The sequence below is a fragment of the Pongo pygmaeus genome, chromosome 20 (genome assembly GCF_028885625.2).
Source record: "Pongo pygmaeus isolate AG05252 chromosome 20, NHGRI_mPonPyg2-v2.0_pri, whole genome shotgun sequence".
Classification (NCBI taxonomy): domain Eukaryota; kingdom Metazoa; phylum Chordata; class Mammalia; order Primates; family Hominidae; genus Pongo; species Pongo pygmaeus.
This window is the reverse complement of record NC_072393.2, coordinates 53,399,793-53,456,995: the sequence shown is the minus strand read 5'-3', so window position 1 is coordinate 53,456,995 and position 57,203 is coordinate 53,399,793. Positions and strand designations below refer to the sequence as shown.

At 52.2% G+C, this 57,203-nt stretch overlaps 1 protein-coding gene across 4 annotated transcripts; it reads right to left on the bottom strand.

Annotated features, from left to right (window-relative positions):
• Nucleotides 1-18,355: 18,355 nt before the first annotated feature.
• DHX34 (DExH-box helicase 34) lies at nt 18,356-51,891 on the bottom strand. 4 transcript variants are annotated; one of them, XM_054463264.2, is made up of 17 exons: nt 51,763-51,891; nt 47,277-48,258; nt 45,679-45,990; nt 42,906-43,160; nt 40,963-41,065; nt 38,381-38,598; nt 33,900-34,074; nt 27,731-27,924; nt 26,954-27,055; nt 24,936-25,178; nt 24,535-24,708; nt 24,079-24,196; nt 23,433-23,539; nt 20,650-20,925; nt 19,643-19,819; nt 19,299-19,437; nt 18,356-18,657 (listed from the first exon to the last, which is right to left on the bottom strand). In XM_054463264.2, exons 2-17 carry the CDS (start codon nt 47,979-47,981, stop codon nt 18,524-18,526), a joined length of 3,432 nt encoding a protein of 1,143 aa, XP_054319239.2. In that variant the 5' UTR covers nt 47,982-48,258; nt 51,763-51,891; the 3' UTR covers nt 18,356-18,523. The 4 variants fall into 4 exon arrangements, with proteins under 4 accessions (XP_054319239.2, XP_054319241.2, XP_054319242.2 ...); XM_054463266.2 differs by having other exon boundaries at nt 51,277-51,772; XM_054463267.2 differs by having other exon boundaries at nt 51,540-51,772.
• Between the last annotated feature and the right edge of the window lie 5,312 nt (nt 51,892-57,203).

Below are 57,203 nucleotides of genomic sequence, written 5' to 3'. Positions count from 1 at the left end.
TCCCCACCCCCCCCAAAAAAAGAAAGAAAATATCCGCTGAGCAGACGAGTGAATGAACAAAATCTTAGGATAGGCCAGGAGTGGTGGCTCACGCCTGTGATTCCAGCATTTTGGGAGGCAAATCACTTGAGGACACAACTTGGGCAACATGGTGAAACCCTGTCTCTACTGAAATATAAAAATTAGCTGGGCATGGTGGTGGGCGCCTGTAGTCCCAGCTACTTGGCAGACTGAAGCAGAATCCCTTGAACCTGAAAGGTGGAGGTTGCAGTGAGCTGAGATCATGCCGCTGCACTCCAGCCTGGGTGACAGAGCGAGACTCCATCTCAAAAAAGGAAGAAAGGGATGAGTGTCACAAAAAGCAGAACAGGCACAGGATGAGAGCATGGGCTGCCACTTTTATGACCTTATGGAGCCCTTCATTGAGTGCTGTGTCCTGGGCTATATTCTAGGAGCCGTATACCTGGGAATCTGTTAAACCCTATGGCAGCCCCGGGAGGTGGGTGCCATCACGGTCCCCATTTCCCAGGTGAGGAAGCAGGACCAGAGAGGTGAAGTGGCTCATCCAAGGTCACGCAGCTGGAGATTGTGAGGCTGGGCCCATTTGAACCCAGGCAGCCTGGCTCCAGGGCCTGGGCACTAACCACTGTGCTTCCAGCCTCTCTCTTTTTTTTTTTTTTTTTTTTTTTTGAGATGGAGTCTCACTCTCTCTCTCGCCCAGGCTGGAGTGCAATGGCGTGATCTCAGCTCACTGCAACCTCCACCTCCCAGGTTCAAGTGATTCTTCCACATCAGCCTCCTGAGTAGCTGGATTTACAGACACCCACCATCATGCCCAGCTAATTTTTGTATTTTTGGTAGAGACGGGGTTTTGCCATGTTGGCCAGGCTAGTCTCGAACTCCTGACCTCAGGTGATCCGCCGCCTCGGCCTCCCAAAGTGTTGGGATTACAGGCATGAGCTGCCACGCCCGGCCCCAGACTCTTTTTCTTAAAATAGAATTCTCTGAAATTCTAATTTTTATTTATTTATTTATTTTATTTTTTTGAGACACAGTCTCGCTCTGTCGCCCAGGCTGGAATGCAGGGGTGTGATTTCAGCTCACCACAACCTCCTCCTTCCAGGTTCAAGCAATTCTGCTGCCTCAGCCTCCCAAGTAGCTGGGACTACAGGCACGCACCACCAGGCCTGGCTAATTTTGGTAATTTTTAGTAGAGACGGGGTTTTGCCGTGTTGATCAGGCTGGTCTCGAACTCCTGACCTCAAGTGATCCACCTGCCTCGGCCTCCCAAAGTGCTGGGATTACAGATGTGAGCCACCGTGCCTGGCCTGATTTTTATTTTTTAAATTGCTTTTGTTTGTGAGATAGGGTCTCCCTCTGTAATCACAGCTCACTGCAGCCTCAAATTCCAGCACTCCAGCAATCCTCCTTCCTCAGCCTCCTCAGCAGCCGAGACTACAGGCACAAACCACCATGCCTGGCTATTTATATTTGTTGGTAGAGAGGGCTTTTCACGGTGTTTCCTAGGCTGGTCTTGAACTCCTGGGTTCAAGCCGTCCGGCCGCCTCGGCCTACCAAGATGCTGGGATTACTGGCATGAGCTACCGCACCTGGCCTGATATTGTTTTTGTGACTATGATGAGAGTTTCTCTCTCCCAAAACTGCCCGGGACTCAGGTGGGATGGGTGATAGGTAGAGAGCAGGAAGGACTTCAAACAATCACCCTCCCTTGAAGGCAGGTGGGGGAAGGAATATGGGGGAGGGGCAGGGCCAGGCCAAGGCTTTGAGGTCGGCTGAGAGGGGAGGCAGTTGCTTAGTGTATCCCCTGCCTGGTGCAGGGGAGGGGTCCCAGTGGCTGGTACACTGGGAAGTTGGGGAGGGGAGAGCTCTCCTCTTCTCCTCCTCCCCCTTTTCCCAGAATCTGGAAATGCCTCTCATTAACTTAATCCTCTCTAATTAAACCAATTGGATGTGCCTGGGGAGAAGGGAAATTGGGTGGGAGGTTAATTGTAACTAAAAATATCTCCCCCACTTCCTGAGAGGAGGAAGCAGCCGCTGGACCTGCCTGTATGGTAGGTGGGCATCGCAGAGCAGGAGGGGCCCCTGGTTCAGGGGCATCCTGGGTCGTGGGGGTGAGGACCCAGGGGATAGGCAGGCGGGGTTCGGGGGCTGCAGTTGGTGTGTGTCTGACCCCTGTGTGTCCTCTGGGCCTGTGGACTTGGAATGTAGTGGTCGAGGGCAGTGGTTGAGGGATGTCGGTGTGGCTGGAGCCACCGTCCCTGTGTCCTGTTGCTGAATGTGGTGTGTGTGTGTCGCTGAGTGGCGGTGTCCATCACACGTGCCTTGGTATAGGTTGTGTGTCTCTGTGTAGGTTCCTGTCTGTGACGATGAGACTTTTCATGCGCGTCCATGTGAAGAGACCACCAAACAGGCTTTGTGTGAGCAATAAAGCTGTTTATTTCACCTGGGTGCAGGTGGGCTGAGTCCGAAAAGAGAGTCAGTGAAGGGAGATAAGCGTGGGGCCGTTTTATAGGATTTGGGTAGGTAAAGGAAAAAGGGGGGTTGTTCTCTGGCGGGCAGGGGTGGGGGTCACAAGGTGCTCAGTGGGGGAGCTTTTGAGCCAGGATGAGCCAGGAGAAGGAATTTCACAAGATAATGTTATCAGTTAAGGCAGGAACAGGCCATTTTCACTTCTTTTGTGGTGGAATGTCGTCAGTTAAGGCGGGGCAGGGCATATTCACTTCTTTTGTGGATCTTCAGTTACTTCAGGCCATCTGGGTGTATACGTGCAAGTCACAGGGGATGCAATGGCTTGGCTTGGGCTCAGAGGCCTGACATTCCTGCCTTCTTATATTAATAAGAAAAATAAAATAGTGTTGAAGTGTTGGGGTGGCGAAAATTTTTGGGGGGTGGTATGGAGAGAGAGAATGGGTGATGTTTCTCGGGGCTGCTTCAAGCGGGATTAGGGGCGGCGTGGGAACCTAGAGTGGGAGAGATTAAGCTGAAGGAAGATTTTGTGGTAACGGGTGATATTGTGGGATTGCTAGAAGAAACATTTGTCGTATAGAATGATTGGTGATGGCCTGGATACAGTTTTGTATGAATTGAAAAACTAAATGGAATAAGAGAATGAGAAAAACAGGTATAAAAGGTCTAAGAATTGGGAGGACCTAGGACATCTGATTAGAGAGTGCCTAAGGGGATTCAGCATAGTCCTGCCAGCAAAGATTATTTATTTACTTCAAGAGTTTAGAGTGGCAGTTTGGGGATAGCACGAGGAGGTATCAGCTGTGATGGCTTGGAGAAACAGTGTAAACCGGCAGTGTAAACAAGAGCAGGGCATGTATGAGTAGTTGAGAACGGTGAATAGGAGTATGACTAGATAGAAAATAGTAGGGATAACAAGTTTTTTTGGGGCACAGTCTAAGTTGGACCGGTGTCTGGAATGAGACTGGGGCCTAATAAAAAGGAGCTCAAATGGGCTGTACCTTGTAGCAGTCCGAGGACAGGCCTGAATTCTGAGAAGCGAAAGTGGTAAAAGTATTGTCCTGTCCTTTTTAAGTTGGTGGCTGAGCTTGGTGAGGTGTGTTTTTAAAAGACCTTTAGTCTGTTCTACTTTTCTTGAAGACGGAGGACCGTAAGGGATATAAAGGTTTCACTGAATACTAAGAGCCTGAAAAACTGCTTGGCTGATTTGACTAATAAAGGCTGGTCTGTTATCAGACTGTATAGAGGTGGGAAGGCTAAACTGAGGAATTGTGTCTGACAGAAGGGAAGAAATGACTGCGGTGGCCTTCTCAGACCCTGTAGGAAAGGCCTTTACTTATTCAGTGAAAGTGTCTATTTAGACTAAGAGGTATTTTAGTTTCCTGACTCGGGACATGTTGAGTAAAGCTAATTTGCCAGTCCTGGGTGGGGGCAAATCCTCGAGCTTGATGTGTAGGGAAGGGAGGGGGCCTGAATAATCCCTGAGGAGCAGTAGAATAGCAGATGGAACACTGAGAAGTTATTTCCTTGAGGATAGATTTCCACGACGGAAAGGAAATGAGAGGTTCTGAGAGGCGGGCTAGTGGCTTGTTCTATAGCATAACCTGCCTTTGCTGGTGTGTGGCGATTAGGCCTGGTGGAACCGCCATCAGTAAATCAAGCGTGATCAGGGTGAGGAACAGGAAAGAAGGAAATATGGGGAAATGGGGTGAATATCAGGTGGATCAGAGAGATACAGTCATGGGGGTCAGGTGTGGTATCAGGAATAATGTGGGAGGCCGGATTGAAGTCCAGGCCAGGAACAATGGTAATTGTGGGACTTAAAGAGTGAGTACAGCTGAAGGAGCCGGGGAGCAGAAAGTATATGCGTCAGGTATGAGGAAGAAAATAGATTTTGGAAGTTATGAGAAATGTAGAGAGTGAGTTGAGCATAGTTTGCGATTTTTAGGGCCTCTAAAAGTATTAAAGCCGTGGCAGCCGCTGCACACAGACATGAGGGCTAGGCTAAAACGGTAAGGTCAAGTTGTTTGGACAGAAAGGCTACAGGGTGCGGTCCTGGCTCTTGTGTAAAAATTCTGACCGCACTAACCATGCCTAGGAAGGAAAGGAGTTGTTGTTTTGTAAGGGATTGAGGTTTGGGAGATTAATCGGACATGATCAGCAGGGAGAGCGCGTGTGTGTTTATGAGAATTATGCCGAGATAGGTAACAGATGAGGATGAAATTTGGGCTTGACTGAAGTAATGGGGGCTGTCTGTGAAGCCTTGCGGCAGTACAGCCCAGGTAATTTGCTGAGCCTGATGGGTGTCAGGGTCAGTCCAAGTGAAAGCGAAGAGAGGCTGGGGTGAAGGGTGTAAAGGAATAGTAAAGAAAGCATGTTTGAGATCCAGAACAGAATAATGGATTGTGGAGGGAGGTATTGAGGATAGGAGAGTATATGGGTTTGGCACTATGCGGTGGACAGGCAAAACAATTTGGTTGATAAGGCACAGATCCTGAACTAACTTGTAAGGCTTGTCTGGTTTTAGGACAGGTAAAATGGGGGAATTGTAAGGAGAGTTTATAGGCTTTAAAAGGCCATGCCGTAGCAGGAGAGTGGTAACAGGCTTTAATCCATTTAAAGCGTGCTGTGGGATGGGATATTGGCGTTGAGTGGGGTGAGGGTGATTAGGTTTTAATGGGATGGTAACGGGCATGTGATCGGCTGCCAGGGAAGGAGTAGAGATGTCCTATACTTGTGGGTTAAGGTGGGGGGATACGAGAGGAAGATGCGAAGGAGGCTTTGGGTTGGGGAGAAGGGCAGCAATGAGATGTGGCTGTAGTCCAGGAATAGTCAGGGAAGCAGATAATTTGGTTAAAATATCTCGGCCTAATAAGGGAACTGGGCAGGCGCGGGTAACTAAAAGGAGTGCTTAAAAGAGTATTGTCTAAGTTGGCACCAGAGTTGGGGAGTTTTAAAAGGTTTAGAAGCCTGGCTGTCAATATCCACAACAGTTATGGTGGCAAGGGAAATAGGCCCTTGAAAATGAGGTAATGTGGAGTGGGTAGCCTCCGTATTGATTAAGAAGGGGACAGACTTACCTTCCACTGTGAGAGTTACGCGAAGCTCGGCATCTGTGATGGTCTAGGGGGCTTCCGAGGCGATCGGGCAGCGTCAGTCTTCAGCCGCTAAGCCAAGAAGATCTGGGAAGCAGTCAGAGAGCCTTGGGCCAGAGCTTTACGGGCTCTAGGAGTGGCTGCCGGGTGAGCTGGGCAGTCTGCCTTCCAGTGGGTCCCTGCACAGATGGGACATGGCTTGGAAGGAATCCCGGGCTGCGGGCATTCCTTGGCCCAGTGGCCAAATTTCTGGCACTTGAAGCAAGATCCTGATGGAGGAAGTCTTGTAGGAATGCTTGACTGCTGCTGCTTAGGCATGTGCGGCTTAGGCATTTTGAAGTTCTTGTATGCTGGAGGTGTGGCTGAGTTTTGTCTCACAGCAGAGACAAGTAATTGTAACTCAGAAATGCGTTGCCGTCTGGCTGCTTCCTCTCTATTATTGTACACCTTGAAGGCGAGGTTGATTAATTCCTATTGTGGGGTTTGAGGGCCAGATTCTAATTTTTGAAGTTTTTTCTTAATGTCAGGAGTGGATTGGGTGATAAAATGCATATTAAGAATAAGGCGGCCTTCTGGCCCTTCTGGGTCTAGGGTGGTATAGCGTCTAAGTGTTGCTGCTAAGTGGGCCATGAACTGGGCTGGGTTTTCATCTTTACCTTGGGTAGTTTCTTTAAGCTTGTCATAATTAACAGCTTTGTAAGCTGCCTTTTTAAGCCCTTCAACTAGGCAGGAAATCATGTAATCTCACCTAGCTATACCTGGGGAATTTGCCTGATAGTTCCACTGGGGATCCTCTCGGGGAACTGCTCTAATGCCTTCCTGGAGGTCTGGCTCGTGAAGCTGGTGGTTATCAGCATGAGATTGGGCTAGAGAAAAAACTCTTTCCCGTTCATCTGGGGAGAGGGTAGAAGTCAGGATGACATTGAAGTCACTCCAGGGTAAATTGTAGGACAGAGTTACATATTGGAATTTCTGTATATATTTAGTGGGGTCTGATGAGAAAGAGCCTAAACGCTGACTGATCTGAGAGAGGTCTGACAGAGAAAAAGGTACATGTACCCTGACTATGCCTTCAGTTCCAGCCACCTCTCTAAGAGGAAATTGTTGGGCAGGTGGGGAAGAGCTAGTCGCGGAACTAAACTGTAAGCCAGACCGGGTGTGAGGAGGGGAGGTGATAGAAGGATTATAGGGTGGAGGAGCAGAGGCTGAGGAAGAATTGGGACCTAGCTCAGCCTGGTGACAAGCAGCCTGAGGAGGAGGGGAGCGGTCAGATGGGTCTGTAGAAAAGGAAGACTGGAAAGACTCAGCGACGCTTGGGGTTGAGACTGAGGGGACAGGCGGGAGGGAAAGAAGGATTTGGGATGAGTTGCATTGGGAACAGAGACTAGAGAGGGACCGATGTGTAAAAGAATGCCTGGACGTCAGGCACCTCAGACCATTTGCCCATTTTTCGACAAAAATTATTTAGGTCTTGTAGGGTGGAGAAGTCGAAAGTGCCGTTTTCTGGCCATTTAGAGCCATTGCCAAGTTTGTATTGGGGCCAAGCGGTGTTGCAGAAGAAAATAAGGTGTTTAGGTTTTAGGTCAGGTGTGAGTTGAAGAGGTTTTAAGTTCTTGAGAACACAGGCTAAGGGAGGAGGAGGAGGAATGGAGGGTGGAAGGTTGCCCATAGTGAAGGAGGCAAGCCCAGAGAAAAGAGCGTAGAGACATGGAGGGAAGGGGTTCGGGGGTTCTTACCCTCCAGAAAAGCGGGAAAGGGGTCGGGGCATGGAAATAAGGGATTGGGGGTTCTTGCCCCCCTAGAAAAGGCAGAGAAGGGGTAGAGACACAGAATGGGTTGGGGTACTTGCCCCTCCCTCAGAAAAGCGGGACTTGCCGCTAAGGGTGAAAGACCAAGGCAGGCGTCCCTGCGTGGTCTGACACCTCTGAAACCTGGGTGAATAATCAGAGAGGCGTCCCTGCAATGATTAAACACCAAGGGAAGGCTGCCTTCCCAGTCCCTGACCGGCGCCGGAGTTTTGGGTCCACGGATAAAACGTGTCTCCTTTGTCTCTACCAGAAAATGAAAGGAATTGAAATTAAGAGAAGGGAGAGATTGAAGTGTGGCGCCAAGATTGAAAGGAGAAAGAGGTTGAGGGATAGTGAGGGAGGTTGGAGAAGAGAGTAAAAAGAGGCCGCTTACCGGATTTGAAATTGGTGAGATGTTTCTTGGGCTGGTTGGTCTGAGGACCTGAGGTGGTAGGTGGATCTTTTCTCATGGAGCAAAGAGCAGGAGGACAGGGGATTGATCTCCCAAGGGAGGTCCCCCGATCCGAGTCATGGCACCAAATTTCATGCACGTCTGTGTGAAGAGACGACCAAACAGGCTTTGTGTGAGCAATAAAGCTGTTTATTTCACCTGGGTGCAGGTGGGCTGAGTCCGAAAAGAAAGTCAGTGAAGGGAGATAAGGGTGGGGCCGTTTTATAGGATTTGGGTAGGTAAAGGAAAAAGGGGGGTTGTTCTCTGGCGGGCGGGGGTGGGGGGTCACAAGGTGCTCAGTGGGGGAGCTTTTGAGCCAGGATGAGCCAGGACAAGGAATTTCACAAGACAATGTCATCAGTTAAGGCAGGAACAGGCTATTTTCACTTCTTTTGTGGTGGGATGTCATCAGTTAAGGCAGGGCAGGGCATATTCACTGTTTTGTGATTCTTCAGTTACTTCAGGCCATCTGGGCATATACATGCAAGTCACAGGGGATGCGATGGCTTGGCTTGGGCTCAGAGGCCTGACAAGACTGAACTAGGGTTGGGATTGTGTGACAAGCTGGTCTCTATCAACCGTGTCTGTGTCCACAGCATCGTTGTGTCGCGATCGTGCTCCTCCTAGGTCAGAATTTACAGTGGGAGTTTGGGAGGCCGAAGCGGGTGGATCACCTGAAGTCAGGAGTTCAAGACCAGCCTGGCCTACGTGGTGAAATCCTGGCTCTTTACAAATACAAAAATTAGGGTGGGCACGGTGGCTCTAGCCTGTAATCTCTGCACTTTGGGAGGCCAAGGCAGGTGGATCACTGAGGTCAGGGGTTTGAGACCAGCCTGGCCAACAAGATGAAACCCCATCTCTACTAAAAATACCAATTAGCTGGGTGTGGTGGCGGGCGCCTGTAATCCCTGGCTACTCAGGAGGCTGAGGCAGGAGAATTGCTTGAACCTGGGAGGCGGAGGTTGCAGTGAGCTGAAATTGCACCACTGCACTCCAGCCTGGGTGACAGAGCAAGAATCAGAAAGCCTGACTCCAGTGGGGGTAACTGGATCTCAGGGTGGCAGGGACCAAGTGACCGAACTTAATGACCAAAGGCAAGGTGGGTGTGGTTACCGCTTGCACAGCAGAGTCAGAGAGGCCGCCAGAGTGCTATGACTTGGCCAGGCGGTGGCTCATGCCAGTAATCCCAACACATTGGGAGGCCCAGGTGGGAGAATCTCTTAAGACCAGGAGTTCGAGACTAGCCTGGGCAACATAGTGAGACCTGTCTCTACAAAAAATTTAAACAATTAGCCAGATGTGGTGGTGCAGGCCTGTGGTCCCAGCTACTCGGGAGGCTGAGGCAGGAGGATCACTTGAGCCCAGGAGGTCGAGGCTGCAGTGAGCTGTGATTGTGCCACTGCACTCCAGCCTGGGCAATAGAATGAGACCCTATCTCTAAAGATAATACATTTTTAAAAAGAATTCCAGGAACCCACCCCTAACACCAGCCCCTCCCCTCCCTCTGCAGAACAAAGGCCCCATCAGAGGGGACAGACATGCTGGGCGTCAGGGACGGCTCGGCTTCCGGGAGGAGGAAGGTCGGAGCTAAGACCTGAAGGATGATGAGGTGTGATGTGGGTGGAGGGGAGAAGCTCAGGAGACGGGGAAGGTGGAGGTGCACAGGCCCTGACAGGATAGAGAGAGCCGCGGAAGGGAGGCTGGCCTGGTGGAACCTTGGGTGAAGGCAATGATCCTGCCTCCCTCCAGGGGGCGCTGGAGAGCTGTAGATTTCTTTTTAACAGCTTCATTGAGACCTGATTCATACATAAAATTCACCCATTTAAAGCGTACAGTTCAATGGCTTTTAGTGTGTTTATAGGGTTGTGCACCTGTCACCACAATCAATTCTAGAATATTTTCAACATCCCCAAAATAAACTCTGAACCCCCTAACAGTGATCGCCAGCCCCCAGTCCTTGGCAACCACCATTCCCATTTCTGTCTCCATGAGTTTGCCTATTCTGGACATTTCACGTAAGTGGAATCACGCTACGCTGCCCTTTGTGACTGGCTTCTTTCAGTAGCATGTCTTCCAGCTGCAGCACTGCTGTAGTGTCTGTCAGTCATTCCGTTTTTTTGTGTGTGTTTTTGTTTTGTTTCTTTTTTAGAGACAGGGTCTTGCTCTGTTGCCCAGGCTGAGTGCAGTGGTGTGATCTTGGCTCACTGCAACCTGGATCACCCAGGCTCAAGCGATCCTCCCAGCTCAGCCTCTCGAATAGCTAGGACTACAGGCATATACCACCACGCCCAGCTGTTTTTTGTATCTTTTGTAGAGATGGGGTCTCACTATGTTGTCCAGGCTGGTCTCGATCTCCTGGGCTCAAGCCTCAACCTCCCAAAGAGCTAGGATTAAAGGCGTGAGTCACCACGCCCAGCCTGTCATTCCTTTTCATTGCTGAATGATATTTCATTGTCCTGGAAGAGCTTTGAGCAGAGAAGGGACAGAGTCGGGCTGGCGCTTTATCCCTCCAGTGGATTAGAGGTAGGACGGGTTGAATTGTGTCCTGCCAGAGGATTCTGCTAAATTCCTCTTCCCAGCGCCTCTGCATGTGACCTTATTTGGAAAAAGGGTCTTTTCAGATGAGGTCACAGGGTGGGCTCTGGTCCAATATGACACGTGCCCTTCTACAAAGGGGGACTGCCGGCAGCGTGACAGAAGCTGGAGAGAGGCAGGGAAGACTCCTGGCAGGTTCCCCAGGGAGCTCAGCCCAGCCAACACCTTGACTTCCAATTTCTGACCCCCAGGAATGTGAGAGATCTGTTGTTTCAAGTCATCCAGTCTGTGGGGTTTTGGTACACAGAGAGGCAGAGTGGAGGCGAGAGGGTGGCGAGGAGGGGAGGAGCACAGGGAGGGACAGGCTCATCCAGTGACTGCAGGAAGGTGCATAAAGGATATTGGGGCCCAGCACGGTGGCTCATGCCTGTAATCCCAGCACTTTGGGAGGCCGAGGTGGGAGGATCACTTGAGGTCACGAGTTCGAGACCAGCCTGGCCAACATGGTGAAACCCTGTCTCTACTAAAAATACAAAAATTAGCCAGGCGCGGTGGCGGGCATTTATAATCCCAGCTACTCAGGAGGCTGAGGCAGGACAATCATTTGAACCCAGGAGGCAGAGGCTGCAGTGAGCTGAGATGGTGCCACTGCACTCCAGCCTGCATGACAGAGCAAGACTCTGCCTAAATAAGAGAAAGAGAAAGGATATTGGGAAACAGAGCCAGGCATTTTGGAGATGAGGGTGTCACCAAAATGAGCATGTGTCACCTTCCAGGGATGGTCAGTGTGTGGCTGCTACAGCAACTGGCAGGGGGTAAATGGCAAAACATGGCTGGGTGCAGTGGCTCACGCCTGTAATCCCAGGACTTTGGGAGGCAGAGGCGGGAGGATCGCTTGAGCCCAGGAATTCAAGACCAGCCTGGCCAACATAGCGAAACCCCACCTCTACTAAAAATACAAAACGTTAGCCAGGCGTGGTGGTGCACGCCTGTGGTCTCAGCTACTTGGGAGGCTGAGGCACAAGAATTGCTTGCATCTGGGAGGCGGAGGTTGCAGTGAGCCAAGATTGCACTACTGCACTCCATCCTGGGTGACAGTACAAGACTCTGTCTCAAACACATGCACATACACACACAGCACAAGATGGGAGAAAGGACAGGGCCTACGGACTCATTGGGTGCAGCAGGTGAGAGAGAAAACCTATACCCATATTTCTGACTTGGGAAGTAGCCCTATTTGTCTCTGATGTCACAGGAGAAGAGTGACAGTCAAATGTTGGTTACTTTTCCTGTTGCCTTAGTGATCACTGTAGCTGATGTTTGCTGAGATGTTTGCTGAGAACCTTTTATGTGCCAATCCCTGCTCTAAGCACGTGGACTAATGCATCAACTCTCAACAACAATTTGTGAGGTGGGAACGATCTTTAACTTCCTTTTGCAAATGATAAAGCAGACATACAAAATGAGGATGACAACATTCTCCTTGCCTACTACCAGCCCATGGGGGCTCTCTGTGATTCAGCAATGGTTGGCCCCTGGGGAGGGGAAACTGGCCTGGGCGCTTGCACTATGTTTGTGCAAGATCTGTATTCTGAAAATTATGAAATATTGCTAAATTAAAGAAGAACTGGCCAGGCGCGGTAGCTCACGCCTGTAATCCCAACACTTTGGGAGTCTGAGGCGGGCAGATCACTTGAAGCCAGGAGTTTGAGACCAGCCTGGCCAACATAGTGAAAACCTGTCTTTACCAAAAAAAAAAAAAAAATTAGCTGGGCGTGGTGGTGCTTGCCTGTAATTCCAGCTACTTTGGAGGCTGCAGCATGAGAATCACTTGAACCCAGGAAGTGGAGGTTGCAGTGAGCTGAGATTGAGCCATTGCTCCATTGCACTCCACCCTAGATGACAAAGCGAAAGCGAGAATCTGTCTCCTTTTTTTTTTTCTTTTTTTTTTTTTCTGAGAAAAGTCTCACTCTGTTGCCCAGGCTGGAGGGCAGTGGCGCGATCTCGGCTCGGCTCACTGCAACCTCTGCCTCCGAAGTTCAAGTGATTCTCCTGCCTCAGCCTCCTGAGTAGCTGGGATTACAGGTGCCCACCACCACGCCAGGCTAATTTTTGCTTATTTATTTATTTATTTATTCTGAGACGGAGTCTCGCTCTGTTGCCCAGGCTGGAGTGCAATGGTGTGATCTCAGCTCACTGTAACCTCTGCCTCCCAGGTTCAAGCGATCCTCCCGCCTCAGCCTCCCAAGTAGCTGGGACTACAGGCACATGCCACCACACCCAGCTAATTTTTGGATTTTTCGTAGAGACAGGGTTTCACCATGTCGGCCAGGCTGGTCTTGAACTCCTGACCTCAAGTGATCTGCCCGCCTCAGCCTCCCAAAGTGCTGGGATTACTGGCATGAGCCACTGCGCCTGGCCTAGTCAACTGATTTTCAGTAAAGGTATCAAATTAATTCAATGGGGAAATGAATACTCTTTTCAAAAAATGGTTCTGGAACCATTAGACATCCATATGCAGAAAAATGAGCCATGAGCGTTAACTCACATCATACACAATGCCTAACTGGAAATGGACCATAGACCTAACGGCTTATATTAAAAATCTAAAACTATTAAACTAGAAGAAAACGTAAGAAAAAACTTCATGATCTTGAGGGTAGGCAAAGATTTGTTAGGTAGAACACAAAAAGTAGAAATGATAAAAGAAAATGATAATTTGAAATTCCATCAAAATACAAAACTTCTCTTGTCCAGGAGCAGCGGCTCACACCTGTAATCCCAGCACTTTGGGAGGCCAACGTGGGAAGATTGCTTAAGCCCAGTTCGAGACCAGCCTGGGCAACATGGCCAGACCCCATCTCTACAAAAAATACAAAAATTAGTTGAGTGTGGTGGCACTTGCCCGTAGTCCCAGCTACTCAGGAGGCTGAAGTGGGAGAATCACCTGAGCCCAAGGAGGCTGAGGCTGCAGTGAGCTGTGATTATGCCACTGCACTCCAGCCTGGGCAACACAGTGAGACCCTATCTCAAAACAACAGCAACAACTTCTGCTCTGCAAAAGACACTGTTAAGAAAATGATAAATGTGGGTCGGGTGCAGTAGTTCATGCCTGTTATCCCAGCACTTTGGGATGCCAAGGTGAGAGGATCACTTGAGCCCCAGGAAGTCAAGACCAGGCTGGGCAATATGGCAAAACTTCATCTCTACAAAAAAATACAAAAATTAGCCAGGTGTGGTGGCATGTGCGTCTAGTCCCAGCTACTCGGGAGGCTGAGGTGAGAGGATCACCTGAGCCCGGGCAGATCAAGGCTGCAGTGAGCCATGATCACACCACTGCATTCCAGCCTGGGCAACACAGTGAGACCCTGTCTCAAAAAAACAAATTCTGCTCTGCAAAAGATACTGTTAAGAAAATGATAAAGAGGGGTCAGGCACAGTGTTTCACGCCTGTAATCCCAGCATTTTGGGAGGCTGAGGCAGAAGGATCACTTGAGGCCAGGAGTTTGAGACCAGCCTGGGTAACATAGCAAGACCCTGCCTGTCTCTACGGAAAAATAAAAATAGAAATAATAAAATGAAAAGGCAAGTATAGACTTGGAGAAAATATTTACAATATGCATATCTAACAAAGGACTTGTTTCAGGAATATGTAAACAACTCTTTTTTTTTCTTTTTTTTTTTGAGATGGAGTCTAGCTCTGTCATCAATGCTGGAGTGCAGTAGTGCAATCTTGGCTCACTGCAACCTCCACCTCCTGGGTTCAGGCGATTCTCCTGCCTCAGCCTCCCGAGTAGCTGGGATTACAGGTGCCCGCCACCACACCCGGCTAATTTTTGAATTTTTCACAGAGACGAGGTTTCACCGTGTTGGCCAGGCTGATCTCAAACTCCTGACCTCGTGATCCGCCCGCCTCAGCCTCCTAAAGTGCTGGGATTACAGGCATGAGCTACTGCACCTGGCCTGGAAAACAATTTTTTTTTTTTTTTTTGAGGCAGAGTTTCGCTCTTGTTGCCCAGGCTGGAGTGCAATGGTGCAATCTCAGCTCACCGCAACCTCCACCTCCCGGGTTCAAGCGATTCTCCTGCCTCAGCCTCCGGAGTAGCTAGGATTACAGGCATGCACCACCACACCTGGCTAATTTTGTATTTTTAGTAGAGATGGGGTTTCTTTTTTTTTTTTTTTCTCAGACAGAGTCTCACTGTCACCCAGGCTGGAGTGCAGTGGCATGATCTCGGCTCACTGCAAGCTCCGCCTCCTGGGTTCACGCCATTCTCCTGCCTCAGCCTCCCGAGTAGCTGGGACTACAGGCGCCCGCCACCACGCCTGGCTAATTTTTTTGTATTTTTAGTAGAGACGGGGTTTCACCGTGTTAGCCAGGATGGTCTCGATCTCCTGACCTTGTGATCCGCCCGCCTCGGCCTCCCAATAGAGACGGGGTTGCTCCGTGTTGGTCAGGCTGATCTCGAACTCCCGACCTCAGGTATCTGCCCGCCTAGGCCTCCCAAAGTGCTGGGATTACAGGCGTGAGCCACTGTGCCTGGCCCCTGGAAGACAATTTTTAAGAGTCCACTAAAACCAAACATATATGCATGTCCTATAATCATGTCCTATAACCCTGGATACATACAGGATGGAAATGTACAATGTGTTCATCAAAATCCAGGTACTGTGTGCTCCTAGTAACATTATTTGTGCCTGGAACCAAGCCTGTGCACCTCCGTCTTTCCCGCCTCCTGAGCTTCTCCCCTCCACCTACCCGACACCTCATCATCCTTCAGGTCTTAGCTCTGACCTTCCTCCTCCCAGAAGCCAACCGTGACACCCAGCACATCCCCTCTGATGGGGTCTTTGTTCTGCAGAGGGAGGGAAGGGCTGGTGTTAGGGGTAGGTTTCTGGAAGCCAAATGTCCCTGGACAAAAGAATAGATATATTGTGATGAATTCATAGAACAGAATGAATGAACCAAGTCCATGTAACCTCATGTTGGGTAAAAGAAGCTAGACACAGAAAGCACACTTTTGTGAAGTTTTAGAGTGGCCAGCACTAGAGGACGGATTAAGAATATTGGTCACGGCCGGGTGCAGGGGCTCACGCCTGTAATCCCAGCACTTTGGGAGGCTGAGGCGGGAGGATCACCTGAGGTCAGTAGTTCAAGACCAGCTAGGCCAACATGGTGAAACCCCGTCTCTACTAAAAATGCAAAATTAGCTGGGCATGGTGGCGGGTGCCTGTAATCCCAGGTACTTGGGAGGCTGAGGCAGGAGAATTGCTTGAACCCGAGAGGCGGAGGTTGCAGTGAGCCGAGATTGAGCCATTGCACTCCAGCCTCGGCAACAAGAGCGAAACTCCGTCCCAAAAATAAATAAATAAATACTGTTGAATGAGCCGGGTGCAGTGGCTCACACCTGTAATCTCAGCATTTTGGGAGGCTGAGGTGGGCAGATCACAAAACACAAAATTTAGCCAGGTGTGTTGGTGCACACCTATAGTCCCAGCTGCTCGGGAGGCTGAGGTGGGAAGATCACTTGGTGTCAGAAGGCAGACATTGCAGTGAGCTGAGATTGTGCCACTGCACTCCAGCCTGGGCAACAGAGCAAGACCCCATCTCAAAGAAAAAAAGTATATAAACCCCTAGTTTTAGTCAGGGAGACAAATTTGAGACTGATTTCCCATCTCCTCGGCTGCGCATCTGATTAAAGCCTTCCTTGGAAAGAAAGGAAGCCCAGTGGTTCCAGACCAACCTGGGCATCATGGCGAAACTCTCTCTACAAAAAACAAACAAACCTATTCACACACAAAAATTAGCTGGGCATGGTGGCACACGCCTGTAGTCCCAGGTACTTGGGAGATTGATTTGGGAGGATCACTTGAGCCCAGGAGGTGGAGGCTGCAGTAAGCTGAGATTGCACCACTGCACTCCAGCCCAGGCAACAGAACGAGATCCTGTCTCAAAAAAAAAAAAAAAAAAAAAATTGTTGAATGAATCTGTTACCAAAAACCAGGGGTTCAGTCCAGGTCCTGCTGCTGGTCGCACAGAAAGCCAATCACTAAGGCGAGTATTGCCAAGGAAGAAGGCTTTAATCAGATGTGCAGCCAAGGAGATGGGAAATCAGTCTCAAATCCATCTCCCTGACTAAAACTAGGGGTTTATATACTTTTTTTCTTTGAGATGGGGTCTTGCTCTATTGCCCAGGCTGGAGTACAGTGGCACAATCTCAGCTCACTGCAATGTCTGCCTTCTGACACCAAGTGATCTTCCCACCTCAGCCTCCCGAGCAGCTGGGACTATAGGCGTGTACCACCACACCTGGCTAATTTTTGTTTTTTAATAGAGACGGGGTCTCGCTATGTTCCCCATCCCAGTCTCGAACTCCTGGACTCAACTGATCCACCCTTATGGGCCTCCCAAAGTGCTGGAATTACAGGCATGAACCACCATGCCCAACCTTTTTTTTTTTTTCTGTTTCTAATATGGTGAATCAGATTGATTTTCAAATGTTAAATCAACCTTGCATTCCTAGAATAAGCCCCAGTTGGCCATGATGTACTGTATTTATATATTGCTAAATATGATGTGCTGAACTTCTATTTAGGGTTTTTGTGTCTATGTTCATAAGGAATATTGGCCTAGAGTTTTCTTGTATTGTCATAGCCTGGTTTTAGCAGCAGGATAATGCTGACTTCATAACATCAGTCGGGAGGCGTCCTCCCCTATGTTGTGGCCAAGTGGGTGTGGGCGAGTATAATTTCCATGTTTGGTAGACGTCACCAGGGAGCCCACCTGAGCCTGTTCTCTTTGTTAACTATGAATTACGTTTCCTTAATAGAGCTGTTCCGGTTATCTGTTTCTTCCTGAATGAGCTTTGGGTAGTTAGTGTCTTTCAATAATTTTTTCCATTTCAAATGAGTGAATTTCTGTGCGGCACGTTGTTTATCGTATTCCCTTCTCCTTTTCACATCTGTAGGACCTACAGGTTGTCTTCCTTCCATTCCTATGCCATGCCTTCTTTTTCTCCTGAATCATTTTATTGTTCTTTTCATTTTCTTTTTCTTTCTTTCTTTTTTTTTTTTTTTTTTTTTTTTAAGAGACGGAGTCTCGCTGTCGCCCAGGCTGGAGTGCAGTGGCACAATCTCAGCTCACAGCAACCTCCACCTCCTGGGTTCTAGCAATTCTCCTGTCTCAGCCTCCTGAATAGCTGGGATCACAGGCACACGCTGCCACACCCAGCTAATTTTTTGTATTTTAGTAGAGATGAGGTTTCACCGTGTTGCCCAGGCTGGTCTCAAACTCCTGAGCTCAGGCAATCCACCTGCCTCAGCCTGATTTTTTTTTTTTTTTTTTGAGACGGAGTTTCACTCTTGTTGCCCAGGCTGGAGTGCAATGGCGTGATCTCAGCTCACTGCAGCCTCCGCCTCCCAGGTTCAAGTGATTCCCCTGCCTCAGCCTCGCCAGTAGCTGGGATTAAAGATGCCTGCCACCACACCCAGCTAAATTTTTCTATTTTTAGTAGAGACAGGGTTTCACTATGTTGGCCAGGCTGGTCTCGAACTCCTGACCTCAGGCGATCCACCTGCCTCAGCCTCCCAAAGTGCTGGGATTACAGGCGTGAGCAACCATGCCCGGCTCAGCCTGTTCTTTTATTTTTTTATTGTGAGTGGGTCTTATGGTGCAGCCTGTGGTCCCACATGAACACCAGAGCCCCCAGCCCCCCCTGCACAACTCTCAAAGCGACCCAGGTGGATGGGCAAATTCAGGGTCCCCCTACTTCAAGGGGAAGCAGAGACTGAGGATGGATTCAAGAGAGAGCGGCCGCGGAGGTGCTAAGAACCTGCACCTGGAACTGGGAGACATGGGAGGTCCCTGCTGGCTCTAATGCCCCTCCTACCCAGGACCCCGCAGGCAGCACCCTGCAGCAGGAAGAAGGAAAGCTAGACCCTGGGGAGGACTAACGGGGCAGCTGCTGCTTTCTGGATGGGCAGGTGCAGGCTTAACAGTGTGTGTCGGCAGGTGAGGCTTTATTCACAATCCATGCTCCAGGCCCTCTGCACTGGGACAGGACCACAGGGCTAAGCCCAGGCTGGGGGTTCAGGCAAGAGTCCTGCCCCTAGTCCTGGGCTGGAGGGCAGGCAGGCTGCGGGGAGGTGGGCAGGGCTCCTGGCCCGGCTCACATGTGCTGCTTCCGGTGGCGCAGCACCTCTGTGGGTGTGAACAGGAAGTCCTTCCCGCAGGCCTCGCAGTGGTAGGGCCTCTGCAGGACAGATGTCTTCTGGAGGGTTTCAGGGGCAGCTTCCTCAGCCCCTAAGGGAGGAAAAGGAGGAGGCTGTGAGGGGCGTGTTTCAGTGCACAGGTCTACCCGCACCCAAATGCCAGGCACCCATGGGGCTCAGGTTCTCTCCTGGCCTTTGGAGAACTCAGTTTTGCCTCCTCCAGGAAGCCCTCCCAGATTAATAAAAATACACAGGTCTGTCTTTACTCTGCATCCCTGCCAGTGAGAGAGACAGAAAGACACAAGGAGACACATGGAGACTGAGAGGCAGACAGAGCCAGCCCCTGGGGTGGGGGCATGTGGCCCCAGTGCTGTCTCCCCCACTGAACCCCAGTGTGTGGCATCCCTGGGTGACAACAGGGTGGACGTGACCAAGGCAGAGATAGCTGCAGGACAGAGAAAAATAACAAGAGACATAGCCATAGAGAGACAAAGACAGCAATACAGAGACACCACAGGGGACAGGCAGACAGAAAGAGGTGGCGCTCCAGGCCCTCCCTGCCTTGGGCTCCTGATCTTCAGGACAAGGTCTGTGTGTGGCACCAGCCAGGGCCAGCGGGTGGAGGTCGTCAGTCCTCGAAGCTCTAGCAAGTGCCCACACGCACAGGAGACCATCATGGGATGGGCAGACGGCTGGGCAGAGGTGGCCGGGTCCCCACAGTCCTGCGCTTACCTGGGGGCCCATCCTGTGGGGCCTGGGGGCAGGTGTTCTCATGGGTGATGCGCTCCAGGGGCGTGAGGGGCGCGTGCAGGCCACAATGGGGGCAGGTCCAGAAGGTTCGGAGACAGTCGCTGTACAGGTCTGTGTCACTCTGCGGCAGGCCAGCTGTCAGGGCTGGGCCCCCGCCAAGTGCCACCCACCACCCAAGTGCCCCCCCAGGACCCTTCCCAGAAGCCCTCAGGGCCACAGGCCCCACTTGGGAACCACATCCCTGGACTAAGGTGAAACGGGGTGGTGGGGTCAGGGGTGGGGTCTTCCTGAAATCCCACCTTCAGGGAAGGAGGGTTCATGCTCACCGTGAGGCAGTTGTAGGTGAGGAAGTCAGTGACTGCGTAGCCCCCCTTGGTGGGGTGGGGGGACAGGGTGGAGCTGCCAAAGAGGCCAGGAAGATGGGGGGTGGCTGGGATGGTGTGGGGTCCCACATACATGTTCTGGGCTTCTAGCCCTGTGAGCCGCCGGAGGCTGTAAGGAATCTAAGGAAGGAGAGACAGGAAATGGAGAGAGACAGACTCAGGGAGATGCTGCCAAAGCACCTGGATCCAGCTGTGCCTGAAGCCCTCCCTCGGGCTTTGCAGTTATGGGAGCCAAGTGCTTAAGCCAATCACAATTTAGTGGCAGACACACATGACCAGGGGTTTGTCTAGAATATACCTGATAACCCACCCCCATCTAAATTGCCTTCCCCAGGCCCCTCTTCTGCCCCTGTCACTGGTGGGACCCCATTCAGACCTTGAGTCTAACCTTTAAGTCTGGCCGCCTCCCCACTCCTCCTCCTAGCATGTCAGCCTTGGTCCCCTCTCCATGGCTCACTGGGTTCCTGCCCCTTTCTCCTCAAGCCCCCCTACTCCAGGAAGTCAGCCTGGATTGCACCCTTCTCCCCACCCCACCCACATGAAGTACAACCAGGAGCAATTTCCACTCCCCACCTAAGAGTCTGGGGCTGGTTTCAAGTCTGCTCAGTTCAGTTCTTCCCATCCGCAAGCAGACGCCTATGGCTTCCCTCTCACACCCTGCCCGTCCTTGACTGTTAGCAAGGGGGGATCAGCCACACTTGCAGAAGGTGCTTAGTAAACAAGGCAGCAGTGGGTAGCGTGGCCTCTGGAACCAGGCTCCTGGGATCAAATCCTGGCTCCACCCAGACCGGTGGAGTGACCTTGTGTAAGTGACTGAACCTCTGTGGCCTGAGAACCCCCAAATGTGCCCACATGGAGTGAATGGGAAGCCAGGCCTTCCCGAGGCTCAAGCCCAGTGGCGGACACCCCTTCTGGCCATAGGCAGGCATGGGCACCCTGGTGGAGGGTACCTTGGATGCCGTGAATTGCAGGAGTTCCTTGCTCAGGGTGGCCACCTCCTTGGGGCTGACTGGCACATCCTGCTCCTCCTCCTCCAGCCGCCGCTGGGCCTGATGCACCAGCTGCCGGTCCAGGGCACTTTCCCAGCGGGCACGGAGCCGCAGGGAAGCCGCCAGGAGCCGGACGGCACTTTCACTGTCTGCCAGCTGCAGCTCCAGCCAGCCATCGGCCACCAGGCGGGAGCAGTCACCGTTGGTGTCCAAAGACCGGCTAAAAAGCAGGAGGGACTGAAAGAGAGGGGGCAGAAGACAGGGAGTAGGTGTGAGGGGCAGGGCGCTGTTGGAGACAGGCCCTGCCTGGCTGGGCTCCTGCCCACCCACCAGCCCTGTCTATGCAAGGCATCCACCTACCCGCCATCTACCCACTGTACCAGGCACCCCTCTGGGTGCTGGGGATATGGCATGAACAAGGCAGCCACTGAGTCAGGGAAGGGGGCTGGGGTGGCGGGGCGGCAGATGGGAGCGTGCTGGGAGAGAGACAGCTGCATTCTCAGGCAGGGTGGCAGAGGAACAGCAGGCACTCAGACACACATGACGTGCAGGGAGAGCCCAGACCGTGAGCACCCGCTCCTCTGTGAGGACGGAAGTCAGCGCTGTAATTACCAGTGCTGTGGCTCATAAGATGTTGGGGAAAATTCTCAGGGCTGGGGCCAGGGCAGAGGAAAGGGCAGGACTGGCCATGTGTGGATGGTTTGGGGGCCGGGGATGATACAGGAGGGCTCCATATACTGTTCTGCCTGCTTATGTGAATGTGAAGTTTCTCCATCTTCTTTTTATTATTATTAATTTATTAATTTATTTGAGATGAGTCTCACTCTGTTGCCCAGGCTGGAGTGCAGTGGCGCAATCTTGGCTCACTGCAACCTCCACCTCCCGGGTTCAAGCGATTTTCCTGCCTCAGCCTCCCGAGTAGCTGGGATTACAGGCACGCGCCACCCACCTGGCTAATTTTTGTATTTTTAGTAGAGATGGGGTTTCACCACATTGGCTAGGCTGGTCCCAAACTCCTGGCCTCAACTGATCCACACACCTCGGCCTCCCAAAGTGCCAGGATTATAGGCGTGCGCTTATTATTTTTTGAGACAGTGTCTCACTCTGTCACCCAGGTTGGAGTGCAGTGTCAACAACTGCAGCTCACTGCAGCCTTGATCTCCCAGGCTCAAGTGATCCTCCTGCCTCAGCCTCCAAGTAGCAGGGATTACAGGTGCATACCACCACGCCCAGCTAACTTTTTAAAATTTTTTGTAGAGATAGAGTCTCCCTATGTTGCCTAGGCTGCCTTTGAACTCCTGGGCTCAAACGATCCTCCCACCTCAGCCTCCCAAGGTGCTGGGATTCCAGGTGTGAGGTGGCCAGATTCTCTCAACAAGCGGTCCAGTGCAGGGAGAGAGTGCCTCAGGTAGCAGGTCTGTTCCGCTTCCTGCGGCCCGGCTGGTCGCCAATCCTCTGTCCCTCAGCCTGCGTGCTGCCTGCTTTCCCGTGCTCACATGAGCACCCAGCATCACCCTTTTGGTTTACCGTCTGCCTCCACCATCCTGTCTTAGCCCCATGAGGGTGGGGAGTTTGGTTGACACTGACCACAGCTGCACCCCCGGTGCACTAACGGTGCCTGGCCCACCAGGCGGGCTCGAGGGAGGTGTGGACACGCACAGAAGTGACTGAGCTGAGCTGGCTTTTGTGGTGTTGGTGGCAATCACCGTGTCAACAAAACCCTGAGGCTCTGGGAGCCCGCAGGTTCCTCTCTTCCCTCCACGTTCCCTGGGACCCAAGCCGGGGAGTGCTGGTAGTGAGCCGGGAGGCAGGAGGGGGTAGTGTGGCCCGGGAGCTCGGGCTTGGCCACCTGCTCGCTGTGTGACTTAGACAGGTGACGTATCCCCGCCCCTGCCTGAGCTTCAGTCCCCTCTATAAAGGGAGACCCACAGGGCTGCGTGAGGACTCCGAGGCCAGGCCTAGGATCACAAAGACGCTTGAGGAGCACTAGGGGCAGGGCAGTGGTTGCTGTGGGGCCCATGGCTCTGCTGCCGGTGCCCATGCAAGGGTATCCATGATCTGAGTTCGGCCTCAGCCTCCACCTGGGCCGCACCCTTCTCTCCCTCCTGGCGGCTGCAGGCCCTCCTGGCTGGGACTCTGTCCCAGCTCTGCTGAGAAGTCCCCAGGGTCCTGTCTCCCTTGCCTCTCTGGCCTCATCTCCGCACACTCCCCCTTGCTGACTACACGCCAGGCACATGTCTGCCTCGGAGCCTCTGTGCAGGCCACCCCACTGCCTGGAACACTCTGCCCCGAGATCCACACACTCTCCTCTTTGGGTCTCTGCCTGGGGACACCAGGTGGCCTTATCTTGTACCACACCCTGTGTCCACCCTCACCCCCACCCTACTCTCTATTGCCCAGCACCACCCTCCCACATGTCGCTCAGGGCGTCACTGTGCTACTGCTGTCACTGTCCCCTACCACTGGAGCCCGGGAGGGCAGGGGCTGGGCTTCATGCCTGGTTCCCTGCTGCGCCCTTGGCACCTGGCACAGCGCCTGGCACCCAGCAGGCACTCGGCAGGTTAACTGCTGAGCAAGTCCATGAATGAGAGAAAAAGCAGCCACAGCAACGGCCCAAGGCTGACGCCTGCGGCCAGCCCAGGTGCCAGGTAGCCCCTCCAAGCCCACGTGGTGCCCCCACCCACCACCCTGGGCAACGCAGCCCTCATATCTGGGCATGGGGGCGGGGTGGGGCAGAGGCCCACCTGGAGGGCAGGGATGCGGACGCAGTTCACCAGATACGGCTTGTTGGTCTCCAGCAGGGACACGAAGCTGAGGAGCTGGTGTTTGCTGCTCATCTTGTCCTTGTCGTCTGAAAGGTTGAGGAGGACCGCTCAGGCCCACCCTGGCCCACCCAGGCCCATCAGAAGCCCGCCTGTCCCACCTGGTCAAAGTACACATCGGTAGAAAGAATATGCTTACAGCATGGCTTTGGTGGCCTGGCTCAGACAAGAAGGTCAGCCAAATCTGAATGTGACTCCCAGCATGCAGCCATGCCTGCAGCGAGACACCCTTCCATGCACACGAGTGCCAGGGGGGCCTCCCTCTGCAGGACCCAGCTGGGAGCTCACAGAGTCCATAGGACAGGCCCCCTGACTGGTGCTCACTCTCTGGGCACAGCCACACTGGCTCAGGTTGACTATCACCACCATGGGGAGGGTGAAGCCCAGCAGGGGTGAGTCACCCAAGGCTACCCAGGGAGGCCTGGCCCTGGAACTTCCCCTCCTGTGGGCCCCCGTCAATACCAGCCTGGGCCGGTGTGGGAGCCCCAGCCAGAGGGGCCCGGGAGTTCACGGTATCCCTGCCCCTCACATCCCGGATGGGGTTTCCTTCTGCCTGGGCTCACTGTACCTTGGCTTCCATCGCAGCTGCTGGCCTCCAGCTCCTGTGTGTGCAGCACCTCGGGGCTGCCAGCGAAGACACAGGTGGGGTGCAGCACGGCGCCCTGCTTGGCCTGCGTGTGGAAAATCTGCGGAGAGAAAGCACAGGTCCTCCTATCTGCTCTCTCCTCTGCCCAGGATGCCTCTCCTCCACCCTCTGGCCCAGGTGCCCTCCTCCAGGAAGCCCTCCCTGACTCCTCCAAATCTGGGGCAGATGCCCCCTGTGGGCTCCTATAGTGCTCTTGACTCCCCAAGCCCTGCCCACTCTGGGTTGTCTGGGGACGGGTCTGTCTTCCCACTGGGTTGTGAGCCCCATGGGGACAGAACCAGGGTTGTTTCAGTCACCACTGCATCCCCGGCACAGGACAGGCACTCAGGGTTCCTGTGTTGGAGGACAAAACATAGGACGGGGCAGAACAGGCCCCACCTGGTCTGAGTCCTTTCGGCTGTTGTTGAAGGCGTCGGGGATGGCCAGCTGCGGATACAGGCCCCGGCCCAGCACCAGCTTCAGCAGAGCCAGCTGCTCGTGGCTCAGGTCCTGGGCTGAGCTGGCGGCGGCCTGCAGCTGCGCCAGGTCATGCCGAAGCTTGAACTTCACATCCTGGGGGGAGTACGGGGAAGCAGAGTCTTAGGGGCCCTGAGGGGCTCCTACCATGATCCGCAGACCCCCAGGCTCTGCAGATACCTGGGACCAAGCACCGTCCATGGAAACCCGGCTCCTGAAATAAGGACAGGGCCATGTCCCCTGGGACCCCCCAGGAGAGGCCAAGGCCCACCTTGGTAAACCCCACCCACCTACCCCCACACCCCACAGCCCATGGTGCCCACCTGGATGTCCACGCCATCACTGGCCCCTGGGGGGGCTGGGCTAGCCCTGTCCTCGTCGCTGGAGCCGCCGTCCTGCTCCTCCTGCAGCCGCAGCACCTTGCGCCTGCGCCCCGTGCCCTCCTCGTGCTGGCGTTTCAGCTGGTGCAGGGCCCGGCGCTCCCGGCGCTGCTGCAGCCGACTGTAGCTGTCCCCCACCTGCGCAGCCTGGGCCCCAGCCAGCAGCCCGTGGTCCTCCAACAGCTCCTAGGGGCAGGTGGGTAGGGGTGAGGGCCTCAGGGCAGGCTCAGTGGGCTCTGGACTCATGGAAATGGGGACCCTCCCGGTGGCAGGGCTGCTAGTGCCCAAAGGGGGCTGAATGAGAACAGCCCCTCGCATGGCGCTGGGCATGGATCGATGCTCCAGAGGGAGAACTGTCCTCGCTGTCGGCGGAGGGAATGCCGGGGCCAGGGGCAGGAGGAGGCAGACAGGGGCATCCAGTGCCTTTTCCCACAGCTGGCTCCAGGCTCTGCTGACCGTCCCACCTGCCCCTCGGGTCTGGGGGGCCCTGCTTTCCCACACAGCCCTGGTGGGCGTCCTGCGCTAGCGCTTCCAAGTGTAGCCCTGGGGCATCTGGGCACTTGCTGGGAATGCCAAGTCCTGGGCCTCATCCCAGAATGACCAAGTGGAGAGTGGAGGGGGCTCAGCGGGGTTGAGCATCTGGACCCAACAGACCCTCCAGCTGCCTGTGACCCATAAAATCTGAGACCCCTGCCCTCCCTGTGCCCACATCTTGTCAACATTCCTCAAGTGACCCAATTTGGTTGGACCCTGTTTCCTGCTGAGCCCTGACTGATGGAGGACACAGGAGATTGTGCGTGCATGTGTGTCTGTATGTGTGTGTGCACGTGTGTGTGCAAAGGGCTCACACTTTCCATTAGATTCTCAAAGCATCTGGGGACCAATGAAGCCTGAACACTGCTCTAGCAGCCAGAGAGAACTCGGGACCCATGCTCAGAGCAATCGGGGCATCTGTGGTCCCCAACACTGGGACCCCAGAAATGGTACAGGAGGCGTCGGCTGGGTGACTGCCCACTCTGGGCCTCAGCTTGCCCATCTCCAACCAAAGAGAATGGGTTACACCAGGAACCCTTTTATTCTATCCTCCAATCCGTGGATACAACCACAGAAAAGGACCTAACAGCAGGTCTGTCTGCACTCAGATGGAGAACAGCCACAGAGTAGCTATGAAACAAGCTGCAGAACTGTGTGGGCACAGGAGAAACCCAAATTTTTTTTTTTTGAGACGGAATTTCGCTCTTGTTGCCCAGGCTGGAGTGTAATGGCTCAATCTCAGCTCACCACAACCTCCGCCTCCTGGGTTCAAGCGACTCTCCTGCTTCAGCCTCCCAAGTAGCTGGGATTACAGGCACGTGCCACCATGCCTGGCTAATTTTTGTATTTTTAGAAGAGACGGAGTTTTACCATGTTGTCCAGGATGGTCACGATCTCCTGACCTCGTGATCCACCCACCTCACCCTCCCAAAGTGCTAGGATTACAGACGTGAGCCACCACGCCCGGATGGCAAGTGCTATTTTTATCCTCTCTTTATCGAGGGGAAGCTGAGGCCCAGAGACAAGCAGTAACACACCCGGGGCCACACTGTCAGAAATGGCAGAGCCGGGATTCGTGGCTGGGGTGTCTGGCTCCAGATGTGCCGGCCCCAACCACAACCGCAGGCTGCCTCCAACACCATGCCCATGCAGCCAGCTCAGCATCCCCCGTCCGGAGGGCGAGCTCTTCCCCCAGGATGCTGCATGTCCACTGACTCCGTCCACCCTTCCAGGAAGCCCTCCTTGATTTCTGCCCCCTTTTGCTCTGCCCGGCTGCCCCAATGCCTGGTCACCGGGTGGTGGGGGAGGTGGGTGCAGGGTGCGATTCTGGTCTGACCACTGTCCGGGAGGGGGAAGCAGTGTTCTGGAGTGTGCTTGCACGCGTCTGCCTGGGTGGGGCCAGCCTTACCCCTCCTCCCGAGCCTCACCTTGAACTGGCGCCGAAGGTTGGCCATCTCGTACAGTCGATGCTCCTCTATGCCCCGGCGGCGGCACCACTTGCGAGAGTTTCTGCTCCGTTCAGATTTCACCTGGGTGGAGGGGCAGACGCCAGGATGTCAGGGCCGGGCCAGCGCGGGGTGGGAAGGGCTGACCCAGCACCCAGAGCCCCAACACGGGCATCCCTCAGGGACACCTGCTCTCCTGCTTCCAGGTCTCAGCCCCAGTGCCCCCTCCTATGGGAAGCCCTCCCAGACTACCCACAAACTGGGTTAGACACCCCGCTGGGCTCTCCCAGCCCCTTGGACTCCCCATTCCAGCCCTCTCTGGGTTGTCACTGTCACATCAGTGGTCTGTCTCCCTGCACTGGGCTGTGAGCCCCGGGAGGGCAGGGCTAGGGTAGTTTTGGCACTGATGGGTCCCCAGCACTACACTACAGGGCCAGGGTTAGGGTGAGGACTCAGGGGACATATACTGGATCTCCAGATGCCCCCCAAGCAGCCTGGACTTTCTCCAGATGGCCCAGGTTTTCATCAGTGCCTCAGAAACCCCAGGCTCCTCTCAGCCCTGGGCCTGGGCACATGCTGTCCTGAGCCGAGAGCATGGATGTTGGAGACATGGCCCTCCCCAGGCAGGCCCAGTCTTCGGAGGGCTCAGTGGTCCTCCCAAGGTGGGGCCGAGGGTAGGACACGAGGAGGAGCCACAGCCACAGAAGGCCTTGGCCCTGAGCAGGGTGACAGACAAAGGGGCCCCATCACCAGCCTCACCTGCACCCAGGCGTTGAAGACGTTGAAGAGCGTAAAGGGGTCACCCTGGTCGCTCTCCAGTGGCCGTCGTGCTGCCGCGCACTCTGGGCTGCTCTGGGCGCTGCGGGTGAAGGGCGACTGGACGCTGAGCGCGGCCGCGATGGTGAGCACAGGCTCGACCAGGCTGAACATGGAGCCCAGGATCAGCATCTTCCCTGGAGCGGCGGACACGGGGCTGAGGCTCCTGGGTGCCAGGACAGGCACAGCCGGCCCGCCCTTCCGCCTGCCCTCCTGCTCCCACCCCCTCCATCTTGCCCACTAAGGGCCTCGTGACCCAGATGGACAGATTCAAACCCACGCGCTGTGCTTTCTGCTCACGTGGCCATGGGCAAGGGCCTCGGTTTCCCCAACTGTAGACTGGAGATGGCCAGTGCCTGCCTCCTTGGACACACAGGAGACGCTGTCTTAAGCGCTGGCTACTCCTGTCACCAAGTTCCCCACTTTGCTATTTACAACCCACTCCCCCAGCGCTCTGATGCTTCCCTGGCTTGGTCTTTGCTCTAGGAGCTCATTTTGACCCATGGTGGTGGACATCTCTCCTCTGCGCTAGAGTGTCACCTGTGAGTGAGTCCCTCTTGCTCTGCCCTGGCACAGGCAGGCACTGACTCCTGTGCCTAGCACAGGATGAATCTTCTCCTGCCGCCTCTGTTTAAGTCAAGGTGGAAGAGGAAGAGGAGGAGGGGACAGAAGGTAAAGAAGATATGGAGAAAGATGGGGCAGGAGCTGGGAGAGGCAGGGAAAGGGGAGGCCACAGAGAGGAAAAGTGGCAGCAACCGTCTCCCAGGGTGGCCGAGTCTCACCTGGAGAGAGGTGAACCCTGTCTCCATCTGTGAGCGCTCCACAGCGGGCATCTAGACATCCCCTGGTTCTGAGCACCCGAGCTGACGCTGGACTTCGGGGGACTCCCTTGCCCACCTGTCGTGTAACTAGTGGTCTGTGTCACGTGTCTGACCCGCCCCCACTGTTGACCTTCACTGACCTTCCACAATGCCTGTCACAAAACTGGACTCAAGCAGATCACCTGAGGTCAGGAGTTCAAGACCAGCCCGGCCACCATGGTGAAACCCCATCTCTACTAAAATTATAAAGGTTAGCCGGGCATGGTGGTGGGTGCCTGTAATCCCAGCTACTCGGGAGGCTGAGGCAGGAGAATCGCTTGAACCCATGAGGCGGAGGATACAGTGAGCAGAGATAGCACCACTGCACCCCAGCCTGGGTGACAAGAGTGAAACTCCATCTCAAAAAAAAACCAAGGCCAGGCGTGGTGGCCCTCGCCTGTAATCCCAGCACTTTGGGAGGCCAAGATGGGTGGATCACCTGAGGTCAGGAGTTTGAGACTAGCCTGGCAAACCTGGTGAAACTCCGTCTCTACTAAAAATACAAAAATTAGCTGGGCGTGGTGGCAGGCGCCTGTAATCCCAGCTATTTGGGAGGCTGAGACAAGAGAATCACTTGAATCCTGGAGGCGGAGGCTACGGTGAGCTGAGATCGTGCCATTACATTCTAGCCTGAGTGACAGAGCAAGACTCCATCTCAAAAACCAAACAAACAAAAAAAGCTGGCCTCATAAAACAAAGGTGGCTGTAAAGCAGGGCTTGGGGCTATACTATGCAGGCCCCTGTCCTATTCCAGGACACCCCAGCTCTGTCACCAGGGACAAGTGGCCCCACCTCGCCGTGCCGCTGCTTCCCCATCTGTAAATGGGGGAACAACAGCATTGGTCTCTCCTCAGTCTGCCAAGAGGGTGCTTTGTGTTTCACCCTGTGAAGTGCTCAGAACTCCACCTGGCACAGAGGACGCCCAGCACAGGGTCATCTGTGCCTCTCGGTTCCCACCGTGACCCTGAGCAGCAGTTCTCTGAGCCTCGTTTTCCCCACAGGGAAAGTGGGGGCACCTGCCTCCAGCCCTCAGGGAGATAATGTGTGTGAGGCATTTAGCAACACCTCCGATCAAAGCCAGGCTTCCCCATGCCCTCAGGAGCCTCCTGGGCCCAGCCTCAGTTTCCTCATCTACACACTGGGGGCAATCAGAGGCCCTGCCCTCAGCAGGTAAGGATGAAATAATGGCAAGTCCACAGAGCCTTTCGCCGGCACAGCAAGCGCTCACAGAACATTCTTCTGCTTCTCAGTTCAGATTCTCCCTGCTCTGGCCCTGTTTCCTTCCAAAACAAAAATGAGGCTGGGCGCAGTGGCTCACGCCTGTAATCCCAGCACTTAGGGAGGCCGAGGCTGGTGGGTCACTTGAGGTCAGGAGTCCGAGACTAGCCTGGCCAATGTGGTGAAACCCTGTTTCTACTAAAAAAAATACAAAAATTAACTGGGTATGGTGGCACATGCCTGTAATCCCAGCTACTCAGGAGGCTGAGGTGGGAGGATCACTTGAACCGGGGAGGTGGAGGTTGCAGTGAGCCAAGATCATGCCACTGCACTCCAGCCTGGAGGACAGAGTGAAACTCCATCTCTAAATAAATAAATAAAACAAAAATGAACCATCTTCTTAGCCTGGGCAGCCCTCCGAGTCCAGCGGGTCCAGCCTCCCGCCCACACTGAAGCCCCGCTGTGCTGCAAGGATGGGGGGCTTTAATGGTGTTAACACACACAGGTGGTCCTGCCATGGTGGGCTGCAGGCTGCTGGAAATAGAAAGTCTTGAGTCAGGAGAATCGGGCAAGATGAACAAGCCTCAGTTAGCGAGCTCCCCGGGAGGGGCGAGCATGACTCAGGAATGAGGCAGAGGAAGAGTTTTGACATCCTTGAGCCTGCAAGAGAGGGGCGCGGGGCAGAGCTGGGGACACGCTGTGCAGAGGAGAGAGGTGGGAGGGGTCTGAGCTGTGGAAAAGCCAAGACTTCTTTCTGCGTTTGGGGGATCTTGGGTAACCCACCTGCCTGTGCCTCCCAAGGGAGACCCTGTCATGACCCCAAGTGCTGGGGAATCCAAGCAAGAGAGCCTGTCTCTCCTGTCACTCACGCACAACAAGGGCACTTTGCGTCACATTCTCTGAAATAGTCTTGCAAGCCAGACACCACAGGCCACACCCAGCCTCTAGTGGTGGCATCTGCAGCGTCAGGTGAGTGCCTGAGACACTGATGGTGTGCCACACGTCGGCCACAAGAACGACAGGGTCAGAGGGTCTGCTGGCCCCAGATCCCTCAAGATTAACGCCCTATTGCTGATGAAACAGCATGGGGACGAGGAGCACCACATCTGCTTGTGACTGGCTACTGAAGACCTGAGATCAGGAGGGCCGGGAACTGAAAATGGTCTCCATCAACCTCTGTGGACCCAGCCTTTCCAGATCCTCACAGAACTGCCAGGTCAACTGATCAATTTTCTGGCCACCTTCAGCCACGTAGGACCCAGTTCCACTTAAACACTTCCCATCTAATTCAAAGCTCCTTACCTGACCCAGGGCCAGAGGGACAGCTGTCCCCTCCCCTCCTTCAGGCCTCTGCCCAGATGTCACCGTTCAGTGAGGCCTCCCAGGACAGCCAATTAACACTGCTCCCAGCCCCCACTGTGCTCACCGCGCCCTGCATCCACCTGAGCAGCAATCAGCGGCTGACATTCCGTGTTTTCACTCATTGATCTGCCCCTGTCCATCTCCCCTGTTACATGTGAGCTCCGTGAGGGCAGGAGTTTTGTTTTATTCATTCACTGTTGTATCTCTGGCATCTAGAATAGGACCTGGCACAGAGCAGGTGCTCAAAAATTATTTAAGGAATGGGCCAGGCACTGTGGCCCACACCTGTAATCCCAGCAGTTTGAAAGGCCAAAGTGGGCAGATCACTTGAAGTCTGGAGCTCAAAGACCAGCCTGGCCAACATGGTGAAACCTTGTCACTACTAAAAAAACAAACATTGGCCAGGCGCAGTGGCTCACGCCTGTAATTGCAGCACTTTGGGAGGCCAAGGTGGGCAGATCACTTGAAGCCAGGAGTTCAAGACCAGCCTGGCCAACATGGTGAAACCTTGTCTCTACTAAAAAAACAAATACTGGCCGGGCACAGTGGCTCATGCCTGTAATCCCAGCACTTTGGGAGGCAGGCAGAACACTTGAGGTCAGGAGTTTGAGATCCGCCTGACCAACATGGCGAAACTCCTTCTCTACTGAAAAAACAAATACTGGCCGGGCATGCTGGCTCACGTCTGCAATCCCAGCACTTTGGGAGGCTGAGGTGGGCAGATCACTTGAGGTCAGGAGTTCGAGACCAGCCTGGCCAACATGATGAAACCCCGTCTCTACTAAAAATACAAAAATTAGCCAGGCATGGTGGCGTGAGCCTGTAATCTTAGCTACTCAGGAAGCTGAGGCAGGAGAATTGCTTGAACCCAGGAGGTGGCAATGAGCTGAGATCACACCACTGTACTCCAGCCTAGGCAACAGAGCACAAACTCTGTCTCAAAACAAAACAAAAATTAGCCAGGTATGATGGCGGGCATCTACAGTCTCAGCTACTCAGGAGGCTGAGGCAGGAGAATTGCTTGAATCCAGGAGACAGAGGTTGCAATGAGCTGGGATTGCACCACTGCACTTCAGCCTGGGCAACAGAGCAAGACTCCATCTCAAAAAGAAAAAAAAACGTGTGTGTGTGTGTGTGTGTGTGTGTGTGTGTATATATGCGTGTATATGTGTGTGTGTGTGTGTGTGTGTATATATATATATATATACACACACATATATACACATACACACATTCAATGGTCCAGGAGCAGTGGCTCAAGCCTGTAATCACAGCACTTTGGGAGGCCGAGGCGGGCAGATCACCTGAGGTCGGGAGTTCGAGACCAACCTGACCAACATAGAGAAACGCCAGCTCTACTAAAAATACAAAATTAGCCAGGCATGGTGGCGCATGCCTGTAATCCCAGCTACTCAGGAGGCTGAGGCAGGAGAATCGCTTGAACTCAAGAGGTGGAGGTTGTAGTGAGCTGAGATGGCACCATTGCACTCTAGCCTGGGCAACAAGAGCAAATCTCAGTCTCAAAAAAAAAAAAAAAAAAAGTATTTAATGAATGAATGATGAGACTGTTGGTTACATCTCCCGCCTTCTCCCTCTCACTCCACTGCAGCCACACGGAGCTCCTCACTGTTCCCATAGCAGCAGGCATGTGCCCCCACAGGGCCTCTGTACTGGCTGTTCCCACTGCCCGAACGCCCTCATGCTACATCTGCACTGTCCAATATGGCCGCCTCTGGCGACACATGGCTACTGAGCAGTTGAACATGGCTGGTCCAAACCAAGATTTCCAAGATGTCGTATGGTAAAAAATAACATAAAATCTTGCAAACATGTTTATATTGATTATGTTAAAATTAAGATGTTTTGGGTATATTAGGTTAAATCAGCTATTTTATCAAAATGAATCTCACCTGTTTGTTTTTGCTTTTTTTTTGAAATGGAGTCTCGCTCTGTTGCCCAGGCTGGAGTACAGTGGCATGGTTTCAGCTCACTGCATCACTGCAACCTCTGCCTCCCGGGTTCAAGCGATTCTCCTGCCTCACCCTCCCAAGTGGCTGGGATTAAGGGGCGTGCCACCACACCCAGCTAATTTTTGTATTTTTAGTAGAGACAGGGTTTCACCATGTTGGCCAGGCTGGTCTCAAACTGCTGACCTCGTGATCTACCTGCCTCAGCCTCCCAAAGTGCTGGGATTACAGGTGTGGGCCACTGTGCCGGCCATGTTTCTCGACTTCTGCTGGCAAGCATGTTCCAGCATTTGCATGGCTCCTAGCCCTCATCTCCATTTCTCTGCACAGATGTTACCTTCCCCGTGAGGTCTGCCTTATACATGAGGCCTGTAATATAAACTGCAACTCCCCATTCCCCAACCCCGTTGTTTCTTCTCTCCAGAACACTAGGCACCATCTGATCTACTATGCCTTTTCCTTATTGTCCTAATTTATTGCTGGTCTTCTTCACCAAAATGTCAGCTCCCTGAGGCCAGAGATTTGTGTCTGTTCTGTCTACTGCTATATGCCAAGCACCTAGAACAGTGCCTGGCCCAGTGAAGAGTGAATAAATGAACTGGACCCAGGGGAGAAAGAGACTTGCCCCCAGGCCACTCAGAGAGTGAGCTGTGCCCATACCCGTTCCTGGTGCCCTGAGTGATCACAAGGGGGGTGGGTACTCACCAATCACAACGTCCACAGGCAGCTGGGCCAGCAGGGACCCAATGGGTGTGAGGGCCTCTGAGCTGTCCAGGGCCCCCTGGTCCCGGAGGTAGAGGATGGCAGTTTCCAGGCTGGCTGGTGGTGGGGGCTCGATGAAGGGGAAGGTTCGGGGGTCCCCCACACTCATGCTCTTCATCTAGAATGAGAAGCAAAACCCCCAAGATTGGGGAACACAAGAGCCACCGGGCAGCACAGGGGAGCTCAGAGATCACAAATTCATGACATTTTAAATTTCCTAGTGTTGGACGGACGTGGTGGCGCACACCTGTAATCCCAGCACTTTGAAAGGCCAAGGCAAGCAGATCACTTGATGTCACGAGTTCGAGACCATCCTGGCCAACATGGTGAAACTCTGTCTCTACTAAAAACACAAAAATTAGTGGTGGCGCATGCCACTCGGGAGGCTGAGGCAGGAGAATCGCTTGAACCCAGGAGGTAGAGATTGCAGTAAGTCGAGATCGCGCCTCTGCACTGCACTCCAGCCTGGCAATACACCGAGGCTCCATCTCAAATTCCCAGTGTCAGCCAGGCACAGTGGCTCATGCCTGTAATCCTAGCACTTTGGGAGGCCGCAGCAGGTGGATCACTTGAGGTCAGGAGTTTGAGACCAGCCTGGCCAACATGGTGAAACCCCATCTCTACTAAAAATACAAAAATTAGCTGGGTGTGGTGGCGAGTGCCTGTAATCTCAACTGCTTGGGAGGCTGAGGCAGAAGAATTGCTTGAACCTAGAAGGCAGAGGTTGCACTGAGCCGAGATTGCACCACTGCACTCCAGCCTGGGCCACAGAGTGAGATTCTATCTCAAAAATAAAATAAAATAAAATAAAATTCCCAATGTCAAGATCCACTGTGCAGAGGCAGGCAAGGAGGGCTGCTGTCTCTGTATCTGTCTGCCAAGCACATCTTGCCCCAGACCCTGACCATGGAGGAGAGGCACAGGACCTGAACTGGACCAATCAGAATCCTTCTGTGAGACTGGAGCCAGGAAGAGCATTCCCAGCATCCTCTCTGGTTGTGGCCAGGATGGAAGCCTATCTTACTAACCCAGAACTGCTGTGACCTTTGACTTTGTCCATTTTTTGGAAACGGGCCCATCTACAGCAGATGGAGAAATTCTTGGATTGTTCCTAAGTTAGACATGCCGCCTCACGAATGCACAAAATGGTAAGATCCCCCTTTCTGCCTATAATAGTTTCACTTGTATTTCTCTCTCTTAAACCAAAAGAATCGCAATTAATGCAGCAGCCCAGGCAGGCAGCAGCCCAATTAATGCAGCAGCCCAGGCAGGCAGCAGCCCAGGCAGGCAGCAGGCGGTGGGAGAATGAAGTGGCAGCATATGTCCACCCCGGGGCCTGGCGTGGCATACGTAAGCAAACAGCACCTCTCTGGTGACTGGAAGAAGGAGAGGCTGGCAAGGCAGCTCATGTGACAGCCAGAGAGTGAGAAGGAAGCTCAGAGAAGTCTGTTCGCCTGGCTTTGATCTGAAGGCACTAGAAGTTCTGGCGTCCACCTGCAAGCAGCTGCTGTTCCATCCCCCCTGCTGACCAAGCCTTGATGCCATCTAGGAGTTCACCCAATACTCATTCAAAAACCTGTATAGGCCAGGCGTGGTGGCTCACGCCTGTAATCCCAACACTTTGGGAGGCCAAGGCAGGCAGATCACCTGAGGTCAGAAGTTCAAGACCAGCCTAGCCAACATGGTGAAACTCCCTCTCTACTAAAATTACAAAAATTAGCTGAGCCTGGTGGCACCCATCTGTGGTCCCAGCTACTTGGGAGGCCGAGGCAGGAGAACCACTTGAGCCTGGGAGGTGGAGGTTGCAGTGAGCCGAGATAACACCACTGCACTCCAGCCTGGGTGACAGAGTGAGACTCTGTCCCAAAAATAAATAAATAAATAAATAAAGAACCTTTACATTAGAAGCTCAATTTAAAGAGGCAGGGAGCAGGGCATGGGTTTTTTTAAATTCTCCAGGTGTTTCTAGTATGCAGCTGGGGCTGAGACACTGCTCTGATCAATTCAGGCAATGCCACAACCCTAGACAATTGCTGGGCATAGGGTGAACACACATGACCCGGTTCTGCTGACGAGAGGATGAGAGACTGGCCAGAGGCTTCTAGAAAATGTTCCTGTGGCCTTAAAAATTAGACCCACAGAGAAGGGCAGTTCCTTGCTTGTGCCTCCGGATGGTAAAGGAGGAGGAGGTGATGCCCACTGTGCCTGGAGCCAGTGGCCACTCACGAAGCAGGCTCTGATGCCTGGTGGCCTCGGATGGAGCCCTGACTCTACTACTTGCCAGCTGTGTGACCTGGGGCAATATTTTATCTCTCTCTGCATCCTTCTTCTGGTCCAAAAATTAGGGTAAGACTACCTACCCCATGGACTTTGTTTTTTTATGAGACAGGGTCTTGCTCTATCACTCAGGCTGAAGGGCAGTGATGCAATCAAGGCTCACTGCAGCCTCAAACTCCTGGGCTCAAGCAATCCTCCTGCCTCAGCCTCCTGCGTGGGACCACAGGTGTGTGCCACCACACCGGGCTAATTTTTAAATTTTTTGTAGAGTCAGGGCCTCACCGTGTTGCCTAGGCTGGTCTCAACTTCCTGGCCTCAAGCAATCCTCCTGCCTCAGCCTCCCAAAGTGCTGGGATAACAGGCATGAGTCACTCATTGTGCCCGGCAGCACCAGTATCTTTTTTTAAAAAAAGATGACATCAAACAGAATAGAAAATAGTGTGCACCTCCTGCAGGAAGGCCACTGGTTTGTGCTACACCCGCACGTGAGCCTGTGGCAGACACCATCAGCTGCTCCCAACTTTCCTTTTCCTTTTGTTCCTGAGCACAAGGACTACACTTCCCAGCCTCCTTCACGTTTGGGCGTGGCCACAAGACTGAGGACCGACCAGGAGTGGTGAGTGCAAGGCAAGTGCACCATTTGCAGGCTCGACCCGCAAACCCTCCTGTACTCACTTCCCACGCGCTTGACCCTTTGGCTGGCTGGACACACATGCAGGAAAAGCCCCTGGGGAAATTATAGAGCCACAACAGTGAAGGACCCTGGGTCCCTGAATAAAGAAAATTGCCTGCCAACCTGTAAACCACCATTCTGCTGTTGGCCATTCGTGACCATGTGTATTTGTCATGGCAGTCTAACCTATGCTAAATTAACAAATGAGATATAAATCATGACATAAAATGTATTGAGAAACCCCGGTTTTAAAAGCCCTTTCCTGCTAAGTTTCCTGTTACAGCTCAAAGCATTCTGACTGAGTCACTGGTTCTTCTTTTGACCCTATGGAAAATTTTTTTTTTTTTGAGATGGAGTCTTGTTTTATTGCCCAGGCTGGAGTGCAGTGGCGTGATCTCGGCTCACCGCAACCTCCACCTCCCGGGTTCAAGCAATTCTCCTGCCTCAGCCTCCCGAGTAGCCGGGATTACAGGTGCACACCACCACACCCAGCTAATTTTTTGTATTTTTAGTAGAGCCTGGTTTCACTGTGTTGGTCATGCTGGTCTCAAACTCCTGATATCAAGTGATCCACCTGCCTTGGCCTCCCAAAGTGCTGGGATTACAGGTGTGAGCCACCATGCCCAGCTGACCCTGTGGATTTAAGGAACAATTCTCCCCTCAACAAGGGTTTTGACATTTGGAAGGGATGGGTTCCCCTCAGTGGCTTGGCTAGCCCTATCCTTCCTGACCCTGACACTCTGGGGTTGGGTCCTATAGTAAATGCTTCCTGGCTGGCTGGGCACAATGGCTCATGCCTGTAATCCCAGTACTTTGGAAGGCCAAGGTGGGAAGATCACTTGAGCTCAGGAGTTTGAGACTAGCCTGGGCAACATAGCAAGACCTGATCTCTACTGAAAATAAAAAAAGTTAGGCCGGGCGCAGTGGCTCATGCCTGTAATCCCAGCACTTTGGGAGGCCGAGGCGGGTGGATCACAAGGTCAGGAGATCAAGACCATCCTGGCTAACACGGTGAAACCCCGTCTCTACTAAAAAAGAAAATACAAAAAATTAGCTGGGTGTGGTGGTGCGCACCTGTAGTCCCAGCTACTCGGGAGGCTGAAGCAGGAGAATCACTTAAACCTGGGAGGCAGAGGTTTCAGTGAGCCAAGATTGCGCCACTGCACTCCAGCCTGGGCGACAGAGGGAGACTCCGTCTCAAAAATAAATAAATAAATAAAATTTTAAAAGTGAGCCAAGCGTGGTGGCGTGTGCCTGTGGTCCCAGGTACTTGGGAGGTGGAGGTAGGAGGATCATTTGAGCCTGTAATATGGAGGCAGCAGTGAGCCGTGATCACAGCACTGCACTCTAGCCTGAGTAACAGAGCAAGACCCTATCTCAAAATAAAATAAAATAAAATAAAATTAAAAAGGCCTCCCAGGTTCCTCCCTGTGCCAGCAGTCAGGATATAGTCCCCTTTCTGCCCGTGCCTCACCTGCAGCACCAACGAGTCCAGGGCCACCCTCCGAATTTCCGGGACGGGGTAGGGGGCGAAAGCATCATAGTCCGATTCGGCATAGAGGCGGAAGCAGACTCCGGGGCCCGTGCGGCCCGCCCGGCCCTTCCGCTGCTCTGCGCTGGCCTGACTGATCCAGAACTCCTGCAGCCGCTGCAGCTTGGCCTGCGGGTCATAGCTCATCTCCTTCACCTTTCCTGGATGGGAGCAAGGAGGAAAGGGAGTCTGTGTGTGGCAGCCACATGCGGCCGGCCACGCGCCTGGCTCTAGCCACTCGCCAACACCCTCACTTACTCCTTTATTCTGTTAATGCTAACCGAGGGCTTATTCTGGGCCCAACTCTGACATTTTGTTCATTTATTCTTTCATTTCCTCCCACATCTTTTTTTTGAGACAGGGTTTCACTGTCTCCCAGGCTGGAGTGCAGTGGCTCAGTCACAGCTCACTGCATTCTCAACCTCCCAGGCTCAAGCGATGATCCTCCTAGCTCAACCTCCCCAGTAGCTGGGACTAAAGGTGCACGCCAACACGCCCGGCTAATTTTTTGCAGAGACGGGGTTTCGCAGGCTGATCTCAAACTCCTGGGCTCAAGCAATCTGCCTGCCTCAGCCTCCCAAAGTGATGGGGTTACAAGCGTGGGCCACCGCACCCAGCCTTTCACTCACACATCTTTTCATTTATTTTCCCAAGTCTTTGTTTCTTCAGAGGTTCATTTATCCAATAAATACTTATTAAACACCTACTATATGCCAGGCACTGCACTAGGCACTAGGGGAACAGCAATGAGCTAAACAAAGGCCCTAGTCTCACAGGACTGAACAGAGCACCATATTTCCTCCAGTGTCAGAACAACCTTTTTTTACATTTTCTTTCTTTTCTTTTTTTGAGATGGAGTTTCGCTCTTATTGCCCAGGCTGGAGTGCAATAGCACGATCTCGGCTCACTCCACCTCCTGAGTTCAAGCGATTCTCCTGCCTCAGCCTCCTGAGTAGCTGGGATTACAGGAACCCGCCACCATGCCCGGGTCATTTTTGTATTTTTGGTGGAGACGGGTTTTCACCATGTTGGCCAGGCTGGTCTTGAACTCCTGACTTCAGGTGATCCACCTGCCTCAGCCTCCCAAAGTGCTGGGATTACAGGCATGAGCCATGGCATCTGGCAGACATTATTTTTTTAATTTCTCTCTCTTTTTTTTTTTTAAACAGGATCTCGCTCTGTTGCCCAGGCTTGAGTGCAGTGGCACAATCACAGGTCACTGCAGCCTCGATTTCCTGGGCTCAGGTGATTCTCCCACTTCAGCCTCCTGAGCAGCTGGGACTACAAGCACGCACTACCATGCCTGACTAATTTTTGTATTTTTAGTAGGGGCGGAGTTTCACCATGTTGTCCAGGCTGGTCTCAAACTCCTAACTTCAAGTGACCTGCCTGCCTTGGCCTCCCAAAGTGCTGGGATTACAGGTGTGAGCCACCGCGCCCAGCCAGGACGGCCTGTCATTGTCATTTTTCAGAATACATGAAGTGTCAGTCACATGACTCCAGCCACACAGCCAGCACTAAACCTGGCCAAGCAGGCTCCAGTGTCTCCAAACACTATGCTATGCTGACTTCCCAGCGAACATTCCAGTCAGGAAGACAGAAAGTGAGCAAACAGAGCAGCACATAAAATAGAATGCCAGGCGGGGCGTGGTGGCTCAAGCCTGTAATCCCAGCACTTTGGGAGGCTGAGGCAGGCAGCACTTGAGGTCAGGAGTTCGAGACCAGCCTGGGCAACATGGTGAAACCCCATCTCTACTAAAAATACAAAAATTAGCCAGGCATGGTGATGCATGTCTGTAATCCCAGCTACTTGGGAGGCTGAAGCAGGAGAATCGCTTGAACCCGGCAGGCGGAGCTTGCACCACTGCACTCCAGTCTGGCAATAGAGCAAGGCTCCGTCTCAAAAACAACAACAACAACAACAACAAAAAACAGAATGCCAATCCCCCTCATATGAGAAGCAACAGTGGATGGAGGAGGGGGATATCTCTTAGATAGAGTGGACAGTATGGGCCTCTCTGATGGGGGGACATTTATGCGGGCCCTGAAATGAGGTGAGGGCCTCACCTGTGTGGATACCTGGAGAAAGCTCTCAGCAGAGAGAACAGTAAGTACAAAGGCCCAGGGCAGAAGCAGGCTTGGAAGCTGTGAGAAAAATTAAAATGTTGCCATTGGTCCATGGCCCCACACATCGTCTTCCAGCATCCCAATTCCGGAAATCCAAAATCTGAAATGCTCGAAAATCTGAAATGTTTTCAGCACTAACGTGACCCTCCAATGAAATGCTCACTGGAGGATTTCAGATTTCTGGATTTGACATACTCAAATAATAAAATAGATACAAATGTTCCAAATTCAAAAAAACCCGAAATTCCAAACACTTCTGGTGGCAAGCATTTTGGATATGGGAAAGTCAACTTACTTCCCACTCCAAGCTGGTGCGCCCCTGCCACACGCGCACACCTCCGGATCCCATGCTCCTAAGTCCTTGGGGGTGGTGGGTAGGGGCTCATGGTGGTCCTTACCAGAATCTACTACAAAGCGGATCCCGTCAATGGTGACTGAGGTCTCAGCGATGTTGGTGGAGAGGATGCATTTCCGGACTCCAGGGGGTGCCACATCAAATACCTGGGAGGAAGGAAGGGGGTGGTGTCAGGAACTAACTCAGCCCCGACTAACCTATGTGTCCAATTTCTTGCCCATCCCCGTGTCAGCAGCTTCCCTGGAACTCTTTCCTCCTTCAGAGACCTCCCTTTTGGAGACGGCTCACCATCCACCCCATCACCTGGGCCATCCTGGGCCCTCCCCCACCCTCAGACAGAGTCTTGCTCTGTTGCCCAGGCTGGAGTGCAGTGGCATGATCTCGGCTCACTGCAACCTCCGCCTCCCGGTTCAAGCAATTATCTTGCCTCAGCCTCCCGAGCAGCTGGGATTACAGGTGCCCGCCACCATGCCCGGCTAATTTTTGTATTTTAAGTAGAGACGGGGTCTCACCATGTCGGCCAAGCTGGTCTTGAACTCTTGACCTCAGGTGATCCGCCCGCCTTGGCCTCCCAATGTGCTGGGATTATAGGCATGAGCCACCACACCTGCTCCCCCGACCTGAACATCTTGAACTTTTTTTTTTTTTGAGACAGGGTCCCACTCTGTGGCCTACATTGGAGTGCAGTGGCGCAATCACAGCTCACTGCAGCCCTGACCTCCCGAGTTCATGCGATCCTCCTGCATCAGCCTCCCAAGTAGCTGGGATTATAGGCACATGCCACCACGCCCAGCTAGTTTTCTTTTGTTTTGTAGAGACAAGGTCTCACTGTGTTGCCTAGGATGGTCTCTAACTCCTGAGCTCAAGTGATCCTCCTGCTTCAGCTTCCTGTGCTGGGATTATAGGCATGAGCCAATGTCCCAGGCCATCTGGAAATTTTCTTGAAATCCTTCCCTCCTCCCACAGCCCAGCCCCGGTCCAGGCCTCTCCTCGCCCACTCTGATCCTGCTCCAGCTTCCCCTCAGATCTCTGGCCTGTAGACTCACATGGCAGCCAGAGGGATCTGCTGAAGTATAAACTGGCACTGCCCCCGCTAGGGGAGGATCGCTTGAGCTCAGGAGTTTGAAACCAGCCTGGGCAACACAGTGAGACCTCTTTGCTACTAAAATTCAAAAAAAAAATTAACGGAGGCCGGGCACAGTGGCTCACACCTGTAATCCCAGCACTTTGGGAGGCTGAGGCAGGCAGATCACTTGAGGTCAGGAGTTCGAGACCAGCTGGGCCAACATGGCAAAACCCCATCTCTACTCAATATACAAAAGATTAGCCAGACGTGGTGGTGGGTGCCTGTAGTCCCAGCTACTCAAGAGGCTGAGGCAGGAGAATCGCTTGAACCCGGGAGGTGGAGGTTGCAGTAAGCCACGATCACGCCACTGCACTCCAGCCTGGGTGACAGAGTGAGACTCTGTCCCAGAAAGAAAAAAAAAATTAATGGAGTTTAGTGACACACACCTATAGTTGCTACTTGGGAGACTAAGGAGAGAGGATCACTTGAGCCCAAGAAGTCGAGGCTGCAGTGAGCCCTGATCGTGCCACTGCACTCCAGCCTGGACAACAGAGAAAGACCCTGTTTCAAAAAAAAAAAAAAAACTGTTTTGGAACACAGCCTCACCCACTCAGTTTATGGCTGCTTTCATGCTGCAACAGTGGGGCTGAGTAGCTGTGACAGACAGAGAGCCCATGGTCCACAGGACTGACATTATCTACTCTGACCCTTTATAGAAAGTATGCCAACCTCTGGTTTAGAGCATGGACTCCGGGGCCAAACTACCTGGGTTCGCAGCCTGGCTCTGCCACCAGGTGGCTACGACTTTGCACAAGTACAGCCCCCCAGCCCTGTGTTTGTGGAGTTACACAAGTCTTGTGCGCAGCCACCCCTGACTCATGCAGACCCCCCGCCTGCCCCACTCGGGCTTCCTGTGATACCTTGTCCTGGTCAGCCACAGACAGGGCACTGTGCAGCGGCAGCACCACCCAGCGCTGGGTGTGGCTGGCATAGGTCTGGGCAGCCTCCAGCACGGTGCTGATCTCCGCCATGCCGCTGAGGAAGACAAGGAGGTCACCCCGCTCCTCAGGCGGGTACTTGTGGTCAATGGACTCCAGCACCCTCAGGAAAGGCCGCGGGTCCAGCTTCTCTGACTTGGACGTGGTCGGCTCCGCCTCCTGCGGCTGGTACACGACCTGAGAGGAGACAGCCCCAGGTAGACGCACACCCTGTCCCTCCAGCTCAGAGCAATGGGCTGGGGAGGCTGCAGGCTGACGGGGGAGACCACAGGCTAACGGAGAAGACACAGTGCAATGGGTCCAGGCTGGTGGGCAACTCTGTTCCAAGTGGTCATTCAGGGATCCAGGCTGCTCCTTTCTCATTACTCTACCATCTCATTGGGCAGGATTTCTCAAACTCAGCAAGATTGACATTTCAGTCTGGATAATTTCTTGTTGTGGGGGCTGTCCTGTTCATTGTAGGATATTTAGCAGCATCCCTGGCCCCTACCCACTAGATGCTAGTAGTCTTCTCCACTGCTTGTGACTATTAAAAATGTCTCCAGACATTGCCATATGTTCCCTCTGGGGCAAACCCACCCCTAATTGAGAAACAGTCAGGTGATGGACAGCACACTCCAGCTAGATAATTTCTGAAGGATGTAATAAAAAGACAAAGTAACAAAGCAACTGCAAGGCTTGTGGGGTGCTGGCAATGTCTGACTTTTCTAAACCTGGGTGTTAGCTACGTAGATGTATGTAACTAGTGAAAACTAATTAAGCTATATACTTACAATGCATGCATTCTCTTATGTTTAGAGTAGCTTCAACAAGAAAAATATTCTAGGTGATGGAACCAGGATTAAAAACCTAGAAATCAGGTTGGTTGGCTGACCAGGAGAGGACCCTGAGCCTGAGCCAGGTTGGCTGGCTGATTTCCCGGCATAGTTGGCTCACACCTGTAATCCTAGCTCTTTGGGAGGCCAAGGCGGGAGGACTGCTTGAGCTCAGGGATGCGTGACCAGGTAGACAACATAGCAACACCTCGTCTCTACTAAAACAAAAACAAAACAAAACAAAAAAAAACCCTAGAAAACATTTCTCAAGAAGCAGCCTCATTCTTTTTGAGACAAGGTCTCACTCTGTCACCCAGTGGCATGATCTCGGCTCACTGCAGCCTCCACCTCCCAGGTTCAAGCAATTCTCTCATCTCAGCCTCCTGAGTAGCTGGGATAACAGAGGCGCACCACCACTCGAGCTAATTTTTGCATTTTTAGTAGAGACGGGGTTTTACCTTGTTGGCCAGGCTGGTCTCGAACTCCTGACCTTAGGTGATCCACCCACCTCGGCCTCCTAAAGTGCTGGGATTATACGCATGAGCCACCACACTCGGCTTGCACTCTCTCTCTCTCTCTCTTTCTTTTTTTTTTTTTTTTTTTGAGATAGGATCTTGCTCTGTTCCCAGGGTGGAGTGCAGTGGAGAGATCTTGACTCACTGCAACCTCGACCTCCAGGTTCAAGCAATTCTCCTGCCTCAGCCTCCCAAGTAGCGGGATTATAGGCATGCATCACCATGCCCAGCTAATTTTTGTATTTTTAGCAGAGATGGGATTTCACCATGTTGGCCAGGATGGTCTTGAGCTCCTGACCTCGTGATCTTTCTGCCTTAGCCTCCCAAAGTGCTGGGATTACAGGCACCAGCCACCGTGCCTGGCCCATTCTTTCTTCTTTTATGGCTGCTTAGAAGGCAAATTGATGGGCATTTGGAACCAGAAATCACAAGAGACAATGAAGTTCTTCCTGTAAGTCTTGACTATACAGACAAGGATAACTCACTAGGACAGTGTTTCTCAATTAGGGGTGGTTTTGCCCCCCAGGGAACATATAGCAATATCTGGAGACCTTTTTAATAGTCACAACCAGAGGAGAAGACTACTAGCAACTAGTGGGTAGGGGCCAGGGATGCTGCTAAATATCCTATAATGCACAGGACAGCCCCCATGACAAGAAATTATCCAGACTGAAATGTCAGTCTTGCTGAGTTTGAGAAATCCTGCCCAATGAGATGGTAGAGTAACGAGAAAGGAGGAGCCTGGATCCCTGAATGACCACATGGAACAGAGCTACCCACCAGCCTGGACCAGCCGCACTGTTATATGAGAGAAATAAACTTCTCTTATTTGAGACTTTACATTTTTGGGTCTTTTTTTTTTTTGAGACAGAGTCTCACTCTGTCACCTAGGCTGGAGTGCAGTGGCACGATCTCGGCTCACTGCAAGCTCCGCCTCCCAGGTTCACGCCATTCTCCTGCCTCAGCCTCCCGAGTAGCTGGGACTACAGGCGCCCACCACCATGCCTGGCTAATTTTGTTTTATGTGTTTTTAGTAGAGATGGTGTTTCACCCTGTTAGCCAGGATGGTCTCGATCTCCTGACCTCGTGATCCACCCACCTCGGCCTCCCAAAGTGCTGGGATTACAGGCATGAGCCACGGCGCCCAGCCATTTTTGGGTCTTCTTGTAACAGCTTTTACTCTAACAAGCACTTAGCACTCTAACCAGCTGATTATGAATGCTCAGAAAATGGTAGCTTTAAAAAAGAGAACATCTTTAAATAAAAGAGATGGGAGATACAGCAGCAGAGAGAAGAGGCATGTCCAGGTTTGGACAGAGACCAGGTTGGAGGTCTGGGGATGTGGGAGGAAGGGGAAGTACTCACCGTGATGGGGAACAGCCTCCCAGGCACCTGTACCACAGGGGCATTGCTGAAATAGCTGGAGAAGAGCGAGATGTTGATGGTGGCCGACATGAGGATGACCTTGAGGTCAGGCCGTGTGGGCAACAGGCGCCGGAGGACACCCAGGAGGAAATCGTTGTGGAGATGCCGCTCATGGACTTCATCCACAATCAGGACCTCATACTGGGGCAGGCTGGGTTCCCGCTGGATTTGTCGCAGGAGCAGCCCCACTGTCAGGAATACAATCTTGGTGGCCGCCGAACGTGTGCTCTCAAAGCGGATCTGGTAGCCGACCTGGGGCGGGAGAAAGAAAGGATCAGGAGAGGACCCTGAGCCTGGGTACCAGCCCCTGGCCCTGCCCACATTGAAAATCTAAGCAGGCCGGGCTCAGTGGCTCACGCCTGTAATCCCAGCACTTTGGGAGGCAGAGGCGGGCGGATCACCTGAGGTAGGGAGTTCGAGATCCACCTGACTAACATAGAGAAACCCTGTCTCTACTAAAAATACAAACAAAATTAGCCGGGCGTGGTGGCACATGCCTGTAATCCCAGCTACTTGGGAGGCTGAGGCAGGAGAATCACCTAAACCTGGGAGGCGGAGGTTGCAGTGAGCCAAGATCGCACCATTGCACTCCAGCCTGGGCAACAAGAACGAAACTCCATCTCAAAAAAAAAGAAAAAGCAAAAAGAAAATCTAAGCAAATGCCATGCCTACCCATCAGACTCTGGAGTCCAACAGCTTGGGTTTGAATCCCACCTCTGCCACTTAGTGCCACTGACCTTGGGCAGGCAATGCCATCCCTTATAGTTCTCCTCCTAGATGCTGTGAGAATTCCATGTGACAATGCACAGAAAGTATCTAGCACTGTGCCTCATGTATATATAATATTAACTATATAGCAATAACCTTTTGTTGAGTCCCTGCTATGTGCCAGGACATTATATGCCACTCTAAGTGCTTTATGTATATCAACCCATTTCATCCTCATGACCACCACGAGACAGAAGGATTATTATTGGCCTTCCAAGATGGCAGTTTGCATTGCGGTGATCGCCAAGAATTACCCTCGCAGCCCGGCATGGTGGCTCACACCTGTAATCCCAAAACTTTGGGAGGCTGAAGTGGGTGGATCACCTGAGGCCAGGAGTTTGAGCCCAGCCTGACCAACATGGTGAAACCCCGTCTCTACTAAAATTACAAAAATTAACTGGGTATGGTAGTGGGTGCCTGTAATCCCAGCTACGCAGGAGAATTGCTTGAACCCGGGAGGCAGAGGTTGCAGTCAGCCAAGATCGCACCACTGCACTGCAGCCTGGGCCACAGAGCGAGAATCCGTCTCAAAAAAAAAAAAGTGATGAGCCTTTAGGACCACTGTTTTGCTGTTAAAGTGCTACAATGGTAATGCTAGCTCCTTTGTCATGCAGACCACAGACAAGCCAATCTGTAGATAAAGTTCTAGAAGAATCATCGCTGGGTCCAAGGGTAAGTGCTTCATTTTTATTGATACTGCCATATGGACAAGCAACCTACTCCCCCAAGGTCACGCTGGAAAAATCGGAAACCTGGTGCGTCCCACTCACCTGTGAGCCATACTGACTGAGGCTCTCAAAGCCGACACGCTTGGCCAGTGAGATGCAGGCGATCCGCCGGGGCTGGGTGCACGCCACATGACTGAAGCCAGCAGCCAGCAGGTACTGGGGCACCTGAGTGGACTTGCCACAGCCGGTGTCACCAGCCACTACCACCACCTGGTGCTCCTTCAGTGTCTGCAGGATGCGGTTCCCATACTGGGCGATGGGGAGGGCTGCCCGCTCACGCTGCAGCTTGGCCAGACGCCCAAATGCGTGCTTCTGGCCAAAGTCCAGGTAGTGCAACAGGGCTCGGTGGAACTCAGCCACTCTCTCTGCGGGCAAGTGCCTGCCCAGTCCCTGAGAGCCCCGCGTGGCAGGGCCAAGAACAGAAAGGTTGATGCGGTAACGTGGGTCGTAAGTGCGAGGTAGGTCGGCCAGCACTGGGATGCTGTCCTTGGGCTGTCCAGGGTCTTTCTCCTCCTTCCTGGAGGTCTTGAGATTCTGGAATCTCTGCAGGCGTTCAAAGAAGGTCCAAAACTTCTGACATTCCTCAGAACCCTGACGGATGTAATCCTCTTCACGGAAGAAGGCATCTTCCAAGAGGCGACGCGTCTCTGGACAATTCCAGTCCCATTTCTCCAAGGCCTCTTCCTCGCTGGGAGCCCGGTGGTGGTCTCGGCGATCCCTGCCCTCCCTTGTTCTAGGAGGAGGCATGTTACTAATCCACAACAGGAGTCTCAGTTCTGATCACCCAAAACAAATATTCTCATCCATTCCCCACCTGCAACAATTTAAGAGGCCAGTGCCTGCAATAGAGAACCACTTTCTCTTCAAAGAGCTAATTTTTCCTCCTGGTCACAGCACAGGACCACCACAGATGATAAAGTGGCCAGAGACCTGCTTGAGCTGGTGACACAAAGCATACTTCATGACATCTGCAGTGATCTCTGGGATGGACACAAGTTCATTCTGGGTTTTCAGGCCCTGGATTCTTAGGAGAGAGAACAGAAGACATTAATTCTCTTTTGGGAACATTGCTTTTTTTTGTTTTGTTTTGTTTTTTTCTTTTTGAGGCAGGGTCTCACTTTGTTTCCCAGGCTGGAGTGTAGTGCCGTAATCATGGCTCACCACAGCCTCGACCTCCTGGACTCAAGCGATCCTCCCACCTCAGCCTCCCCAGCAGCTGGGACTACAGGCACATGCCACCACACCCAGCTAATTTTTTACTGTTTGTAGAGACGAGGTCTCACTATGTTGCCCAGGTTGATATCAAACTTCTGGGCTCAAGCAATTCCCCCACCTTAGCCTCCCAAAGTGTTGGGATTACCAGTGTGAGCCACCATGCACAGCCCATTTTTAGAAACATTTCTAACAGCCTGTTTCTTAAGCACTGAACTAGAAAAAGGAGGTAATGAATATGACCACCAGAGTCCTCACAGATGGCCATGATCACATGATCTCTCATGTGACACACACGTCATCAGACTGTGACAATCCAGTGATGGGGACTGTGATAACAGAATCCTAGGGAGCTGTGGGACACCAAAGGAGGTTCCTCCTCCTTCCCATGCTTGGGAATCAGGGAAGGATCCTGGGAAGAGGGGATGTTTGACCTGAGACCTAAAGGAGAGATGTAGGTCACATGGCCAACCAACAGCAGAACCTTGTCTCCACAGGCAGTAACAGGAGAGAGGTGTGATACAATGAAAAGAATAAGGCAAGGGTTCTTCACCAGGGGTCCAGTGAGATTCAGAACATTGAGATAAAAGGCAAAATTTTGCAAGTGTTATATATTATTTTTGCATGCCTGGCACAATCCTTTACTTCTTTTCTGAGGACAGTATCCACCTTCCTTTGGACAACAGCCCTTCCTCGATTCTACATGGTTCTGAGGGCCTTTAAGACAAAGAACCCCTATTGGGTAGGCAAGTGACAAAGACCTGGCCAATCCTGGTACTCTACTCCCCCTCTAACCAATGATTGGTCTGAGAAGTGGACACATGATCCAAGAATGGACAATCAGGGCCCTTTTGTGGAATTTACACTCGGTTGCTAGGACAGAAAAGCTCTCATTTCATCCATTATAATCAGGCAAGTTTGATATAAGCCTCGAGCTGTTTGTGGTAGCTCTGGAACATGACAGAGTCTTTCCTAAAATCTATTCTAGAGAAATAACTAGATACAGGCACAAGGATGGTCACTGTGCACCACAGGGAGAGGTGAAAGAGGAAGAAGAAGAGAAGCTTGGCAACATCATTTAGGTCTTTGTCTTTTTTTTTTTTTTTTTCCTTTTTCTGGAGAACGGGGTCTCGCTATATTGCCCAGGCAGATCTCGAACTCCCGGGCTCAAGCTATCCTCCCGCCTCTTGCCTCCCTGAGAGCTGGGATTACAGGCGTGAGCCACCGCGCCCAGCCATCATTTAGGTCTTGAAGCTTAGTTCCCTTCAACCCCCCACTTCTCAGCTACACCAGAAAATGCCTTTTTGCTTACAGTTGGAGTCTTTTGTTTTTGTTTTGAGATGGAGTCTTGCTCTGTCACCCAGGCTGGAGCAAAAAAATTAGCCGGGCGTGGTGGTGGGCGCCTGTAGTCCCAGCTACTCGGGAGGCTGAGGCAGGAGAATCACTTGAACCCTGGAGGCGGAGCTTGCAGGAAGCCGAGACTGAGCCACTGCACTTCAGCCTGGGCAACAGAGCGAGACTGTCTCAAAAAAAAAAAAAAAAAAAAAGAAAAGAAAAGAAAATGAGAGCATTCCTCTGAGGCTTCAAACTGCTTATGCATGCTGGGCCCCACTGACAGCATCCCACGCCTCTGAAGGTGTCTATCTTTTTCGGCTTCTAGGTTGTCTGCATCTTCTAGTTTCTGTATAACTGTGTCTCTGACCATCTTTTGGTCTCGTGGCCTATTTGCCCTGGACTCACGGCCTTTAGTGGGTTTGTTTCCCCCTCTGTCCCCTCCATCTCTCTCCACTCCATCTTCAGGCCTCTGTCTCTTTTTCAGTCCGTCTTGTTCATCACTCTCATCTCTCTTCCCTGTCCTAGTTAGCTCGCATCTCTCTTCATTTATCTGAGTCATTCTGTAGTCTGATTTTTCTCTGTAATCCAACTCTTCCTTTCTCCATCTCTCTTCAGTTCTCCATTTGACTTTCTCCATCTTTCACATTAAAAAAATGCTTTTTCAGGCCGGGCACGGTGGCTCACGCCTATAATCACAGCACTTTCGGAGGCTGAGGCAGGCAGATCACCTGAGGTTGGGAGTGCCAGACCAGCCTGACCAACATGGAAAAATCCCGTCTCTACTAAAAATACAAAATTAGCCGGGGTGGTGGCACCTGCCTGTAATCCCAGCTACTCTGGAGGCTGAGGCAGGAGACTCCCTTGAACCCAGGAGCCGAGATCGCGCCACTGCACTCCAGCCTGGGCAACAAGAGTGAAACTCCATCTCAAAAAAAAAAAAAATTCATTTTCGTTTTTTTTGAAACAGGATCTCACTGTGTCACCCAGCCTGGAGTGCAATGGCACAATCACGGCGTACAGCACCCTCGACCTCCCAAGCTCAAGTGATCCTCCCACCACAGCCTCCCAAAGTGCTGTGATGACAGGAGTGAGTCACCACGCCCTTTTTCTCATTTTCTGTTTGAATCTTTTTCCTCCCTTTTGTCCTTCCAGTATTCACTATCACCACCTCTCTCCATTTCCCCATCTAATACTTTATCTCCCAATATCAGAAGCTTTAATAGCTCATGCTTACTTACTGCTTACTCACATTAACACACAGATCTATCCTATCTGCATGATCTATTCCTATCCCACACCTATGTACATACACACTTTTCTCACGACTGTAAGGCACTATGATCACCCCCTATTTTACTGAGCAATAGAGAGGCTAAGTGAGTGGCCAAGTGTTAGATGAGGCACTCAAATCTAGGGGTTCGGGCTCCACTCCCTTGCTTTTCCATTTCTCAGCATCATTCTCCATTATCTCCAGCTTTTGTGGGGTTCTCCCTACTTCACTGTCTCCATCCTTCCGTATCTCTGGGTCTCCCCCGTGATTCAGTGTCTCGTTTCTCCATCTAAATTCCATTTTTTCTGTTTCTAGAGTCCACGATCAGTTTCCGACTTTTCCCTCCACTCCCCAAGTTCATAGGCGACCACGCCTCTCGGCCTCGTGGGCTCTAAGACTCTCGCCTACGCTCTCTAGTTTTCAGCTTCCCTCCTCTCCCAACACCCTCGTCTTTCAGTCCCTCAGTTTCTCGAAGCTTCTTTTCGTGCCTCCATTTCTTTCCGCCTCTGGCCTGTCGCCCAGGTTCTCCCAGGGACGCTCAGGTGCCATCTCCGTCCGCGTCTGCCGGCCCTTCGGCTGCCTCCTACATTTCTCCTCATCTCGAGATTTCCCTCGCCCCTGGACTCGCACCCCAAACTACCCCCAATCGGCCCAACTCCGGCAGCCAACGCCGCCACAACCCGGTACACCCGTCCCGCCCCCCTCACTTACTACACGCCACGAACGCCTTAACTTCCGGTCCCAAGAGCCCTAGTCTTGCGCCTGCGCACACGGGCATCTCGTTCTGACCCCGACCCGCCACCACAGAGGAGCCAATCGGAAGCTCTGGGCTGCCCAAGACCCATCCTGCGCCTGTGCACAGCACGCTTCCGCCGCGCCTCGCTTGGGACGGAGCCTCGAGTGATTGCGCCCTCTAGAGGCCAGTAGAGGCATTGTGGTACAGACTTGCAAGCACCTCCTCCCCGACCCCGCCCTCTCCTCCCCAAGCATAGCCACGTGCATGCACCTCAGCTCCGGGACGCCGGGGTTTTAACCCAAAGAGAGAGCTGACCTGGGGCCCAGGCACTTTTTTTTTTTCTTTTGAGACATAGTGTCACTCTGTCTCTCAGGCTAGAGTGCAGTGGCGTTATCTCAGCTCACTGCAATCTCCGCCTCCCAAGTTCAAACCATTCTCCTGCCTCAGCCTCCCGAGTAGCTGGGATTACAGGCGCACACCACTACACCTGGCTGATTTTTGTATTTTTAGTAGAGACGAGGTTTCACGATTTGGGCCAGGCTGGTCTCCAACTCCTGACCTCAAGTGATCCGCCCGCCTTGGCCTCCCAAAGCACTGAGATTACAGATGTGAGGCATCGCACTCAGCCTCTACCTCTTTTCTTTCTACAACCCCATTTTCTGTTACCTTTCTCTGCAATAAACTCAATCACACACATTCAGGAAGGCCCCCACGTATAGAAACAATCTCATTAGCCAGCAATGCACCCTCTCTTTTATTAAGTGAAAGAAGAAACTGAGCTGGGCACGGTGGCTCACGCCTGTAATCCCAACAGTTTGAGAGGCCGGGGCAGGTGGATCACCTGAGGTCAGGAGTTCCACACCAGCCTGGGCAATATGGCCAACCCCTGTCTCTACAAAAAAATACAAAAGTTAGTCGGTTATGGTAGTGTGTGCCTGTAGTCCCAGCTACTGAAGAGGCTGAGGTGGGAGGATCGATTGAACCTAGGAGGCTGAGAGACTGAGGCTGCAGTGAGCCATGATGGTACCACCACACTCCAGCCTGGGTGACAGAGCCAGACTGTCTCAAAAAAAGAAAAAAGTTGTTCTTTGTTTTTTGTTTTTGAGACGGAGTCTCGCTGTCGCCCAGGTTGGAGTGCCGTGGCGCGATCTCGGCTCACTGCAGGCTCTGCCTCCCAGGCTCACACCATTCTCCTGCCTCAGCCTCCAGCATAGCTGGGACTACAGGCACCCGCCACCTCGCCCGGCTAATTTTTTGTATTTTTAGGGGAGACGGGGTTTCACCGTGTTAGACAGGATGGTCTCGATTTCCTGATCTCGTGATCCGCCCGCCTCGGCCTCCCAAAGTGCTGGGATTACAGGCGTGAGCCACCGTGCCCGGCCAGAAAGAAGTTTTATGTCTAAAAAAAAGGACTCTAAAGTTTTTGGCCTGAGCATTTGGAAATATGAAGTCACCATCTACTATCATCAGGAAGACGTGGGAGAGAGGCTAGAGAGAAAATTCGAAGTTCTGTTTTCAGCATATTGTTTGAGTTATGCAATGGACATCAACTGGGGATGTCAAGTGGAAAGTTGGATATAATTATCAAGCCTTTGGAAAACAACTTAGAGATAGAGAAGCCAATTCATACATTATTATCCAAAGAAGAAGAATAAATGGACTAAGCATTCTGCTTAAAATTTCCAAACAAGGCCAGGTGCGGTGGCTCATGCCTGTAATCCCAGCACTTTGCGAGGCCGAGGCAGGTGGATTACCCGAGGTCAGGAGTTCGAGACCAGCCAAGCCAACATGACGAAACCCCGTCTCTACTAAAAATATAAAAAATTAGCCGGGCATGATGACGGACACCTGTAATCCCAGCTTCTCGGGAGGCTGATGCAGGAGAATCACTTGAACCCAGGAGGTGGAGGTTGCAGTGAGCCAAGATTGCATCATTGCACTCCAGCCTGGGCGACAAGGAGAAACTCCGTCTCAAATAAACAAATAAATAAATAAATAAATAGATAAATAAATAATAAATAATCCAAACAATAATTATAATTTTTAAAAAAGGAAAATTGGAGGAAATGAACAACAAATGTGAAATCAACAAGAAAGCCACAGTCTATCAACAATAGGGTTGTATAGCAAGCTTGAGACTAGTTCTTAGAGAAATTATTCATAACTTGGTTCTTTGAAAACTTAAGGAAATCAATATTTGTATGGTAAAAAAACAAATAGCAGAAATAAACAAACTTTAGAACAAAAAAAGGGAAGTTAATAACAAAACAGATGGCTTTTAATAATCAAAGGGATTTAACATTGCACAGACTTACTTTGAAAACTCTCATGAAATGTATTCTAGTTCAAAAAAGAAAGGCTAATGATCTACAAAATGAAAACATTTCAAAAAGCACAAAAGATGTTTTGTAAAAGTTACCAAAGAATGCTCCTAAGTGGCACCTGGTCCCAATAGATTAATGGGAGGATTTTGCAAACTTTAAGCCCCAAAGTGGGGTTTTAGCCCACGAGGATTCTTGGCTTTGCCCAGAAAAGAATTCAAAGGTGAGCAGGGGCAAAGTAGAGGAAAACAACTTGCTTTCTTTCCTTCCTTCTTTCTGTCTTTGTGTCTTTCCTTCTTTCTTACTATTTTTTTTTTTTAGACGGAGTCTCGCTCTGTCACCCAGGCTGGAGTGCAGTGGTGTGAGCTCGGCTCACTGCAAGCTCCGCCTCCTGGGTTCACGCCATTCTCCTGCCTCAACCTCCCGAGTAGCTGAGTCTACAGGCGCCCGCCACCATGCCTGGCTAATTTTTTGTATTTTTAGTAGAGATGGGGTTTCACTGTGTTAGCCAGGATGGTCTCGATCTTCTGACCTTGTGATCCACCCGCCTCAGCCTCCCAAAGTGCTGGGATTACAGGCTTGAGCCACCGCACTTGACCTCTTTTTTTTTTTTTGAGAGGGAGTCTCACTCTGTCGCCTAGGCTGGAGTGCGGTGGTGTGATCTCGGTTCACTGCAGCCTGCGCCTGGCGGGTTCCAGCAATTCTCCTGCCTCAGCCTCCCAAGTAGATGGGACTATAGGCGCGCACCACCACGCCCAGCTAATTTTTGTATTTTTAGTAGAGATGGGGATTCACCATGTTGGCCAGGCTGGTCTTGAACTCCTGACTTCGTGTGATCCGCCCACCTGGGCCCCGCCAAATTCTGGGATTACAGGTGTGAGCCACCATGCCCAGTCGAAAACAGCTTTACTGAAGCAGCAATGTTACAGCTCTGTGACTTCTCCTGCACAGCAGTAATACCCCATAGGCCATGTACTGAGAGTAACTGCTCAGGGCAGTTCTGTAGTTATATTTATACTTTTTTTTTTTTTTTTTTAGATAAAGTCTTGCTCTGTGGCCTAGGCTGCAATGTCACAATCTCAGCTCACTGCATCCTCTGCCTCCTGGGTGCAAGTGATTCTCCCGCCTCAGCCTCCCAAGCAGCTGGAATTACAGGTGCCTGCTACCACACCCGGCTGATTTTTGTATTTTCAGTAGAGACGGGGTTTCACCATATTGGCCAGGCTGGTCTGAAACTCCTGACCTCAGGTGATCCACCTGCCTTGGCCTCCCAAAGTACTGGGACTACAGACATGAGCCACCACGTCCAGCCTATACCTATTTTTAATTACATGTAGATTAAGGGGCGGTTTATGCAGAAATATCTAGGGAAGGGGTAGTAACTTCTGGGTCATGGGATCGTCGCCATGGAATGGGGCAGTAACTCCTCGGTGCGTTGCCATGGCAATGGCAAACTGACATGGCAGAGTGGTGGGCATGTCACAGAAAGTTGCTTTGGGCCAGGCGTGGTGGCCCACACCTGTAATCCCAGCACTTTGGGAGGCCAAGGTGGGCAGATCACCTGAGTCAGGAGTTCAAGACCAGCCTGGCTAATATGGCGAAACCCCAGCTCTACTAAAAAATACAAAAATACTAGCTGGGCGTGGTGGCATGCGCCTGTAGTCCCAGCTACTCGAGAGGCTGTGGCAGGAGAATCACTTGAACCTGGAAGGTGGAGGTTGCAGTGAGCCGAGATCGTGTCACTGCACTCCAGCCTGGGTAACAGAGCAAGACTCCTTCTCCAAAAAAAAAATAAAAATAAAAATAATAAGTTGCTTCAGCCTCCTCCCTGTTTTAGCTAGTCCTCAATTTGGTCCAATATTTGAGCCGAGCCCCATCTCCAGAGTTGAGTCCTGCCTCCTACCTCAAAGGAGCTGTATAAATTGTTCCACAATAAATTTTATTTTACAAGACAGCGTTGGTCTTAATTCACGCATGATAATTCCGAGTAAAATACTAAGTAACAAAATACGTGATACCAATGCTTTCTGACTGAGCTCCTCTCTACCCTGAATCCAATAGATCCTAATAGTTAGGCAGGAATATCGTCACCCCTGTTCAGCCTGAAGAAGTTACACAAGTTGGATCTTCCTCCCTCTACAACCCTTAGGATTAAAGTTTCTCTTATAAAAGGGAGGGGGAAATGTCAGAGGCATGTGAACCAGAGTGACTCCATCTTGAATAGGAGCTGGGTGAAATAAGGCTGAGGCCTATGGGCTGCATTCCCAGGAGGTTAGGCATTCTAAGTCACAGGATAAGGCCGGGAACGGTGGCTCACGCCTGTATTCCCAGCACTTTGGGAGGCCAAGGTGGGTGGATCACCTGAGGTCAGGAGTTCGAGACCAGCCTGGCCAACATGGTGAAACCCTGCCTCTACTAAAAATACAAAAATTAGCCAGGTGTGGTGGCAGCGCCTGTAATCCCAGCTACTCGGGAGGCTGAGGCATAAGAATCACTTGAACTCGGGAGGTAGAGGTTGCAGTCGGCCGAGATCGCGCCACTGCAATCCAGCCTGGGTGACAGAGCAAGACTTCATCTCAAAAAAATAAAATAAGATTTTAAAAAATTAGTCCAGTTGTTACCCTTGGGGAATTTACAGTTTAGCTGGGACCTTGTGTTCCAGAGACTCAGAGAAAGGAAGAGCCCACTCTTTCTGGAAGGAGCATAAATCAGGGAGGGCTTCCTGGAGGAAGTGACATTTGAGGGAGGCCTTGAAGGAAATTATCGATGATGAAGAGCAAGAGCATTGGAGTCAAGTAAAACTGGGATCAAATTCCAGCTGTCTGGTGTTCTTGCTGTGTGATCTTGGGTAAATGACCTCCCCTCCCAGGACCTCAGCTTATAAAATGAAGCATGCCACCCTATCTCCCTGGGCTGTTGTGAGAATGACCTTAAAGGAGAAACTATGTGTGAAGTGCTGTTCTAGAGTAATGACTTCAGACACAGGTACCACTACTATGTTATTTATTTATTTATTTAGCGGCAGGGTCTCACTCCGTCACCTAGGCTAGAGTGCAGTGATGCGATCACAGCTCACTGCAGCCTCAACCTCCCAG

What these genes read in the sequence shown, in the direction of transcription:
- DHX34 (XM_054463264.2), bottom strand. Translation starts at nt 47,981, where the DNA reads ATGCCTCCTCCTAGAACAAGGGAGGGCAGGGATCGCCGAGACCACCAC. An exon ending in TGGACTCGTTGGTGCTGCAG is followed by an intron (nt 34,075 to 38,380) that starts GTGAGGCACGGG and finishes TTCTCATTCTAG; the next exon opens with ATGAAGAGCATGAGTGTGGG. An exon ending in TCACCTACAACTGCCTCACG is followed by an intron (nt 19,438 to 19,642) that starts GTGAGCATGAAC and finishes GGCCTGCCGCAG; the next exon opens with AGTGACACAGACCTGTACAG.